General features: G+C 34.3%; 6 protein-coding genes across 7 annotated transcripts in view; 3 read left to right on the forward strand and 3 right to left on the reverse strand.

Annotated features, from left to right (window-relative positions):
• The window catches only part of LOC147565873 (T-complex protein 1 subunit alpha), an 8702-nt gene extending 4574 nt beyond the window's left edge, over positions 1 to 4128 (reverse strand). Inside the window, exons 1-10 of the mRNA XM_086652352.1 lie at positions 3923 to 4128; positions 3675 to 3739; positions 3489 to 3578; positions 3290 to 3376; positions 3131 to 3190; positions 2894 to 2944; positions 2183 to 2278; positions 1421 to 1486; positions 1005 to 1222; positions 351 to 447 (exon numbers count right to left, since the gene is read on the reverse strand). Of these exons, the coding sequence (XP_086508478.1) occupies positions 351 to 447; positions 1005 to 1222; positions 1421 to 1486; positions 2183 to 2278; positions 2894 to 2944; positions 3131 to 3190; positions 3290 to 3376; positions 3489 to 3578; positions 3675 to 3739; positions 3923 to 3995 (903 nt within the window). The 5' untranslated portion in view covers positions 3996 to 4128. The remainder of the gene's footprint in view (positions 1 to 350; positions 448 to 1004; positions 1223 to 1420; positions 1487 to 2182; positions 2279 to 2893; positions 2945 to 3130; positions 3191 to 3289; positions 3377 to 3488; positions 3579 to 3674; positions 3740 to 3922) is intronic.
• A 14217-nt stretch (positions 4129 to 18345) lies between these two features.
• Positions 18346 to 20359, forward strand: LOC147565874 (putative WRKY transcription factor 7). Its single transcript, XM_086652353.1, has 3 exons — positions 18346 to 19391; positions 19499 to 19624; positions 19870 to 20359. The coding sequence occupies exons 1-3, from the start codon at positions 18544 to 18546 to the stop codon at positions 20027 to 20029; spliced, it is 1134 nt and encodes a 377-aa protein (XP_086508479.1). The 5' UTR covers positions 18346 to 18543; the 3' UTR covers positions 20030 to 20359.
• Positions 20360 to 27472: 7113 nt separating this feature from the next.
• Positions 27473 to 30661, reverse strand: LOC147565875 (large ribosomal subunit protein uL30y-like). 2 transcript variants are annotated; one of them, XM_086652354.1, is made up of 6 exons: positions 30328 to 30661; positions 29965 to 30167; positions 29029 to 29129; positions 28814 to 28951; positions 28493 to 28595; positions 27473 to 27985 (listed from the first exon to the last, which is right to left on the reverse strand). In XM_086652354.1, exons 2-6 carry the CDS (start codon positions 30148 to 30150, stop codon positions 27770 to 27772), a joined length of 744 nt encoding a protein of 247 aa, XP_086508480.1. In that variant the 5' UTR covers positions 30151 to 30167; positions 30328 to 30661; the 3' UTR covers positions 27473 to 27769. The 2 variants fall into 2 exon arrangements, with proteins under 2 accessions (XP_086508480.1, XP_086508481.1); XM_086652355.1 differs by having other exon boundaries at positions 29965 to 30159; positions 30328 to 30496.
• On the forward strand, positions 30618 to 33114 carry LOC147565876 (SUMO-conjugating enzyme SCE1-like). Its single transcript, XM_086652356.1, has 5 exons — positions 30618 to 30838; positions 30941 to 31024; positions 32423 to 32575; positions 32665 to 32778; positions 32886 to 33114. Exons 1-5 carry the CDS (start codon positions 30770 to 30772, stop codon positions 32946 to 32948), a joined length of 483 nt encoding a protein of 160 aa, XP_086508482.1. The 5' UTR covers positions 30618 to 30769; the 3' UTR covers positions 32949 to 33114.
• A 3628-nt stretch (positions 33115 to 36742) lies between these two features.
• LOC147565877 (ethylene-responsive transcription factor ERF010-like) lies at positions 36743 to 38569 on the forward strand. Its single transcript, XM_086652357.1, has one exon. It carries the CDS (start codon positions 37351 to 37353, stop codon positions 37801 to 37803), a length of 453 nt encoding a protein of 150 aa, XP_086508483.1. The 5' UTR covers positions 36743 to 37350; the 3' UTR covers positions 37804 to 38569.
• A 4150-nt stretch (positions 38570 to 42719) lies between these two features.
• On the reverse strand, positions 42720 to 45276 carry LOC147565878 (CBS domain-containing protein CBSX1, chloroplastic-like). Its single transcript, XM_086652358.1, has 7 exons — positions 44945 to 45276; positions 44791 to 44855; positions 44495 to 44543; positions 44027 to 44079; positions 43348 to 43463; positions 43186 to 43243; positions 42720 to 43102 (listed from the first exon to the last, which is right to left on the reverse strand). Exons 1-7 carry the CDS (start codon positions 44997 to 44999, stop codon positions 43028 to 43030), a joined length of 471 nt encoding a protein of 156 aa, XP_086508484.1. The 5' UTR covers positions 45000 to 45276; the 3' UTR covers positions 42720 to 43027.
• Between the last annotated feature and the right edge of the window lie 25917 nt (positions 45277 to 71193).

Below are 71193 nucleotides of genomic sequence, written 5' to 3' on the forward strand. Positions count from 1 at the left end.
AACAGAAAACATGCTGCAAAGTGCAAAGGTCGTTTTCTCTTTCTCTTACTAAAACACTTGGCCAGAGAAAGAAAAAGGGGAAAAGAGAGATAAACTCAAATGTCGTCCCAATTCCAAAGTAACTCAGAAGTCCGGAGTACAGTACAACTCCGGTGTCCTAACACAGACATCCACATAAACCCGACCAACTTTGATATCCATTGGGTACACGGTATCATGGGCCACATGGCGAGAATCTGAACTACGTTGTTGCAACAGCAGATCAATTGTCTTTGCAGCTGGCTAATGACACTTCAATATGCAGCTTAGCTTATAAAAATTGATGAAACCATAACTCATTAGAAGCATACCTTCAGTGCCATGTCATCAATTCCTTTTGTAGTTAGGATGACATTGGCTCCTGCTTTCAGAAGTTTCTCGATCCGCTCTTTTGTCATATCAGCTTCTCTGCAGAAATTAGAGAAATGATACAAGTTCAGCCCTCCAAAAATCTAGGATAAAAGCAATGATTTGCTAAAGTCAAAAGCAAGATTGCGCCTTTAGAGAGGCAATTCTGGAATCGTTTGTCGACTTAAAGGAGAATTTATATACCATTTAGCACTCCATAACTTTCATGGCATGAATGAGACACAATAGCCTCAGGATACTATTACCTTGAATGCCTCGAAGATCACATAACATGCAATTTAGTTAGAGACACTGTGACACAACTTAAAAGGTTCAAAGAGCTAATTAGTAAGCGATTTATTTCTTATGAAATCTTTTATCATTCTGGTCATAAGCTGATGAGTTCCCTCTCCAATTCTCCATATATTATTTTCGTAGATAAACCCTATTTTGTTTCTCTCCGTAATCATAAAACATGGTAATGATGCGACCACAGCCTAGGAAACGATAGCCGTTAGACTGCTTCACTTTTACCAGGATACCACCAAATAGAAGTCCATTGGCAGCAGATATCAGTCGACATTCATTTCTACTAACAGTTACAATAGTTGCAGTACCTCTGACGAATCTTTTCTAGCTCCCTTGGATCACTGACTAAGACTTGGACACCCATCTGCATTTTTGTCTTCTGAAGATTAAAATCAAGACAGGCAATCCTAGCAGGAGCAACTCTAATTGGCATTCCTTGTGCAGCACGGCCAGTATTAAGAGCATAACCATTCAACAAGTAGCTGTCTTTTGCGCTTTTCCCGTGAGCTTTTAATATATTAATTCCCTGAACATGAATAAATAGATGATTAAAAAACTGGCACATTTTTTAATAATTTAATCAGTCAGAACTTGAACATTGACTGAACGAATTTAATAATAAACATAAAGGGAGAACCTAAAGATATTAATGTTACGAAAACAGCCGATCCTAATATAAACCTAAAACTTGCTTCATATAATGGTTAAAGTTTGAATAACTAACTTTGATGGGGTATCTGACATCTCCTCGCGCATTGATAGTCTTCACTGCTTGAACTGCATCTACAACCTAGAAAATCAAAATAGAAAGAAAACAACACCTTAACCCTGTGAAGAATTACATTGTGCAGCTGAAAGAAATAATTGCAAAATTTGTTACAAAGTCTTGACAAGTTACGAGAGAGAAGCAAAGTATCATACGTGAATAACTTAAAACCTGTCTGGATTTGTAAAATCTATGTTATTCAAAACCCAGACAAATGCCTACTGAGCTTCCAAATGCAGGAAAAGGTCAATGAACTCTTACAAAAAATTTGACAGAAAAATGTTTTCGAGAAGGAATGCAGAAAAAGAACACATTACTAATATAGTACAACCAGTGTTATCTGTGTCAGAAATAAATACAAAATCCTTTTCATGCAATTCATTAAAAATAAATATAACAATGGAATGGCAATTCAAAGAAGCTATGAACCTAGTTCGTTTCGAGTGTAATATTTTATCCCATCATAAATTTGTTTTTTCAATGTTCTCATACTTTATCAAGAAAGGTTAGGTGCTTCATACATAAAATTGATATTCTTTTTATGCCGAAATTGCAAAATTCTGCATCCAGTATTAGACTCAAATGTGGCAAATGATGAAGCCTAGGAAATTTGTTTCAACTGCAATAATTGGAATATTGAGCTTCCAAAGGTGCCACTCCTTCCATGTAATAAGGTTTAAGTTTTGTGAACATGTGAACATTATCAACCAATCAATTTACCAGATTCGCAAAAAAGTCACTGTCACCCGCAATCAGTTTAGATGACATGCTTGTCTTCGCGCAATTTACAAGAGAATCTTTCCCAAGCTTCTCCACCTGGATATGCATATTTATCTCAAATTAGCCATCATATCCAAAATAGAATTTAAGGAGCAAATTTATCTTAAACAGAACTGCACCAATAATTAGATAATTATGTAAACATAACATAACAGAAATCAGAACAACGATACATGTAAGATATCCAAGGAGCTTTGACACCAGAAACAAACATAGATTTTTCACAAGCACCATTTTCTCGGCTAGAAGTAAATAAAATGTTTATGTATATCTAAAATATCTGAGTTTTAATGTGTTCTCATAACCACGGGTCATTTATATTGAGTTAGCTAATTAAACAGTGTTTTTTATGCTACCTCTAAACTGGGACCCATCAAATTGCAGGTTAGTTCCTAAACGTGTGGCAAGTAGACAGATGTTGCCAATGGAGTGATTGACTAATGAAATAGTTATCAGAGTACTAATTTTAGGTACTCCAATGGGATGTATAATGCACATTGTGCACCAACCATATAGACGAGCAGTCTGCAGATTGTTAAATCACAACAAGTAACTTATTAATAATTTAGAGTTCGACTAGTAAATGACCTTGTCAACAAGCTAAAGATTCTTTCAAGACTTCCAGGTTATTATTTGATCAAGAATTCGTACCTTCACAGCTAGTTTTTCATCAATGTATTTGCACGCTTCCCTCATAGCAAGCTGCCAAGATGATAACAAAGTGTTTATTGATAGTAAAAATATATCAGTAATTATTTTGAAATAACTAATCAAAAGCCAGATATCAAACTGAAAGGCAAAAAGGTCAAGTTGTTGAACCCGCATAACAAATTGGTACATAAAAGATCATTTCGGATAAATAAATCGTTGTTTCTACCATAAACTTACTCTGTATCCACTGATTATAGATGTTGGGTGTATCTTATTCCTCACAAGCTCATTTGCTCTCTGCAAAAATGGATGACTTAAGTATACAACACAAACTATATTTAAATCATCAACCCTAACATGAGAAGAGGGATAGATAACAAGATCTAAATATAATACCTTAAGTAATTCCGCAGCTACAATTACTACAGAAGTAGTGCCATCTCCAACTTCTCTATCTTGAAGCTCGGCCAACTCCACAAGTACCTAGAGTACTCAAATTCCGACGACAGTGAATGTATGAAGGAAAAGTGTGATAAATGTGGATTCGGAACTAACCCAGAATAAGAAGATAAATAAATATGGTAAACCCTAGTACCTTAGCAGCTGGATGCTCAACTTCCAACATTTTTAGTATAGTAGCACCATCATTAGTGATTGTTACATCACCAATATCATCAACAAGCATCTGAAAGATTCCAAATTTGTCAATTTCTCAACCATATAAAGAACATACTCTAATCATCATTTATTAAAAGCAAGATCACCCAAGAGAGAGATAGACCTTATCAAGTCCGACCGGTCCAAGTGAAGACTTAACGATGTTTGAAACCGCCTGGCAGGCAACAACTGTTACCAAATACCATTAAAAACGGAAACAAGTTAGTTTTTTTTTAGGGTTTTTAACATAATGCACAAATTTATCATCACATTAACTATCTATTGAACAGGTGATTCGCAGTGAGAAACTATCAAAGATGTGATCTTACTAGTTCTTCAGATATACAGAGAGAGAGAGAGTGATATTAGTACCATTTTGAGTTCTGACGTCTTGGCCGGACTGTCGATCCCCAAGAATATCAGGAGTTTGAGCTGAAATAGCCATTTTTGAACAGAGATGGAATTGAACCCCGAGAAGAAAGAAGAATAAAAATGGAGGGAAATTAGGTTTTGGGGGAGTTCTATATTCGCTCCTCTTTATTTCTCTTCACAAAGAGGGACAATGGAAAAGGCCAGCGCTTTGGGGAAAGCTAAATAGTTTCCGGGGTGTGAAATTTTAAAGGGAATATGCAAAATTTTGAAAAGTTTCCGAGGAAACATATTTTATGAGGAATATGGTTCAAAATAAAAATAAAAAGCTCTCCACCTCACCTCTCTCCTCCATCTCATCTGCTATCTCTGCCACCTCACCATCTTCACCGACGAAGGTCGCCGGTCAATTTTCCGGCCGGCTACCTTCAAACATTAAAAAAAAAAAAGTTTTCTCTCTCCTCTCTCTCTCTCTCTAAAAAAAAAATGTTTTTTTTTTAAGACCTAGATCTGGTCTGTTCTTGAAGAACAGACCAGATCTAGGTCTGTTCGTGAATAACAGACCAGACCTTGGTCTGTTCTTCAAGAACAGACCAAGGTCTGTTCGTGAGGAACAAATCTGTTCCTCACGAACAGATCTGTTCTGTTCGTGAGGAACAGATCTGTTCCTCACGAACAGTTCAGACCAGATCTAGGTCTTAAAGTAAAAAAAAAAAAAATTTGTTAGAGAGAGAGAAGAGAGAGAATTTTTTTTTTTTTTTAATGTTTGAAGGTCGCCGGCCGGAAAATTGACCGGCCGGCGACCTTCGCCGGTGAAGATGATAAGGTGAGGTGGAGAGAGAGAGGTGAGGTGGAGATTTTTTATTTTTCCCCCTAACAATTTACAAAATAAAATTGTCAAACAAAATTGACCAATTTTTGACCAAGTCTTCACACCCCGGAAACTATTTAGCTTTCCCCAAAGCGTTGGCCATGGAAAATTTGTCACTCCTAGGGGTGGGAATTATGCCCATGAACCCGCACCCGTCCACGGACACCCGCACCCGTCCACGGGCACCCGAACCCGCACCCGTCCACGGGCACCCGAGCCCAACGAGAACCATGGACGCTCGCACCCGTCTCGGGCACAACCCACCCAGCCCGTCAAATTTTGGTGGACGGACATGGGTTGAAATCTCTACCCACGCACCCGCCCATGCCCGCACCCACTTAACGTCGTCCAATGATAAACAACCAAATTACATCAACTTTTTTGGGTTGATGAAGCCCAACATTCCATGTTGCTGGCCCTAGTTAAGGTGGTAAACAATATGTTTAAGGGCAACCATACGAACCAATGCATTGTTTTGCGATGACTTAAGGGAATTCCTAGTAGGTTACTGAAGTAGTGATTGGCTTTGAAGGAGCAAGGAGAGGGATAAGTTTATAATGTATTTCATGAGAATTCTTCATTAGTTATTAATGTGAGATTAAATTTCTAAAAAGAACAACACAAATAATGTCTAGTTTTGATCCCAAATTGTCTCTCTAGAATTAGGAAAGGTGTTTGGAGACTTTATAAAAGGAGAGGAAAAAGTGATATTTTTCAACTCATGAGCTTACCCGCTACCCGCCCGCCCATACCCGAATTACCCGAGCTTCTTAATGGGCTCGGGCAGGTAATGGGCAAGGCGAATTTCAAAATTGTCCGCCCGATTAACCCGCTTACCCTAATAGCCATTGAAATTTCGTGCCCGACCCGCCCGACCCGCCCGGCCCGATGCTTCAAGTGCCCATGGACGCCCGTACCTGCCCAATTCCCACCCCTAGTCACTCCGTCTTCAACATAACAATGAATTAAGCGAGGGTGCTTCTAAAGGCACCCGGCCAAATAACTGTAAGCGAGCGGCATAAGTATCGGGCCCAACAGTTATTTTGTCTGTAAGCACCTGGGCAATCTGTAAGCACCAGGTCAACTTGACTTAACCCTAATCGTCCACCATTTCCCTCTCATAAAACCAGTCAGACCCAACTTTCATTCTCCCTCTAAGCTTCTTCCCAAGAACCGAATCTCTCGTTTGGACCTAAGAGGTCCAAACGATCAGCTGATTCGGGACCTCAATGGTCCAAACGATCAGTTGATCCGGGACTTGAGAGGCCCAAACGGATCAAATGATTCCGGACCTAAGCGGACTAAACAGATTAGTTGATTCGTTATGTTGTGTTAGGTCCCAATACGTAGCTCAGATTCATATTTGTTTGCACCAAAACTATATATTACGTATTCAAATATTAAAGAATGGGTTAGATTATGTTTGTTTACATCATTGCAAACATCAAATAATAGACGGTGTCAGAGAATATCGGTGGTAGTTGACCTTTACTTAAGGTTCCCATTTAGGTAAACCAGCCAGACTTCCTTTTGTTTTGGAAGAAGAAGATGGAAGAAACAAACGAAGGTAAACATTACCCACATTAGTGATCGGGTGCTTATAGAGAACTCGGGTCAATGGTCATTGACCCGATTCCATGACATGGTCGCTCACTTACAGCCATATGGCTTGGTGCTTACAGAAGCACCCATTAAGTAATCCTACGAAGTTACGGTTCTTAACTCAAATGCCAAAAGGCAACTTGAAATAAATAACGTTGCAGGGATAAGAACAAACAAAAAATTTCATTCATTTGTAGTTCAAGTTGCCGGATATGAAAATTTGTCATTCTTAGGAAAAGACTGTAGAAATCATCTCAACAAAGTGCGTCAGCTAAGACTTTGGGAAGGAGATGCAATGACACTACAAAATTATTCATACAACATGCAATCACAGAATAACGATTCTTGGTGATAAGGATTCTTGGTTTAGGCTAGATCATTTGGATGATGAAGGTAGACTCAAAAATGTGTTTTGGGCATGATGATATGAGTAGAGAAGCTTGTAAAGAATTTGACGATGTTATTACATTCCATACAACATACTTAACAAACAAGTATGATATGCCTTTTGTACCATTTGTTGGTATTAATCATCATGGGCACTCCAGATCTGTTGGGATGTGGTTTGATCTCAAATGAAAAAGATTCATTTGTATGGTTATTTGAAGCATGGAAAGAGTGTCTGCTTAATTCCGCTTCAAAAGAACATTTACCGACCAATGTCAAGCGATGCAAATTGCAATTAAGATAGTCTTCCCACATATAAGACATCGATTGTGTATATGGCACTTGATGAAGAAATTGCATGAGAAACTAATTAGTTGTTAGAAACAATATGATCAAATAAGTTCGCAATGCGCAATGCAGTTTACAATGCATAAAACTCTACCGAGTTTAAGGAACTACAACGGATTTATGAATCAGAAAAGAAGAAAGAGGGTGAAGAAGATGTTGGAAGAAGATGATGAAGAAAATGGTGAATAGATGATGAAGAAGTTTGTGAAGCTCTTAACGTCAAGATGATATAACAAGATGCCGGTTGAAGACCTTTATAAAACGCCGAACGAAATTGATGCAGAAGAAGAATAGAAGTTGATGTAGTACAGATCAGTTCTGTTTTGGGAAAGAACTTTTTTAGAGAGATAAAGTGGGCTTTTTAAGATCAACTGTGACGCATATGCCTGGCACAATTCCTGACCGAATCCCGACGAATTGACGGGTCGGACCAGAATCTAGAGAGATAAAGTGAAATCTCTCTCCAGATCCTGGGCCGACACGTTAGCCCGTCGAAATTCGGCCGGAACTCGTACCTGGCATAGTGGCGTTTTCCTTGTTAAGATATGGTCGTTTGGTTTTGGATATTGAGATTACCAAAAGTTTAAGAACGTCACAAAAAGTTTGAAGTAAAACTTAGTTTGTTTTCTTATTTTAAGAAACGATAACTCTAGCGGGGGATTTGGCCCCCGAAAAGTCAAACTCAACCGCATGGAATGACTCATGAAATGAGAGGTTGCTTAATCTAGAATCGTTCTATATTAGGAGATCGGGCAGCACATCAACCCACTAGGGTCATGGAGCAAGTGGGGTCTCCCACAAGATCTCATGTTTGGCTTGGTTGATTAAATTTGGCTGGATGGATCAACCGAATTCAACGAACCAAGTTGAACCGCGTGGAATTCAATTGGTTGGTTCTTTGATGGGCTCGTCTTTACTCTTTAGAGGGCGACTTATTCAAATGCCATTGATTGGTTTGAGTTCTCTTCCAACCAAAATAGTTGGCAACCAATCCCAACTGCTTACTTCTACCGAAGTTATATTTATAGAACTTCGAGATCGAATGATGAATCCCATCGGCTACAAATCATAAAACTTGTCTACTAGTTTTGGTTAACTCTTTTATACCAAAAAAGTAGTCACCAAACTCTCTAAAAAACAACAACTAAGTAGCTAACATATATGCAATTTTATTTACTTGTGTCATTTGATAAACCTGCATCCTTCGAACATATTTCGTAAGTGTCATAATGACCAAAGGGCAAAATTATCTTTAAATAAGACTAACCAGCCCTTTGTCTGTATATGATAGAGTACTATAATATATTTGTGGCAACTATTATATTGTGTATTCCCCCTTGTGATTTTATAATAGAATACACAAGGGGAAATACATGAACAATATATGTGGTTCATTTGTAGTGATAGGGGTGGGTGGGAAGACATAATAATCTTTGAAATTGTTAAAATTAATTAATATACTAGTATGATGCATGTTCATTACCTAACTCATAAATTTTGTTAGATAATAATACCCACCGTGTGATATTGACTTTGATTTCAGTTTCTCAATTGTCACATGTAACATGTTTTCCAACCTATTTTATCACAGTTAAGACTTTTTTTTTTTTTGTATTTGAAAGCACAGTTAAGACTTAAAATGTCTATTCCAGTAAATACTTTACTCATCAAAAAAGCTATTAGTTATTGGCCAGAAATAATTGTAACATAAATAGAGAAAATAAACAGATGTGTTACAACTATGAAATGGCAAACAATGAATTGTCTAATAGTAATTTCTTTTTTTGTTGAAATGTCTAATAAAATTGATACGTAGCAAGTTTGTTAGGTGTTTAGCCCCTCGTTATGAATTCGATCTTTGGTATCTGAGCATTAATGTCCGGTTTAATAAGTTATTTTTTTTTTGGAAACTGACTACAGTAATTACAATTGCATTGATACATCAATAAGATGTAATAAGTACGATAACTGTCAAATTTAAATCCTTTCAGGTACAGGTCTACCGTCCAACTAAACTATGCCCTATAACCATACAACTCAACTAAACTATGACCTAAAGCCCAACTAAACTACTTTATTAGCGATATTAGGACTACAGTCCCAGTTATTTAACGATATTAGGACTACACTCCTGAAATGAAAATATGTAAGGCGTTGACCCTCACTTTCGATTTTTCTGTTAAATATCAGTTAAGTGGTTCACCTGCCAACCACACGCGGGATTTATAACAAAACTACCATTCATACAATATTAGGTTATTTAGACATTGACTCCCAACTATTTACTGATATTAGGACTACACCTCCAAAACAAAAATATGTTTAAGGTTGACTATCATTCTCGATTTTTTCGTTAGATATCAACTAAGTAGTTCGCGTGCGGTTTGGTATTCCTCTTATTTTTGTAGGTTTTCGGATATGATGGAAAATTCATCCTAATCTATAACAACATAAAAAAAATCTAAAATCTCAAACTACATTCTCTGCAGAAAAGGAGAACCCAATCAAAATAAGCAAGAAATATCAAGGAAAATAGGTTACCCGAAATCCGTGACGGTTCAACCCGCCTGGCTAGATATATTAGATAGGCTACCGATTGGAAACATATAAAACAAGGCTTACCCCAATACTATTTGGTTTTCCAATAGTTCGTTGATTAAAGAGATTAGAGAAGGTCTCAAATATATAACCGTTAGTTACAAAGTCTAGTTCTTAGTTAGTTTTGGATTTGTTACTTATAAAAACGCATGCAAGTGGTTGACACGTGACCTACTTTACTGATGTTTGAAGGAAAATTGAGAATGAGAGTCAACTACAGATATAACTGGGGGTCAATGTCTAAGTAAACCTAAACATCCAGTGAAGCGTATTTTTGTCATAAGTCACGCATGTGGTTGGCACATGAACCACTTAATTGATATTTAACAGAAAAATCGAGAATGGGAGTCAATGCCATACATATTTTCATTTTAGGGGTGTAGTCCTAATATCGGTAAATAACTAGGAGTCAATGTCTAAATAATCCTTAAATAATCCAAATTTAATAAATTATAAGTTTCACCTCTTTTAAGAATGGAACATTAAACTTCCGCAGCTTCTGAATACATACACTACCAAACTTGAAACCTCCGAAGTTTTGGAATACATGCACTACCAACTATGCTATCATTTAATTGGGCCATTGACCCGACTCAATAACTCGTGGCATGTAAAATTCACGAAACCATTTCTAGAAGACTGATTAATTATAAATTGTCTACTTTAACATCCTAATTAAATATAGGAGAACATCATCAAAACCATTGACTTGGGAAACCAAACTATCCCTAAATTAAGATAAACAAAGTCGTTGGGTATGATATTTATATACTTAATCAATAATTATGATAGTCTATGGAGTCCTTTTTTTTGTCAATGCTACTGCTGAACCACTCCGACATTTAGGACCATAATACTTTTCTCTCTCATCTCCACAGTTTCGTTATAATGTTGACATGGCACTATTATATTGTTCTACTTATTTCTATACTATCTAATATTTTGTGATTTAGACCTACTAAACAAAAACTTGTTTATTCTATTTTTATAGAGAAATGCTATAAGTTCATAGAATTTTTATTTCATACCTGACATGCTGACTCACTTTCATTGGCGATGCAGTTTTTTAATGTTTGACTACTATCTTAGTCGTACTTTTTACCTGAAAAAATCGAAATTTTTATGTACTTGCAGTATTTTTTATCTTTGTAAAATTCATACAAGAAAAGTGATTGTTAGTTTTTTTTTCCTATTAAGATCAGACTTTTGTCCCAGTATTTTCACATTAGGAGTTCAGATTAGAAGGTGTCAAGGGGGCTTCTTACATCCCACACTGGATTATGCAATGATGCCGAATAGAAATACTCACTTAAAAATGTGATCTTTTTTAGAACAGACACTGTCGCAGAACAACTAAAAAAATAATACTTAAATATTATCAGGCTTATCAAGTACTATTGAGAATCAATTTAATAGACTGTGAGTATGTTGATGGAATAATGGCACTGTAATTTTTTTTTTTTTGTAAAACCTACATATTTAATACCAAATCGATTTTTTTTTTTTTGTGAACAACATATTTACATATTTGTTGTCTTATCATAGTTAATGACAATGTTCCTTGAAGAACAATCTTACTGGTACTGTAAATTTTTAGACAAATGCTAAATGAAGCTGTATAATTGCTCCACAAAGCTATTTTCTAGACACAACTATTTTTTTTTTTGTTAAATTGCTAAACAACACCAAAAGTTGGTTTATCTGTTTTATCTAGCAAATATTTTGTTCAATCTTAAATTGCTAAATAAAACTGTGGTTTAACTCTACAAAATTATTTAATAGACTCATCCTTCTCTTTTGTTAAAAAGTTATTTAATAGACTCTTCCTTTTCTTTTGTTAAATTATTAAACAAAAATCAAATTTGTTTTATTGATGTTATCTAGCAAATATTACATTGAGAATCTCACAAAAAAAAACATTACTCCAAATTAAACCTGATTAAATATAAATAGATAAAATTTCTTTTTAAAAATGATAACTAATTTGACTCTAATACAATTTATTTTATAATTTTTTAAAAATGATTACGAAATTTGACTTTAAAAAGTGTTGCACTTGCTATATCTGAGAAAGGAAATCTTTTTGTCAAGGTAATTTCAAAAGAAAATGCTCCAGTTCCACAATTATATATAGGTTAATTGGAATTGGTATTGTCAACCTTGTGCATTCAAATGGGGTTCTTGAGTTCTACCTGGAATTACAGCATGGGATGTTCTGATTGGAATATCATATTTTTTGGTTATTTGTTAAAATTTGGTTACCTCTTTAGCTTAATGTTCGATTAAATATTTTATGAACGACTAATTATGGTTATAGAAATTTGAACCCGAAAATTTTTGGAGAAAAAATTCGGTTATATTTGATTTTTTGTTTGTGGTGCTGGGTTTAGTAATTTAAGAAGATATTTAATTAGTTTTATTTAGTTATTTTTGTCTAATAATTCTTTTGAGTAAAATAGAGTTGTGTATAATATGGAGGAGAAATTCGGTTATACTTAGATTTTTGTTTTGGGTGTTGGTTAGCGATTCAGGACACTATTTTAATTAGTTTTATTTAGTTATTTTATCCGATAGTTGTTTTAGGAAAATTAGAGTTGCGTATAGTAGCATCCAATTTTTATTGTAAAACCTACATATTTAGTACCAAATTGTTTTTTTTTGTGAACAACATATTTACATATTTGTTGTCTTACCATAGTTAATGACAATGTTCCTTGAAGAACAATCTAAATATATGAATATTATGAGGTATAATTGCTTTTACAGACTCTAGAATAACTATTACGCAAATAATTCAATCATCTTTCAACAAAAACAACTCAATCATCTTATTTTATTGTGTTTTTTTAATAGGACTTAGTTAAGTATATTTCTGCATTTACCATGGTGTAATGCACTAAATGAGAACTTCAAAAGTAATTCATTTGTTCGAACATATATCAGAAATAATTGAAGTTTTTTATTTATTTCTTTTGTTGGAAAAAGATTTTTATTTTCTATTTTATTTATAGAGGAGAAAATAAAGTATAGATACTTAAAGCCTTAATGTTGGTTGGAAGGATTAATTCTTTTGGAACTTTTGAAAAAGTAACTAAATTGCGCAACGATTAAAAATAAAGTCAAGGTAAAGGCGCACTTGATGGTGCTATTAGTGTCTCTCTGTTATTTGCAGTCATATATTCTACAAAAATAATTAAAAATGATACAGTCTAAATAACATTTTTTTTTCAGACTTAAAATTGATGGACTCTATTCGATTTTACAGTTGAACTTTACTTTCACTTTTGAATACAACTCAAATCGATTGACTAAGGCGGAATTTGATTACAAAATTTAGTTCAAATTCACTTATTTCTACTCTTTGGAGTTGAGTTCGATGGACCTTAAGCGAAATTCAGGATTGTGTCGGGTAGTGAGGACAATAGTCTTGAGAATGAGTTCCCATTGAACCAATTTTTTATTTTTATTTTTATTTTTTATTTTTATTTTTATTTTTGTAAAAGTTGAAACTCATTCTGCATTAAATCTCTTTGTTACTTTGTTCGGCTATTAGTTTAATTTTGATAGTCTAATAACTCAATTGGTACAGTATTTCATTTAAAATAAGATAATGAGGACTCACATTTCTCTATTTGTTTTTTCTTCACAAATCTTTTCTTTCACACAAATCTTTTCTTTTTTCTCTGTATCCCTGCATATTATATCTCATCCTCTCCTACAAATTTCTTCTTCTCGTCTCATAATTAAATTCAATAAATTATTAATTACTAAAACAAAATTTCTTTTTTACTTCTTAAATTTTATATTTGATGGGATTTTGATTGAAGCTATGCACTGAACTCTTAAAATGGCAGCCACAACCCTGGCTGACTGGCCGAGTATAGTCACAAGAATCCGTCATAATCCACTGATTTAAGTTAGAATATTAGAATTGAATTCAATTCTGTTTTTGCCCAATTTCATAACAAAAATTTGATTTGAATCCTTCAATTTTGTAATTCTCTAATCAAATGCAATTTTGGCACCATTTTTAAACTTCCTAAGAATTAAATCACTATTGAAGTGTGAATGTCATTCATCTCATCTATCCCCTTTCGTCTTTGACTTTTCTGCCTTAGTGACCATAGCTTGCCCAGATTGCACGCTTTCCTCCCTCTTTCTTTGTCTCTTTATGCTCTATATATCTCTCTCTAGCTAAAAAGAGTTAATGAATCTATGACAAAATCTCCATAGGCTACAATTGTAACTGCAGAAAAGGTTAGAATAATGTTTTTGTGTAGCTAATTACTAGTATTAAAATAAGTACAAAAGGAGGATAGCCAAAAAAAATTAGAACACAAAACAACAATTGGTACTAAAGTCAACCATTTTGTTCTACTTTGGAGTAAATTTACCCCAATGAATATACTAATCCAAAAACAGGATTTTCTTTTGGTGAAAGAAAAAAAAATAATTCAATTCTACTTTCTTTGTTTATTCTCTCTGTTAAACATTTTCTTTCCAAAACTTTCTCTCCTTTTGTTCTTTTTTTCATCTTTCATCTCTCTCTTCTCCTTGCCTCTCCTCTCTCTCTATCTCTTGTCTATATGTTCGACAAAGGGGAGGGGACCTCCTTGGCAGGATCGGTACAAAGTTACAGCGAAGGGGTACTACTTCTCCCCTTCATCGGTCAGAGAGTGAGAAGAGAGAGCAAAGAGGAGAGAATGGAGAGAGAGAAAAATAAAGTAAGAAGTGATAGTGGTCGTTGGTCGAAAGTGGTGGTGGTACGAAGGGAAGAGAAAAAAAACTTGTGTTTCCAGTGCAAGACAGAATTCTAGCAAAGGGACTCCCTCATCTTCACCAATCAGAGATAGAGGGTGGAAATAATGGAAGGAATAAGAAAATAAAAACGGTAGCGGTTGCTTGTGGAAAGTGGCGGTAGTAAGAAGAAAGGAAAAATAAAATTTGGTGTCAAGTTTTCCACCTAAAAATCACTACATTTCGATTTTTTTTATTCCAAATGATGATCCAATTTAAGTGGTTCTAATCTATTATAAGAAAATAGGTCATTCAGTTATGAGACGGATAAGTCTGGCCGTTTATTTTTGTTGGGTCTAATATAAATCATTTTTTCATGTAAATTGATTCAAAATTGAAGGGGGTTAGTGTCAACAGTTAAGTTCTAACTTCTTCAAACTACCATTAGACTTTGATACTCTCATTTGTATTAATCGAATATTTCGACTTCTAACAAGTTAATTGGAAGGGGGGGGGGAAATTAGTGGGGGGGAATCCAATCTACCCTGAGTTAGCTGTCCTCACACTTAATTATCTCCATTGACTTTCAATTTTCTCAGCTCACACGTTTGATATCTCCGTGCAGTTATATTTTTCTCTCTTCCTCTTCTTTGCAACTCTTTCTCTTCTCTACTAAATTTGGAATCTGAGAGTCAGGTAGTACTTTCAACAAAAAAAAAAAATAGTCAGGTAGTACATCTTAAAGACAAGGTCAGCAAAACTTAGTTTTTTTTTTTTGATGAAGGAGCAAAACTTAGGTGCTGTTTGTTTTTTATTTATTTTCAGATCTGAAATCTGAATTGGGGCCAATTCAGATTTCATATGTTTGTTTTCTTGTTTAGGATAATCTGAAATATAAGCTGAATTCACTTAATGTCTGAATTGGCTGAAAAAAGTACCCACATTTTTCAGACTTCAAAACAAGTCTGAAACCAAAATCAATATCTGAATTGTGTTATTTTACATTAATAACCCTATGGATAAAAAAAAAGTCTACCAGAACCACCACCACCGTGGAGCCCCACCACCAGCACCAGAAATACAAACCACCACCACCAGAAATACAAACCACCACCACCACTACAAAGCCCCACCACCAGAAATACCACCACCACTACAAAGCCCCATCACCAGAAATACCACCACCACCACCACCACCAGAAAAACAATCCACCACCACTACAAACCCTAGCCGCTACAAACCACCACCACCACCACTACAAAGCCCCACCACCAGAAATACAACCCACCGCCACCACCAGAAATACAACCCACCGCCACCACTAAAAACCACCACACCAGAAACACAAACCACCACACCAGAAACACAAACCACCACCACTACAAACCCTAGCCGGTCGAACCACTGTTAGAGAAAGATAGAGAGAGGCGGCGTAAACCCTGCCGACGATCTCTATTCAAGAGAGAGAGAGACGAAGGGTTAACTTTGTTGTTGATGTACTTGTTGCCTTGTTGGAGAAAGAGGGAAAGAGAGAAACGAGTGGGATAAGGAACTACTCCATTAGGGTTTTCTTTTGAGAAGGAAAAAGATATTTATTAGGGTTTTCTTTTGGGAGGAGTAAATTAGGTTTTGTTTGGCTGAAGTTTTCAAAAGGGGTATAATTGTCAAATTTTCAATTCAGACCCAATAAATCAGACTTGGAAAACAAACATCAATAATTCACCAATTCAGATTCAGCAAATTCAGATTCAGCAAATTCAGATTCAGACATAAATAAAAAACAAACAGCACCTTAGTTGGAACAAAAAAAGTCAACAAAAATTTAATTGGAGATTATAAAATGTTTAGTTTATAACTAATTATGTTTAGGTACTTTATTGAAACTCGAGTTATTCGCATATCACGATAAACTCGAGCAATTATATTACTCGTGATATTCAGATACGAGAATTTGACAAATTAAAAGGGGAGTTCTTATTTGGCTCCACGTTTTAGTCAACTACTAAATTGGACCTTATATTTGTCCATCATTCTACAATAACCCATAAATCCATATTTCCGTTACTCATGTCTAGGATGTTTTATTCTTGTTTTCTTCTTCTTATTTCTTTCAAAAGCTTTTTCTTCCTATTTTTTTCCTCTCTTTTCTTCGTCTGAACCAATGACCCATAAGTAACAGCTTTTCACCAGAAAAAACACAAGAAAGTTTTTTTTTTTTTTTTTTGCCTTTTTTCATTTGTGAATTCTTCCACGACCATCTCTTTCTCTCTCTATCTACTATTCTCACATTTGCTTTTGCTAGAATATTTTTTTTTAGTTATGACAACAAAATGAATTGTTAGATCTTGATCTAATCAGGCAACATCTCTTCGGTGATTTCGCTTTTATCGAAGATCTTCATCGACTTCTAATCATGAAATGAATCAATTTCTAAACAAAAATTGAAGTTCGAATTTAAATTTTCCAGTACTTGATATTCAAAGTTGTTTTTGCTCGAAAACTTGAAGAAGATAAACTAATAACGACTTCGAATTTACCTCAAGTAACCCTAGTTCTTTTGATCAAATTAAAATGATCGTTTTCCAATTCGAAACAATGTCAAAAGGATTTTCGAGTTCAACCTCAAATGCTATATCTAAATATAGTTTTATTAATGACCGGAAACCTGCATGAAGATATTTATGTTTGACACCTTGACAAATTATATGGGGCCTACTGAATACACATTATTTATCTAAATCTAAATAGGTATAGTTTGGAGAAGTGAATAGTGAGTGTTCATAATATCCGAATATGAAGAAATGGAACAAGTTTCGCAATCTTCTAACACATTCCAGACGCCATCAACTGATATCCCAGTTTGTAAGACATGTACTCCTAAACTGTGAAGGTCCACTTATTTAGTTAGGCTTTAGACCCGTTTCTTTTTTCTGCCGGCAAGTCCAATGTGGGCCTCGAGCTCCCAATTTTGGGAGCCCTTGATTTTAGGAGCCCCTGAGTTTTTTTCAATTCCAACGTCGGGCTCCTAACAGGGCTCTCAAATCTAAATTATGTAGGTGTGTAATGTACGAGTGCAGACTTTTGATTTCAAGTTTCAACTATAAATTATTATTTTCAGATATAAAATTGAAATTTAATATTATGTTAGAAAGAGAAGGAATTTTGAAAGATGGAAAAATTAAAAAAAAAGAAAAAATTAGAGAAATGATTGGAAAAACAAATTTAAAACAATTAATATTTTTTTGAAAAAATTTATTTTAAAAGAAAAATTTAAAAAAATTAGAAAAAATAAAAAGAAGTGGGGTGGATCCACCCCAAATAAAAATTAGAAAAAATAAAAAAAGGGGATCCACCCCAAATATGGCCGCTGGGAGTCCTCCAACGACCATATTTGGGGCTGAGAGCCCCCCAACCCGGGTTCCCATTTGGGACCCCGTAAGCATGGGCCTCCCAACCCCACCGGGAGCACAACCCCGGGGCTCCCGGGTTTGAAGGCAGTGGCTGGGGCTCCCAAATTTGAATTGGGAGCCCCAGCCGCCACCACGTTGGACTTGCTCTGCGGATCATAAATATGTATGTGTAAATATTTTGTAACGCCTCTATTTTCACCTCCATTTTTTGTAGGGGGTAATGTGAAAATAGCCCCCACCACGTTCGACTTGCTCTGCCCGTCATAACTCATAAATATGTATGTGTAAATAGTTTGTCACGTCTCTATTTTCACCTCCGTTTGTTGTAGGGGGTAATGTGAAAAATAGGATAGGTGAATGATTTCCATTTGGTACCTTCACACAAGTGTAACTGTGGTGGTAAAATACTACCAAACAATATACACGTGTCAAATTTTCACTGGTTAGAGCCTTTGACTGCAGATGAGCAAGAGACAGGCCAGTACTCTTTTAAGAGAGAGAAAGAGAGCATCAGTTTGACTCGAATCCTTTCTTTCTCTCTCTCTCTCTACTTTTTCTTCTTTAATTTTCTCTCTCTAGGTCATCTGTTTCTTTCATCTTCTTATAACTTCAAGTGAAATCTTTCTTCTCTTTCATTCTTTCTTTGCTCTGTTCTTCTTCTATTTCAATAATGGCGGTCCAACTTATGATGGGTTATAGAAATGAAAACAATTTTACAGCAAAAATGGAAGAAAAAGCAGTTGAAGAAGCAGCTTCAGCTGGATTACAAAGTGTTGAAAAGCTTATCAGATTGCTTTCTCAACAAAATAAACAACACTATGAAGCAGCGGCGCCACCGGAAAACCCTAAATCCGGCATGGAAACCGATATGGATTATAAATCTGTTGCGGATGTTGCTGTTAATAAGTTTAAAAAGGTGATTTCTTTACTGGGTAGGACTAGAACGGGTCATGCTCGATTCAGAAGAGCTCCTATGGGTTTGGGTTTTCCCTCTTCTTCTTCTTCATCTTCTCCTCCTCCTCCTTTACCAAATCAGATATTGGACGATTCAGTTCCGATTCCTCGTATGAATAAAGAATCGAATTTACAGATTTCTGGATCGATACCCAGAATTTATTGTCCAACACCGATTCAACGACTTCCACCTCTTCCTTCATCTCACCATCAACATCATCATCATAATCATCAGAATCAGAAGCAAAATCAGACTCAAAATCCTCAATTCCAGTCACTGGGTATCCCCAAAAATGGAGTTACTGAGAGAAAGGAATCATCAACTACGATTAATTTCACATCTTCACCATCAATTTCTGCTGCTACTTCATTTCTATCATCATTAACCGGCGATACAGATATCAAACAACCTTCATCTTCATCTCCCTTTCAGATAACAAATTTATCACAGGTTTCATCGGCGGGAAGACCTCCTTTATCTTTAAAGAGAAAGTGCATGTCTTCCGATGACGCTGCTGCTAAGTGCGGTGGAAGTTCTGGTCGATGCCATTGTTCAAAGAGAAGGTGAGTCGCCGATTTCTTCATACTTCCTCTGTATTTTCAGATTCCCCTGTTTCTATATTTTGATTACAAAAATATGAAATCTTTACCGATTTGAATAAAATTAACAGGAAATCAAGGGTGAAAAAAGTCGTCAGAGTTCCTGCGATTAGCGTGAAAATGGCTGATATCCCTCCTGATGATTATTCATGGAGGAAATATGGACAGAAACCAATCAAGGGTTCACCACATCCAAGGTAACGAGTCAACTCAATCCGATTCAGTGTCTCTATCATAATTATGGCAATGACCCAAGTTGGACTTTGTAGTCTATTGGTTGAAAAATTGAGTCTTTTTTCTTCCTCTAGCTCCATGTTTGAGTTATCTTGGTAATTCCGCCATTGACAACCGAGTTGACTCGGTTAATTAAGAGTATTAATCAATATACGATTCACAGCTTCATGGTTATTGATTTCTGATTAGGGTTTTGTTTAATGATCAGGGGTTATTACAAATGCAGTAGTTTAAGAGGTTGTCCAGCAAGAAAACATGTTGAAAGAGCTTTAGATGATCCAACTATGCTTATTGTTACCTATGAAGGTGATCATAATCATTCTCACTCTGTTATTGATACTGCTGGTTTAATCTTGGAATCATCTTAATAGGGAGTTTCATCAAACCATCAAGAAACTACCCAAATAAAAAAAAATAGCTTTAAACAAGCAAGCAAGAAGAACAAAGTTGGAATGGAATTGAACCACCCATTAATCAAAATTGAAGAAGAAAGAAGAGGCTCTGGTTCTAGTTCTGGTTCTTCAAGATTCATCATCTCCTGTAATACAATACAGGATCCAATGTTACTTCAATTTTTTGTTTCTTTTGTTTGGATTTATGGGTTGTTAATTAATTTTCAAATCCTGTTTTTTAATTCAAGTAAAAGAAATTTCAATGAAGTAAAAAAAAAGGATGATTGTGGATTTGGTGAAGGAAAAGTTAGGTTCTTATGTTTGATTTAATGATTTTTCTCTCGCTATTAATCTATAAGAATGATAGAAAACAAGAAAAACTAAGCAGATTACTTGTCGTCATTTACTGTTTAGTTGAACTGAATCATTGAAATCACGATTCTAGTAATCTACAATTTTCCTTATCTCACATCAATTTTTTCTCAAAGATATTATTTTGTTCTATTTTAATCAAGCATATAAGGTTGACAAATAAGATTTGAAGAGAGAAATGAGATCTATAGTTATAATGGTTCTTGCTAGTTGATTATCTACTTGATCTTTTTGTAAAAACTACTCAAAATTCTAATACTAATCAAATCTCCACTAAACCATAAAGTTTGACTATATAGGTATGTGTGAAATATAAAAAGACCCACTTGGGGTGGAATAATATAAAATTTTGTATAAAATAGTGAGTTAGTCAATGAGGGCTAAAGAAAGTGGAGATGGTGGAGTTGATTTTGTTCTTTGAGGGTGGAATTTGTTTATGAAATTACTTTGTCGTGTATTGGGACAGTTGACAGAGCATAACGTGACGTCTAATTTGTGCCAAAACTGAGAGAGAGAGAGAGAGAAAGGTGGTGGTGGGGAATAGGGAGGTTGGACTTTTTGGGTGGGAGTATCAATTTGTTTTAAATATTCTGTTGTTTAAGATTTGTCGTCTAGGATAGATTTATGGTTGGATTTGGTGTAGATATGATGTATGATTAATGGGTGGAGACTAGACCAGCAGAGAGAGAAAGAAGGTTTGGACATGAGGGAAGACTTTTGTAGCTAATAATCCAAAAATGGAGACACATGATAAGTAAAGTCAATATAAGCGGGTGAATAAATGATATGGTTGTTTTTTTTTTTTTTTTTTTTTTTTTTTTTTTTTTTTTTTTGTTAAATGGTATGGTTGTTGGTGCATGTAGTTTTACAATTTTGCACCAGGAGAATGACATCCTGCACCAAAATTTGTGTGTTAATAGATTTGGAGTTTAAGCATAATTTGAAATAGAAATTAAATCCACTCTGAGTAATTTATATATCTTAAATCTCCTGTTTTTTCATTCTAATAAACCATCCTTGGTAATCTTGGATTACCAAGGGTTGAAGAAGATAACTACAAATAAAATTGCTTCACAAGATTAATAATCTTCTTTTCTTAAAACCAATATTCTTCTCTTTCAATCACTCTTAAAAGAACCATTTCAGAAATCTCTCTTTCTCTTACCTCTCTTTGTTCTGGAAGTTGGGAATAATTTCTTCCCTTTCATTCCCTTTTATAATGATAAATAAGGAGGTTTACCTGTAGAAATAGGATTTCATTTTTTAGGCTTGAAAAAAATAGAATTTTCTATTTTTTTTTCCTAGACAAGGAATAAGGATAATCCTATTTCAATTAGGAGTCCTTTTATTATAAGGAGGGACCCCAACAAACTCCCCTTCCGTCTTATGAAGAGGGACCTACCACCCCCAAACCTGTTATTCAAAACACAGTTTTGTTTCAGTCCTGTATAAAGTACAACACTTCTTCCCTCTTGCTATCACCATTGACCCTTTTGTGAGCTTCCACTTTCCATCACAAAAGTGACTGTGATACCCTTCATCATCTAATACTCCGGTGGAGATTAGATTATATCGAAGATCTGGTATATGCCTCACATTCTTAAGAATCAATATACTCCCTGTGCTCGTCTCAATTTTCACTTCTCCAATTCCTACGATTTTTTAGAAACCTAAGTTTCCCATCCTAACTTTGTCAAGGTCACCAGTTCTGTAAGATTTACAGAAATCCTTACTTGGAGCAGCATGACAACACCTAAGTCAACCAACCATGTTGTTTCTAGTTCTGACTCAGTCATACTTAAGCAAGTGTCTTCACAACCTGAAAGTAAGATAATGTCATCACCTGATGAAACTGTTGTGACATTATTTTGTTCTTCATCATCCTTTTTTATTTTCCTTCTTTGGTTTTCTGCATTCTCTCTTGTAATGACCCATTTTTCCACAACCAAAACATTTAACATCTTTCTTTGATTTTGATCTTCCACGTGATTTATCACGGTTATCTCTCCTCCGTCTTTCTGTAACAAGTGCTTCTGAATGAGACTCGCCTGACGACGATTTTCTTCTTGTTTCTTCATTCAACAAACTACCTGTTACGTGATTCATACGCATTATGCCATTAGGAGCAGAACTGCTAAGAGACACCACAAATGTCTCCCAACTATCTGGTAAAGAATTTAGAAGAAGTAAGGCCTGCAACTCATCATCCAAAACTAACTTCATTATAGAAAGCTGATTTACTAGACTTTTCATCTCATTCAAGTGTTGAGCAATTGAGGTTCCTTCTTCATAGCCTTTTTGGCAGTTGTCTTCTGATCATATAATTCTTCTAATTTCCTCCATAGACTAAAAGCGGAAGTTTCCATGGATACATGATGAAAAATAGTAGAGTCTACTCATTGTCGAATAAATCCGACAACCTTTCGATCTAATATCTTCCAGTCTTCTTCATCCATCTTCATCGGTTTTCTACCGTGATTTTCAATGGGTGCAGCTAGGTCTTTGCAGTATAACAAAACTTCCATCTTTGCTTTCCACATCAAATAATTTTCTCCATCTAAGCTAATCATGCGATTACTACTCCCTTCCATATTTCTGAATGATAAATCTAGCCCGAGCTCTGATACCACTTGTTAGGAAAAAATAACCTAATTAACTTGTTCAGGAATATGAAGATAAACGATGTGAAAATAAAAGTAAAGACACCAAAATTATTTAACGTGGCAAAAAACCCCTCCAAGATAGAAGGTAAAAAACCACGGGACCTAGTCCAGAAATCTTCCACTATTATGATAATAATGGGTTACACAATTCTTCACCAAACCTATGGTGGATAAACCATATCTTCAAGATGTGTAAAAACACTCTTGGATAACAATTCTTCCCTAAACAAATAGAGGATTAACGAACTCTTCAATATGTGCGGAAACACTCTTGGATAACAACTCTTCCCTAAACAAATAGAGGATTAACCAATTCTTCAAGATGTGTGGAAACACTCTTGAATAACAACTCTTCACCAAAAATATGATGGATAAACTGAACAAAGAAATAGAAATCTCTTACTCCTTAGGATTTGAACAAATCCTAGATTACCAAAGGTTGAAGAAGATAACCACAAACTAAATTGCTTCACAAGAATAATAATCTTCTTTTCTTCAAACCAATATTCTTCTCTTTCAATGTCTCTTGAAAGAACCACTTCAGAAATCTCTCTTTCTCTGACCTCTCTTTGTTCTGGAAGTTGTGAATAATCTCTTCCCTTTCATTCCCTTTTATAATGATAAACAAGGAGGTTTACCAATAGAAATAATAATTCTTTTTTAGGCTTGAAAAAATAGAAGTTTATATCTTTTTTTCCCAAACAAGGAATAAGGGAAATCCTATTTCAATTAGGAGTCCTTTTATCATAAGGAGGGACCCCAACAAAGAAGACTAGGAGAAATTCGTTTTGAGGAACTTAGTTTCTCACCTAATTTGGAGGAAGAGAGAGAGAGAGGAAATTCGGTTTTCACAGAAGATGGAGAAAGGGATTTAATGTTTTAGATATTGTTGGTTCTAAAACTTTTAATTGAAAACTTATTTTTTATTTAATTTTTTTTTAAATAAATATGAAATATTTTGTAAACTTATTTGTAAGTTAATGTGTACTTACTAAAAGTGTCAAAGTCCCTTTACAATTCATGCCCCAATACACCTAAGCGAGGTCCCTGTACCGAGTAATTTATATCTCTTAAATCCCCTGTTTTTTTTCATTCTAATAAACCACCCACCAATGACCAAACTAGTCTCCCTCTCTATTGTACCTTTCTCTTCTCGCCATCCTTCTCCCTCCAATCTCTCAACCCAACAACAATATCAATCTATCTTCTTCATTCATCATCCAACTGAATACTTACAAAGGTGTGAGTGAAATCTTCTCTGTAGAACCTTTAATTTTTGATGTTTTTTTTTTGTTGTTTATGAGGTTTTCTTTTTGGGTTTTGGTGTTTGTGTTTTTTTTATAAAATCATAATTTGTTTTATTAGGTTTATAATGAGAATTTTATTTTTGGATTAGAATATTTTCAACAAAGAAAAACGTCAATATAAGCTATGTCCAATTTTCAAAGGGTTAAGTTTTTTCTTTGTAAAATACCTATGTATTGTAGGATTTTGATGATTTTGGTTGTTATTTTGTCTGTGTTTGTAGCAAAACTGAGTGTTTATAAAGGAGAAACAAGGGGTTGTGATCAGGGACGGAACCAGACCTAGAAATTAAGGGGGGCCAATATTAAGGCATATTTCTTAACATTCATGGAGTTATATGATAAAATTGATGATTTAAATTTTAAAGCACAATTTTATGCACAACTTGTTGGTCCTAGAAAGTGCAATCGCTCTAATGAACTAAAATATATAACTTCTTATTATATTTCAATTGTCTTTTCAAAAAACTTAAAAGAAAATGAAAATTTGCGTCTAAACTTTTTACTAGAATCAAGAAAATATATCTGAATTATGAAAAACTTACGCCTTTATACGAATTTTTATTTATTAGGGTATAGATAAGACAAGATTGTTAATTTTGCCCATAGGACACGGATTTTCTATAATTATTTTATGAGAAAGTAATAAATATACAGTGAAAATGATAATTGTCATTGCATTAAGTTTGGAGATATAATTGGGTCGTTCGAAGAGAGAATATGGAGAGGATCGTATATATGAATTAACAATCTTAAGATAGGAGAGAGAAAAATAGTTTGAGAATTTGTAGGGAGTGGATAGTTATTCTTACTTTTACACTTTTATCTTTTAAAAACTCCTTAAAAAGAAGGGTTACGATTTACAAAAAAGAAAAATAGGACGACCAAAATTTACAACTGAAAGTTATGTCAAAACACCAAAATCTGTCATTTGTTATGTAGATTTTAGAATTGATTCGTGAGATAAATTTAATTAATTCCATCGATTAATAAAGTACTACATTAACAAAAAAAAGTATTAACAAGAATAGCTTTTGTTGGGTGTTGATCCAAAAACCTTACAAAGATAAGAAAAATCTGAACGTGACAAAACTCGAACTCAGATCTCGCACACTCACAAGTCCCATCACTACCATCTCACCCATGCCACAAATCTGTACTGTTTTGACTTGCGAATTATTTATTTAACACATCGAGTGAGCAATCAACAATTCCTGAATGGACTTGCCAACAACCATTAATAATTTGCATACTAGCAACTTATTGATTTTGCATAAACTTCCGAGTACAAAACTATTGTTTGTTCGATACAAATTGTTGTTTACTCGGTATAAACTATTATTTGCTTGACACAGATTTCTGTGCTCAATACAAACAGTTGTTTGACAAAATCTGTTAAGCCAAATGAGACAAACAAGTTACCTAAAAAAAAGAATGAGAAAGAGAAAAAGAGAAAAACGTGAACAAGTAGCCGTTTGTTCAAGACAAAACAACTTTTTCAAGACAAATTGTTTCCGTCCATAGTCATCATTTATTTTCACCGAAACACTATTTGTCACTTTACATTATGATAATCACAACCTACTTTTTGCTTCAGCAAACATGGACATTTTTTAGCAACAAAAGCAAACAGAACAACAACTACGCTAAATTTAGGTCATCAATGAAACAAAAAGTAGTTTATTCATCGAAACTAAAATCTAGAGAGAGAAAATTGTGTTGTTTGAGATGTAGGAGAAGCAACCGAAATTTATAGGCAGAACTCATGGGTCATTTTCAAGTTTCTAATTTCGTTTTACTCACTTTTTACCTTTAGTGTTTTTTTTGCCATTACCGATCTTTTTTTGGCACAATCTGCCATCACCTGTACATGTAAGTTACACATAGATTGGTTCAGATTTGAAATCGAAAAAGAAACCTTACCTCGTTGTGATTAGTGTTGTTAATAATTGCCAGTGTTTTGGGGAAAGCAAAATAGTTTCCGGGGTGTGAAGACTTGGTCACAAATTGGTCGATTTTGTTTGACAATTTTATTTTGTAAGTTGTTATAGGGAAATAAATTTAGGGACTTAAAAAACAATTTCAAATTTAGGGAAATAAAAATAAAAAACCCTCCACCTCACCTCTCTCTCTCTCCCACCTCACCTCTCTCTCTCTCTCTCCCACCTCACCTCTCTCTCTCTCCCACCTCACCTCTCTCTCTCTCTCCCCACCACTCTCTTTTTCTTCTCCGACCGGCGACCTGGAAAGATTAAAAAAAAAATTCACTGTTCGGGTCTGTTTAAGAACAGACCAGATCTGGTCTACTCTTCGACAGGTCTGTTCCTGATTTTTGAAGAACAGACCGGAACTCCGGCGAAGGGAAACCCCTTCGCCGGAGTTTCTAGAGAGAAAGACAGTGAATTTTTTTTTTATCTTTCCAGGTTGCCGGTCGGCGACCTGGTCGGAGAAGACTGAGAGAGTAGTGGGGAGAGAGAGAGAGAGAGAGAGGTGGGGTGGGGAGAGAGAGAGAGAGGTGAGGTGGAGAGAGTGAGGTGAGGTGGAGTGAGGGGAGGTGGAGAGAGAGAGAGAGTGAGGTGAGGTGGAGAGAGAGAGTGAGGTGAGGTGGAGGAAGGTGAGGTGAAGAGAGACTGAGAGAGTGAGGTGAGGTGGAGCGTTTTTTATTTTTATTTTTATTTTGAAACATATTTCCTATAAAATATGTTTTCCCATAAAAATTTCAAATTTTTTTTTTTTGCCCAATCATGGAACAATCACAACACATTCGGCCGACTTATGTCGTGATCTACCATGATTGACCAAGTATCTTCTCCCTCTCTCATACTGGCTACTTGGCTAGTCTGGGGTAGACAAGCTTTTCCAGTCAAGTGTCACGATTGAAAGCTTGTTGCTCACTGAATACACACGGTTTGCACTCATAGTTTACTTGTTTAGGATGATATGGACACAAGTTGATGCTAACTTACTAGGCCTAAATTTAGGGCAATCACTATTCTCATGTGGGATGGAACATGGAAGGCTATTGTTATTCTTTTCAACTCGTTTGAAACAACTTTTCTACAAGAACAGAACTGAAGATATTCCAAACCCAATAGAAACAGCAGTTTAGGTTTCATATCAGGTTTACAAAGAACTCGGTAAAATCCATGGTTGCATAAAAGAAAACAGAACAGTAGCAATTAACGGCAAGATTTTCAAAAAAAAGTCGGAGCTTTCAGAACAAAACAGAACTAATTCCAACCTGACTATAAGAATGTAAATAGGTTCTCTAGATTACAGACTACTATATTCTGCCCCTATTCAAAATTCAACCAACACTGCTAGTTCAAGTTCAGTTACCGATTTAAATCAACATATTCAAAATTTTGAAGAAATGATTAAGCCATCTTTTTTATGAGCTCGTTGATTTCATCTTTACGGTCTCCTGCATCACCTCCGTCTCTGATCGGTTTTTTCTTCAGCAATTTACCTCCTTCTGGCCTGTTGAGCTTGAATGGCCACAAAAAGTTTACAACTTCTTTGAAATGAGGACCGGCATTAGCAACTTCGTTTACAATATCTTCCATACATAGAATGTTATATTTCCCTAGTTCCTGTATTGTCAAAAGAAACACCAAGAATCACACAACCCACTCGGGTAACAAATAACTAATCACACTGCGCAAGCAGTTCATGGAACCTGAAAAATTGAATGTTTGAAAGAACCCGCTTTTGTTGACTAGCACTGGTTAGAGCAGTTAAACTCTGTTGGCTCGGACTCGGGCTCAGTCTTAAGCTGATTCCGAGCCAAGTCCGAGTTTAACAGCTTCTGTTAGTGGTCAAAGGAATACCGAAGTTGACCCTTTGAACTCTCTTCCAGGCCTTGATGTCCCATGCTCTATGTTTACTGAACTAAGTAATGTAGTATTGTGATATCATACTACACTCGGCTTCGGATTCTTTTGTATTTATTTAGTTAAAAGTATAAGACCAAAGCAATACTAAGAACACCATAATCCTTCAATCGTAGTGGTTATTCTCAGTCGACTGGTTAGTCTCGACTCATAGTACACGTTAAACATGGTTTGATCAAATTGCACTTAGTTTTATTGACCACATACCTGCTCAATAACATTATTGTCAGTCAGAGGTATCTTCTCCTTGTTTATGTTTCCGTAGCCTTTTTTATAAATCAAATCTTTTATGCTCTTTAGATTAGGATATCTGCAAAAGCCGAGTAAAATCTGGTAAGCGAAATGGACCAACTACAAAAAAATAAGATTATTTCATGAAATTCAGTTTTCATAATAGAGGATACAATCATGAAAACAACCCATCTTTTAGACGAAGAGAGAGAGATCACTGGGTTTGTATCCTTATCGCAGATTCCGAAACTTGTTTTGAGATTGCAAACCAAAACAAGAGCTTAGTTTCTTTCTTACCCATATGTAACATAAGGTTCCACCATACGCAGCATTTCCATCACTCCTTCATTAGCCTTCACAAAGACCCCATTGTAGATTGACCTCAATTTCAAAGAATGCAAAATCTTCCTCGTCTTCAGATGCATATCGTTTGTGCTGGAATGTAGATAGGTTATACGATCAATTAACAGAAAGAAACTAAGAGGAGTAACAGAAAAGAGTATGTTACCCACCCGCGGATGCGAATGACGAACAACAACTTTGATTCAGGGTCAAATTTGGATGATGACTTTCTCTGCTTTTTCCTATGTTTCATTTGTATGAAATCCAATTCCTGGAAATAGCAAAACAAGTAATAAGCATTCTCAATGAATCGAGCTCATATGGTGCATCAGACTGAGATTATTTCTGTTCAAGCATAGTAACTACACTTAAAGAAACAGATCCTATTAGCATGCAACATACAAGATACATCATCAATTCAAAATATTACACAGGCAAGCAGAAAGATCGAACATTGTCAACATGAGGGACAGCTAAGCAGTTGGGCTCGCAATCAGCCTAAGGCCGAGCCTGAGTCGAGGCCGAGTATAAAGAAGTCATGATGAATGAAAGTCATTCTCTCCTTTCTTCAAATTGTCTTGATTCTTTTATTTTAAGGTAATATAAAAAGTTAATTTGGCTATGTTGCAAGAAGAAGCAGATCTCCACACAGGTTAGTATAAAATTAGGATCTTATCATTTCAAATTTAAGTACTTGCGGACTTGCCCATGATTTCAGTCTTGTTAGTATACAATTCGGATTTCAATATTTCTAATTTTTGAAATAGGAACGAGTTACCCACTGTAAATCCGTGTCTGTCGGGTCTAGGGGATATTAAGGCACTACCAAACTATGCACCATAAAGCAATCCAATGATTGAAAAGTGGTACTAGTTTCCTGACAACGAGTTGATCGGTGATTAGTGAGCCGACTAGCCTGAGTTTGGGCTAGTCGGTAGTCGCCAACTGACTCGGGGCAACAAGAATATATTTGATTTTTAGCAAAACAGTAGATAGACTACATGAGAGAACTAGGTTTACAAGATTTCTTATATTTGGCTTTCTTCCATAGTAGGTATGCTATAAGAGAACTAGGTTTACAAGATTATACAATCACAAAAACTAACCTTGTTGCGATATTCTTTAATGTATTCCTCGGCTCTTCTAAAAACAAGCTTCTTATTTTGTGTGTTCCTTTGTTTGCGTAGTTCAGTTTGTTCTCTCCTTTTAATTGCCCAATCCTCATTGTTTTTCCTCTTTTTCAGCACTACCTCATTGACATATGGGAGGGACTTTGGTTCTTCATCTGCCATCACTATTAACTAATCTCCTGCAAAATACCAAATGAATAACCTACAACTTAACAGCCCTAACTTTGAATAAGGATAAGATATAACAAGACCTACGATTTTTTAACTTATGTTTGGAGGAGACGATAACTAACAGAAAGAAAAGCATGAACATAGAGAGAGAAGGAGAGAGAAGCAAACCTTCACTGTGAGGATAAACGGCGGCGGTGCGGTGCGGTGTGGTGTTTCCGTCGGTGGCGAAGGAGAGAGAGGGAGGGTCTAAGGAGAAAGAGAAAGGAAGCTGGTAGCAGAAGTTGGAGGAGATATAGAGGGGAGGGTTTCTTTAGACCGTTCGATCATCAGCTCAATTAGGTTTTACAATTAAACCCATGGACTTTAAAATACAACCGGGTAAAAGGCCCGACACTTATAAACAAAATTGTGGAAAACTGGAAATAAAACAGCTCCATCAACGGGCTGGACTTAGGCCCGCTGTATTATGGGCCAAGCAAATTTTCAAGAGAAAGATTGACTTACCAAATTTGGGAGAAATCGAGAGTGATCTTAAAGGGCGGGACGACTTTAGTAGAGAGAGAGAGAGAAATAACCAGGAAGTCAGTTGCTAGAGAGAGAGAGAGAGAAGATGTCTGGAGGCATAGCGCGTGGTCGTCTTGCAGAGGAACGTAAAGCTTGGCGTAAGAATCATCCTCATGTCCGTACCAATTTTCTCTTGCTTGATCGTTACTGTCAATTTTATTTTTTAGGTTTTCTTGAATCCTTCCATCAACATTGATTTCTTGTTTTGAGTTTTTAGGGTTTCGTTGCAAAACCAGAGACAGCTTCAGATGGTTCCATCAATTTAATGGTGTGGCAGTGTACGATCCCCGGTAAGCAAGGGGTAAGTCACTTCTTTTCTCTTTCTCTCATGTTTATCAAGAACAAAAGACCAACAGTAATCTCATGTTATTATTATAGATTTTAGGGCGAAGATCTTTTTAGGACAAGGGATTCAATAGAGAAGCAAATTCCCTTTACTTTCATGTGTTCAATTTGAATTTCCCCTAATTATGTACATTCCTTGACATTTGATTACTAGGGTTAGTAATTACCCCTTCGACATAGAAGGAAAACCAATCTATTTATACAGTTGTGATGCTAAACTTGATTCCTGACTCTCTCAAAAACATCTGTATTGGGGTAATTACTAGGGTTAGTAATTACCCCTTCGACAACAGGCGGAATTAGACGCTATGTGGGTATCTTTGATAGTTTATGGACAATTATCCTAAATAATATAAACTTATAGGGATGTATAATTAATACATCTAAATTCAGACACTCTATCTCCATAAAACTTAAAATCTTAACTAGTTGAATAAAAAATGTTTTAGTTAACTAAAGAAATTGGATTAATCCAGACTAAAGAATCCAGTACGCCAAATTTGGGCCACTGGAAATCTGGAACGCAAACCCACCCAAAAAGGGTGCCAGGAATCGGGTATGCAGTACGCAAGGTGTGTTAGAACATCTAATAACGTTGGTTGGGATGTATTAGTTGCTGGCTTGTAGATCTGGTAGAAAAGCATATCATAAACACTTCTATATTCTTTGGAGGGGTTTGGCTTATTATAATTTTTGAGGCACCTTCTTCTTGTAAGTGATAGTCATCTTTTTAGGATTTATTGAAGTGAGGTTGTTGACCTTTCCAGCATTCAATGTGCATTCGTTATCTCTTATTGCTCTTTCGTCTGGAAGAGATTGAGCAGTCTCTATGTAGTCTTGTGTAAATCAGAGACCAATTTCTAAATCTTTAATTCTTTACCACTTTATGCAATCTCTGCAACCTTGTATATTTAAAAACTGAAGGAGTGCCCACTTAGAAATATAGGTAACCAAAATATTCTTATATTTGCTGGATGAACTTCATTTTGCGAAGGTATTTCCTGATCTAAAGCTGTGTGGCATGTTTTAGGTTTTATCTGGTTAATTTATCAATAAAGGCAAACTCATACTCGCCCGCTCTTGTTATTGCTACTATCTTGTTTGTAAGCGCGAACTCTTGAAATAACAAATAATCATTTGCTTGCTGCTACTGATTATGTTTGTGTTTGGTTTGAGTTAATGGTTTACATGATCCTCTCTAACCTATTTATCTTCACTCTTGTACTCCTCAATTTTGTAAATAGAAAAAGGTAATCTAGAACAAGATGAATAAGCTAAGATTACGGAACCTAATTATCGTGTTGTGATTTGTTTTTGCACTATCCCACCAATTTTCTTTCATTTAATTTTGCAGACTGATTGGGAGGGTGGTTACTTCCCTCTCACACTCTACTTCAGTGAAGATTACCCTAGTAAACCTCCCAAGTGCAAGTTCCCTCCAAATTTTTTCCATCCTAATGTCTACCCATCAGGAACTGTGTGTCTATCGATCCTCAATGAGGATAGTGTGAGTACCCTAATACTGTGCTTCTTTGTACTTTCAAACTCGTGATTGATTGTATATTGAATACCTTTCTCCTGTTTTCTTTTTATTAGGGTTGGAGACCGGCTATTACAGTGAAACAAATTCTAGTCGGCATACAAGATTTGCTAGACCAACCCAACCCTGCAGATCCCGCTCAGACAGAGGGATATCACCTCTTTATTCAGGTATACTGTCAGCTCAAGGAGGATTAAAAAGTTCTTATTGGATTTGAGAACACTACAATTGTTCCCTAAAAAATTGAAACTTTGTACTAAAAATCTGATTCTTCCAGGAACCGATCGAGTACAAGAAGAGGGTAAAGCAGCAGGCCAAACAATACCCACCTATAATCTAAACGTGATGCTGTTGATATACCCAGGAGTCGCCTTTTCTCTGTAGACATTTCATGAATTTTAGTCTTTATGATGTGATCAATAGCTAGGTGCAGTTGACATTAACAAGACCTGTGAAACTTATCCGACTCTAAACTATATATTTGTTAGTAGATGTTCATTTCTTGCCGCGGATTCTTGTTCTATGTTCTAACCTTAATACTCCGTCTTCTTCCATAAACTTTTCATTTGAGAATGAGGTTGTTTCTTTACCCCCAATTTGTTTTTCTAACAGAAAAACATCATGTGTTCGGGCAAAGAACGGTTGGTGTTTATCCTTTTCTTTTAATCTCTTTTAGGACCCAAGTTAGAATTTGTTTTTTTTTTTTTGAGAAAATCGACTACGATATTCGTTAGTCGTTACAAGACATTGATACATCATGAAGATGTGATAAACACGATAACTGCCTGAGTTAAATCGATAATGAAAGAGACCTAAACCTAACTAAACATGGCTTAAAGCTAACAAATTTATTACATTATTTATACATAACTCAAGTTCTATAAACTGTGGAATCTACCTGAGAATCGAACCTGAGATCTCAAGAATTTTAGAATTTTTGTGCCTTTCGAGAGTTCTTATTTCGTGATCTCCTTAGTGAAATCAGATCTTACCACAAGTAAGCTTTTTATTAGATGTATTATAATGGTAAAGTCTACTTCTAAATGTCAATTTCAAATATATTACAATATATATCCACCACCACCGACCTAATTACATAGTATACTATGTGTAAGTGGTAAAATATTATATACCCAAAAAAGTGTAAACCACTTGTCCACTCATATGAAATTCCAACTATATACAATCACAAACAACCAAAGAACCAATTGTTTCAGTAAACCTTACGTCAAAATAATATAAGTAAAGGCCAGCGCTTTGGGGAAAGCTAAATAGTTTCCGGGCTGTAAAATTTTAAAGGGAATATGTATAATTTTAGAGATTTTCCGGGGAAATAAATTTTAAGGGGAAATAAAAAAAAACACTCCACCTCACCTCAATCTATCTCCACCTCACCTCACTCTATCTCCACCTCACCTCACTCTCTCTCCACCTCACCTCTTTGTCTTCTCCGATTTGGTCGCCGGCCGGAAAATTTTCCGGCCGGCGACCATTAAAAAAAAAAAAAAAAAAATTCACTCTCTCTCTCTCTCTAAACTCCGGCGAAGGGGTTTCCCTTCGCCGGAGTCCAGGTCTGTTCTTCAACAGACCTGGACTCCGGCGAAGGGAAACCCCTTCGCCGGAGTTTCTAGAGAGAGAGAGAGAGTGAAATTTTTTTTTTTTTTTTTTTTTTTAATGGTCGCCGGCCGGCGACCAAATCGGAGAAGATAGAGGTGAGGTGGAGAGAGAGAGAGGTGAGGTGGAGAAGCTATTTTGCTTTCCCCTAAATAAAATTGTCAAACGAATTTGACTAATTTTTGACCAAGTCTTCACACCCCGGAAACTTTTTAGCTTTCCCCAAAGAGCTGGCCTAAGTAAAATAATATTTGGGTGGAGATTTATCTTCGCATATTTTGTAGTTGACATAAATTTATATATTAATCTAATAATATACTCTCTCAATTTTGACAACGTTTCTTTTATGATATTTGGGGAGATTTTGAGCGTTTCTTACAATTTTCCGATGTTAAATTCCATTTTATCCATTAAACATGTTTCAAAATTCTGAAAACGTACTTCTCGTTGTTGTCTACACGAGCTTGTTGGGGTCCAATAAATTTACTATTTTCACAGCAAGTACTACAATTACGATAACTAGAATTAGTTTGTGGACCACAAATTTTGTTAGTGAATATACAAGTCCATCTGAAAATCAATAATGTTCAATCCTTGGAATTGCCCGATTTGGTGAACTTTTAGCCGGTGGAAAGAGGATGTTTTAATCTTTTAGGGTATGGGTGGTGATATGTGTGAAGAAACCTTAAGTGGGTGTCACAAATAATTACCTAAATTAACCACTCTCTTCAAAGTTTTATCTAATTAAGTATTGTTGTAATCTTAATATGATATTAATCAGATTGACTTAGCCGACAAATGTACCTGATTGTACGATAGATTTAGCAAACACATCTATTCGAGACTTGAGCTAAGGATACGCATGTGATTAACATGTATAGTTTTACTAATACACAATTAATAACATCTATTCTCGCACCCACTAAGTGAATTAATTAATAATTAATGATTTAATGGCCTCTTATTAGGCTCATTCCCATTTGTTTATTTAGTCGGCTAGGTTAAAGTGATTCTTGTTAGATCTCTTTTTCTTAACTTAATTAACAATAATTCTTTTGTAGAATTTATCTAAACAATTATGTGATTTTTTCGACCTTTTACCTACATCAAAAGTAAGAAAGTAAATTAAGGAAGAATAATTCATTGATTGTAATGATAAATCATTATTAACTTGTAGACTTGAAAACTAATGAAGTGCGTGTCTAAGCTATCAAATGATAAAAAGAATCTACAAATCCACCTACACTACAACAAAATCAACCCCATCTTGATCTTAATCAAGCGTTAAACACCAAAATGTGAGTATTCCTGTTAACCCTAAGACGGTGATTGTTAGGCTTATTCAATTGAACTTCTACATCAAAAGTAAGAAAGTAAACATACCTTGACATGCACAATTTCATGTGAATAATGTAGGTTCATTCTTCAACAAAAAAAAATATGTAAGTTTATGCCCTACTATCGGTAGGCAAGTCCAAAAATTTGGAAGGATTTGAACCATTGATTTCTTATATGCGACATAACTTCTTAGCCACTAAACCACAACTTAAATCATGTTATATTTCTGTTTAGAATATAGTTGCTATTTCAAAATCTATATAATAAAAGAGGGTATCTTTTTTTTTTTTGTTCTTTTAGAGTATACACTCTTCTTCAATGACTAAGATCATACTTCCCAAACTTATTTATAAGGGTTAAAATTATGTTTCTCAAACTTATATTCTAATTCTCTTCAACGACTAAGATTACACATCCCAAATTTATTTCTAAGGGTTCAAATTATACATCTCAATCTAATCTTCAAACCCTCCTCGATAGCTACACTCTCTAACTTATTTCTATGGGAGATTATACATGTCCCAAACTTATCTTCAAACTCTCATCAACGGCTACGCTTCTTGAACTTATCTTTACGGATTAAAATTACGCATGTGCTAGAATTTATTTGTGCCGACAGACACAGATTATACCTTCATTAACATATAATATCTAAAACATGAGGTTATTTATGACGTTAGAGTTCAAAATGGCCGTTGTAGTTGCTTTTCGCACAAGCCGCCCCTAATAATCGAGGAGCTCGGTGTGCATTACATTTTTGATGAGGGAGTTGTTATAGAAATTTAGGCTTCCACCACCCCATCCATTATTTAAAAACACATATTAGATGATGCTATCTTAATGGAACAATGAAAATGATACCTACCATACAAAACAGTGAAAATAAGCTGTTGATCAATAAAAGAAAAAGATACCAAAATAAGATAGAGGGAGAGAGGTAGTGACTTTGTCGGTGAATTTAAGATTTTCTTTTGAAACTACTTCTATATGAGACTGAGCCAGATAAGGAAACCATCCAACCTCACTTCATCTGTACTAAAATTCCGTACACGTGGAGGAGATCTTATTTGATTTTGAGTTGTCCATCAATGAAAGGGTAAGTCGGATAAGATTTCATACGGCTTAGAAAATATTATCTCATAGCCGACCTTAATAGCAGACAAAAAAACTTAGTGAGGGAAAAAGAAACCTCCAAACTTGGGAAAGGATTTTGGCTGGCTCTTCATAAGATGAAAGACACACAGAGATACAGATACCAACAGACAGACTGTTCATCTTTTGTTTTCATATATAAAGAGTTTGAAGAGTAGTAAACGTAGAGAGAGAAAGAGAGAGGGAGAGAGAAAGAGACTCTCAAAGTTCATAACTTGGTGAAAGAAATCCTACCCATGTTTTATCATCAAGAGGATTGATTTGGGTATCTTCTAGTTTTGTTATATTCAAAGAGTTTGGGAGTTAGAAAAGAACAGAGAAATTACAGAAGGAGAGCTAAAGAAGCCCTAATTTCAAATTCCAGCTTTGATTATTAGGTTTTTTTATTGGAGGAATATTGGATTGTTAAACTAAGGAAAACCCAAGTTTTATTATCAAGAGAAGTAATTTGGGTTTCTTGGGTTTTTGGATTTTTCAACTGAGCTAGTGTAAAAACAGAAAAAACATTCCAAGCTTCAAGCTTGAGTTTTGGTAGAGCAAATCTGAAACTGTTAAATTAAGAGATACCCATTTCTTTTCATCAAGAGAATTAATCTGGGTATCTTTTATTTTTTTTATTGTGATAATTTGAATTTGTGATGGAAAGAGAGTGTTGTTCTTCAAGTACAGAATCATCATCTCAAAAGAGGGGAAGACAGAGAGATAAGCCATACAGAGGAATAAGGATGAGAAAATGGGGGAAATGGGTAGCAGAAATTAGAGAACCAAATAAGAGATCAAGGATCTGGCTTGGTTCTTATTCAACACCAATAGCTGCTGCTAGAGCTTATGATACAGCTGTTTTTTACTTAAGAGGTCCTTCTGCTAGACTTAATTTCCCTGAATTTGTTGTTGATGAAGATGAATTTCATGATGATATGTCTGCTGCTTGGATTCGAAAAAAAGCTACTGAAGTTGGTGCTAGGGTTGATGCTCTTGAAACTGGATTAGTTCCTAGTTCTCATAGAGGAGGAGTTAATTCTTCTTCTAGACCATCTTTGAAACCTGATTTGAATGAAGAACCAGAGCCAGATAGTTCAGATGAATACTGAGTCTCTCTCTCTCTCTCTCTATCCATCATAGAATTTAGAAATATGTCAGGGAGGAAAGAAAAACTAATAAGCAGCAATCTTATCTGGTTTGATGTGATTTGTCCTTGAGATGATTTGATACACTAAAACTCGAATTAAGGCAAGTCACTTAGAATTTCTGTCCGCCCAGTTTTTCTTGTTCCCTAACATTACTCTAGGTTTTATCTGTTCGATGACTTTGGGTCGGAAAATTACCCGCATCAAAAATTTTTTTTCCTACAAATTCATGATCATGGGTCTGTGTTAAAAGTTGGCTGAGATTTATAGAAGATGAGGAACTGGTAGATGGCCTACTTGAGTCATGCTCATGTTGAAATGGGGAAGAAGAAGAAAAGATAAGACAGTTCCTAGTCGGAGCCATTGCTGAGGAGGTTCTGTTCTTCTTCTTTGTGGTCCATATAGAAAGTGAAGAGAGAGAGAGAGAGGGTTAATTTCAGATATGTGGTGGCATGGTGGTCCTGAACAGTGAATTTGGTTTAGTAGCTTTATTATTTTGGATTATGATTTTGAAAGATGTAATTGAACAGGGGAATTATAGGAATGGGATGGTTGGTATTAATGAGTTCTGTTTAGCTGTTTTTGGTTAATATGGTAGGTTTAATAATGAGTTTTGCTTTGCTGCTTTTAGTTAAAAAAAATGGTAGGTTTTCTTTTCCTCTGCTTTTTCATTAATCAGTTAAGTTATTGTTGAAGATTTGAAATTTAAAGTTGCAATTTTGGGACCCAACCAGCAGAAAATGATGTTGCATTTAAATGAACATATTTCAATAGGTCACTTCATTTCTTACTCTTTTTTTTTTTTTTGTTGAAGGTCACTTCATTTCTTAAGATAGTAGTAACTAATACTATTTGAATTTGAACAAGTAAAAGTCATTTTTTTAAGAATTTTTGGGTTTATAGCCCAAAAAACGGGCCCTAATAAGACATTTAGTCCTCTCTAATCCTATAAAGGGTTTCAAAACCAAAAAAATAATATAAATGGATATCTAGTCCATTTGGTGTCATCTAGAGAAAAAACACAAATCCCTATAATACCAAATAAATCATAATTCCTAATCTAACCTTCTTAATATATTATAACTGATTTATCTTCAAAATCCATAAAGATCTTCTTCCATTTTTATCTCACACATTCTCTCTCCAATCACGTTTTTAAACAAAGAAATATATATTATAACTGATTTATCTTCAAAATCCATAAAGATCTTCTTCCATTTTTATCTCTCACATTCCCTCTCCAATCACGTTTCTAAACAAAGAAACGTGATTCATTATTTTCAGTAACCGAAACCTCTTTATTCTCTCTCTAAATCCGATTCACATAACAAAACCTCCATTAAACTCAGAAATCTTTTTTCATCTTCATTAGATTGTTTTTCAAACATTCGTCTTCTAATCCTATACACAAGCTCAGAACTTCATTTCCATTTATGTCTCTTCATATCAAGTTAATCAGGTAAAACATAAATCAATTTATAAGTTTTTGTGATTCTATTTCAATTTATAGTAGTTGATTCTCTCTCTCTACATCTTAATCTACTGAAAATCTTCCATTAAAACAAAGAAATTGTTTCATATTCATTAGAGTTTTTCAAAATCAGTTTCTTAATTGTTAATCAGGTAAACAAAATTCTTCTTTAATGATTCTGTTTCAAATCGAGTATGTTATTATTGTATTTCTCTCTCTAAAAGTTTCTTTAATGATTTCGATGTTGATGAAATAATCCTTCATTACTAATTCCTATAAATCGAGTATACTTATTGTTGCAACCAATCATCATATCAAATATCTTTAAATATGTAGTTTAAACCTAATGATATTCGTACTTTTTCTTCAGATCTGGTTCTCAATCCGTACGGATTTATGAAACGTGATTTTTTCGTACGGTTCCTCATAACATAATTAACAGTACATGTACTTTATCATAAATTACCATAATTTATAGTAAATTATGCAAACATCTCCCGTACGATGTTTTTCAAAATGAGAACATGATATATGTATTTTCTGACAAATTATATATACTTTATCACGAATATCATGAACATTATATGGAACATTAATTATGCTTTAATCTCAAAAACAGTACTCGTTTCATTATTAGAACAACTTCGCTTATATATGTAAATCCCGTGTACTTTGAAATAAATTACATATAATTTACGTAAATGTTCATGTAATTTATTGTAAATAATATACTTTTTTATATAATTTATATGTATTAATCTCTCTCCATTTGTTATCACAGATGGAGTTCCAGGCAGAATCATCAAATCAAAATAAGCAAATCAAACTTGAAATACCCTTGTTCTTGTTACTTGACTTTTTGATTGGCTCCTCGAAATATTTCATAAGAAATGCACACTTGAATGGATCTTGATCATGATTCCTTGGAAAAGCCTAATATTCGGCCCCCTCCATTAGCATTCCAAGCAATAGGGCAACATGGATGGGCACCATTATTGAACCAGAGAAGATTTTGTACGTTTTTTTTGTAGCAGAATGTAAACGATGTGTTATGTAAAAGAAATTATGTGTTATGTAAAAGAAATTATGTGTAATGTAAAAGAAATTATGTGTAATTTACAGAACAAGACCCAAATACATTTGATAAATTACGTTGTATACTTGACAAATGATGGTTTATTCGTCATAAATAATACATAATTTGCGTATTTATTTCATAATTTGTATTCGATGAGTATTTATGTATGAGTAAAAACGAAAACAAATGCTGCTTTAATGTTCCCAGAAAAATATACTATTTTCAAAACTAAAAGTTAAGTGAGAGAAAGTGACATATATGTTTTGTATATTAACCCCCAAATCACGCTAAATTGATCCTAGATTATATACTATTTCCAAATTTGAAAGTTAAGTGAGAGAAAATTGTTTTGAATCGAAAAAAAATTTACATAGTAAGATAGAGAAAATTGATTTGGTTTCCAAATCTGTAAAGAAGAGAGAGAAAATTAATTTGGAAATATCCGTGGTGATGACGTTTTGGTTTTGGTTAGGATTTTGGTTTCTGATTGATTCGGATAATAAGAAAGAGAAAATTTGATTTCCAAATCTGTTTAGAGGAGAGAGAAATTATGATTTGTTTCTATCCATTTGTTTCTAATAAATCTCCATATATTTTGGCTAATAAATCTCCATATTAAATCTGTAAAGAAGAGAGAGAAAATTGATTTGCAAAAGTTTGAATTTTGTTTCTAAACAGATTATAGAAGAGAGAGAAAATTTCGTGAGAATCTATCCGTTTTTTCCTAAATTTATCCTAAAATCAAGGTACATTAAACCGTTTGAAATTTTTGTCCGGCCTCACATATTAAAATCCTGCAAAAAACGACTGGGACATAGAAGGAATTATGTAATATATATTAAGGGTTTTTAGTCCCAAGAGCAAAAGGACTAAAAATCTATTTTTTGAGAAGATTGGACCCTAAATCCTTTTTGAACATTATTTTGGGCTATATACCCACGGACCCTTTTTTTAACAAGAATAATCATACGGCATAAGAGGTACAAAATTTAGATGTTGAGACCGACAAAAAATTAATTTTGTCAAGGTGAACTTAAAGAAATGTTTAGCTAAGATTTTGTCTAAGGAAGGATTTGTCAAGTGGTAAAAAAATTTCGACAACTGTTTAAGTTTTGTCAAGTGTCGAATATATTCGAACACAATTAAGATGTCCAAGCCCAACAAAAATAAATGTTTACGGAGAGATTTGTACTTGATGTAGGTACTGGGCATCACATAGATTGTACCATTTGAGATTGAAGTTGGCCCTGGTGTCTGAATTATCGATTCTCTTTTTCCATTTTTTACTAAATCTGTGGTGGCCGACCTAATTTCAACCCATAATATATGTCTCTCTCTCTGAGTCTAAGATATTCAACAATATTAAGATGCCTATCTGATATCAACAATATGAATGTCCTGTAAGAGGGGCCTATCGCGTACAGTATGTACTTATAACATACTGTAGTCACTATTCTTCGAGATTGCATATGGGTTATTATAATATTTTATTTTCATATTTACTCTAAAGTCTAAACCCTTGGTACTGAAAACGAAGTAGTCCATATCATATTCCTGCAGTTAGTAATGGAAATTGATTGAGAATCAGATGTAGTTGATGAAAATCTTTAGTACAATGAGCTCAACTTCTTTTCGGGTACAAAAGAAAAGTTATTTTCCATCTTTATCCACAAACAACAATGTCTGTTTATACTTAGATTTTCCAATTAAGTATTTAGAATTCTAACTCTCAATCAATTCTTAGAGAAGTCAATCCATAAAATTAATTTGTAAGTGAATTGTTTATACACTTGTTTATTAAAATTTCCGCATTTCTTTAACAAGAATATTGTACAAGAGATTCCTTCGTCATGAGAAATCAGACAAAGAAAAACATTTTATGTTTGAACTTCGAATATTTGTTATTATTATTATTATTTTACTTAAAATTCATAATAATTCAGAACCACAATTATGAACTCCATTCTTATCCTTAAGCCATTGTCAGTTCTGTTAACATCATATTATTAAGTCTTCATTAACTAACAGCAAGTGGCACATGGATTCAGAAGCTTCTAAATCTTTTTAAATGATTGACTTTTAAGAAAACTATTTTCAATTTTTTAATTGACTTATAAAATTTTAATCTCAAACAAGTAGGCATATTAAAGGTATAAAACAAAAATATAAAGTCAGCTTATCTAGCCATGAATTTCGAAGAAAAAGATGCGATGTAACTTCGACTAATAGACGTTAGTTTCTATAAAGACTAGAGAGAGATAATCCACAATGAAGTTATTTTCTACTTGCTTCGACTAATAGACGTTAGTTTCTATAAAGACTAGAGAGAGATAATCCACAATGAAGTTATTTTCTACTTGCGAATATATCGGGATTAAAGTACATAAACAAACACATATACACACTTGACAAAATGATTTTGACTACAGACATATGATGCATACCCTCGTTTCAATAAGATGAATCGGGTGCTTATCTAACTACTATTACATAACTTAGCTAAGAAAACTAGACTAATAACATTCTGCCGATATATTATAAGAGAAAGCCATCGACCTTTGAACTCGTACTGCAAGTGACAAATGATTTAGAATACCTGTTGTCTCAATCCGACTTGAAAGCATTGGGTAGTTTTCTATCTATGCCATCTTTTCGATCTCACGTTTTATTTGAAGGGCAGCTCTAACTACGTTTCCTCTAGTTATAATCCCAACCTTCAAAACAATATGAAATTCAATGAGCAAAGATTCCGATAAGTTAACTATTTGTGTCTGATTGTGTGTATCATATTACTTACTAGATTTCCGCTGCTGTCCACGACTGGAAGACGGCGGTACTTTGTTTCAAGCAACAATCTGCCATATATAATTGAATTTGAACATTTTGGTAACTGCCTTAATGCAAGAGAGAGTAAACCAAACAAATTAGGTCAGAAAAACAAAGTTGCAGAAAACCTAACCTTGCAGCATCTTCAAGATTGGTGGTTTCACGGACAACAAGAGGAGCAGGAGTCATAACATCGGCAATGACTTTTCCATTGGTCTTACCAAGTAACTTTTGTATCTCATTGAAAGTCTGGAAACAGTTCATAATAGGATAGTCAGTAATTACAACATTAAACAATTGTGTTTTCTCATTAGCACCGAATTAGCAAAATAGAAAGAGTGCGAAGAAAGGTCCTACATATCCGTTTATCATCCATCTAACAGATCATATCAGTCGAAGACATAAATATCAACGAGTAAAAGCACATTTTGGCAGATAATTAACAATTGGTGAAAGCAGTCGAAGAAGCCATTATTTCGGCAACAAACAGAATGTGGGGAAGCAATGTGACTACTTTCAAGCATTGCATATGAATATATAGTTTTGGCCTTCAGACAGTCAATAAAAAAAACTAACATGTATTATTCTTAATGAGTTCTAGTTAGAATCATTTTTTTAACAGTTTCTAGAATAGAACTTTTTTCACCTATTTTCATTTTGTATCAAATGAAATGTTATTAAGCCTCAAGGTTTCCGTATAGCTAATCAATGCTAGAAGATCGTCTTCGGTACTTCAGATAGAGACTTATTTGTCTACTTAGCAGTGAGAACAAAGAAAGGGAAACAACAAAAAGAGAAGAATTCTGACGTACTTTCCAAGAGCTGTCGACTTCAGGAAACATGCTTGTATCAGCTCGCCCACTACCTATCAGCACAGAAGAATTATACGTCACTGGTCACTTGAGATTCACTAAATTACAACTATCCAGTGCATAAAACACAATGGCATGCTAACTAAAGGTTGCAATTTGTTAGGCTACACTTATGCAAGTCACGACAAGAAAATAGACGAGAAAAACCCAGATAGAGAATGTTGGTGTAAGTTCTTGTGGCATGATTTTATTGCCAGTCTATGTAAGGATAACAGGATCAGCGGACTTACCACTGTAGTCTTGTAAGATACAAAAAAAGTCGCTACCCCTCCAGGCAAGTCGCTACCCCTAATGACCTATATTACATTACCGCCTTACCGGTATAACTAGAACTAAGCTCTCCGGGCAAGTCGCGCTACCCCTCAACAGTGACAAATAGTTGCGCCCTACCTCAAATAACTAAAATACCTGATATTGAATCCAGAGCTAACAAATCATAATCTGATACTAGGCCAACCTGCATCCAGTAGAAAAAGAAAAAAAATCCTGTATTCAGTATTTGTATTGAAGAGGTTCAATTATATAGAGCCAAGTATAGTTTCTTATTTTCTCATAAAAAAAAAAAGTAAAAAAAAAAGTATAGCTTCTTATTTTTCTTTTTTCTGAAAGAAAACCAACTCTAGCTTAGACCTAATAACCATTGCTTGAAAACGAACACATGATCAATTCCAAAAAAGAAAAATCATAAAAGATGTAATATGTACCAGTTTCCAGCCATCATCGATCACAGGAAAACCAGTAATTCTGTTATCCACTAGCATCTCGAGTGCTGTTTGACGCGAAGGCCACATTATTTAATGAGATGAAACTAAACGTAGTTGAGACTCGGGAACATCAAACCATGTACATAAAGTGTACCTTCATTAATTGTTGTTGTAGGCCTTACCACATGTAGCTCTCCTTTCTTAGTCATGAAATCACCAACTGTATAGACCCCATTTTTGGGCTGCTGTATTAAACAAGGTCAAGTTACCTAGAAATGAGTTTCTGAAGGAGACACCTCTAAACAGAGCACACATACTGAAAAAGGAAAAGGCTACATACTAATGGACTGAACTGAGTAACTAAACATAATACATACAGCATATTATAAAGTTTCAAAAAATAAGATAGCATATTAACTCATACAATAGTCCTAAATTTTTTTTTTAGTCCAGGTTTAACTCTACAGTCTAGACTACCATTTTCCCTCAAGCAATATAGTGAGGTACACAACATAACCATCTCATGTGTTAGGTTACACAACTGGATAATAATAAATTAACTTTTATATAGTTCATCTACGCACCAAATTTCATATCTATAGATCCTCGAATCCTTAGTTGCACTGTACTTACTGGATAGCAAAACAACTTTCTTGTGAGGTATTGATTCCAATAGTCAATTCAATGACTACATACCTCCTACACACTTGGCTCTGATACCATTCGTTACTGGATCATGGAAGAAAAGGAGTTAGTGGAAGAATGAAGAGTGATGGTGGAGAAGAACGTTAGTGGAAGAAGAAATAGTTAGTGGAGGAAGTGAGTGGAGAAATATGGAAAGAAAGAGAATTTTATTCTTATTGTTCTTACAAGATTACAAGGTAAAATCAAAGGTACTCTTACAAATGAACTGAGTCTCCTTATATAGGCGGAGCTCTTTACAAAACAACAAAATAAAAAACGTAAGCAATGACATAATATAATTGCTTTTAGAAAAGTAAAGGAATCGCATCATTGCTGGTAACAGTAATGGAATCGCATTATTGCTGGTAACAGTAACCTCGGGTGCTCATTGGGCCCCATCGCCAGGTTATTAGCACTGCTAAAGCACGATTCTCTATAAAAGATAACTGGCATTTTATGCCGACACCTTAGAATGTGAATATAATAATATTCTTCTTTAGACAAAATGCTTCACTTTAATAAAAGCGATCATGATTGAGATTTTAGACTCTTATGCAAATGGGTCCTGAGAATCTTGCATTGAGTCATCATCTTCAGTTTCTTCATCTTCATCAGATGAGTTGTTTAGAATTTCTTTCAACTGCTTCTTTAGATCTGTCTTTGATGATGAAGCGAGCAGTTCTTTCAGAAGATCCGAGACATCCCTTTTAGGAGCCTTTGGTGGAGGCGCTGGTTCAAATGAAATAATTCCCTTTACAGAAAATATTGAATCCTTAAAGAATTCAAATTTATCCCACCATTTGATAAGAATTCTTCTTCCCAAATAAGGGACATGAGATACTGTTATTTCAAATTTTTTGATAGGACAATTTGCAATAATAACGTCCCATCTAACTATCCATGGTACCTGATAATGAGCTGCAAAGATAAGCTCGGGATTTTTTAATGAGGGGTTTGATTTAATAAAATCATCAAATATACTCCTGACTTTGTCAGGGAAAATTATGGGGTGTGATCCCCAAGTGTAAAACCATTTAATAAACCACTGTGGAAGATTAGTGGTGTTGAAATCACGAAATTGAAGGAACCAACTATGTTTCTTCAGTCTGTTCTCATAACAGAAGGCCCCTTCCCAGGCTTTTATGTAGTCGAAGTAGTTAAACCAATATTTGTCCAACTCTCTTCTCCCAGCTCTGGGTATTTCATGATATTTAAATAAATCACCCTGCCAAATTTCAGGGGTAACAACTTTCTTGATAAAGGCTTTAGAATAAGCCCATTCTGTGCCTGACCTTGTGACAGAATCAAATTCCACGGATTGAGTCACTTGCAGGATTGCGCAGTAAAAATTGTATTCCTTAGGATAAAGGAATGGGTCCGCTGATTCCCTAAGATAAAAGGATGAAGCTTCAGCTGGAGAAAGATGAGCGTATTTTAGCTCAATAGGTGCTATCCATAAAGTAGTGTAAGGAATATATGGATAGATATATTCGTTAGTCTGATTAGACTGAATTGCTGCTGAATAAGCATCTTCTCTTAATTTTAGCTCCTTAGGAGTCGCCTTTAAGGCTTCAGCTTTAAGCTGTTCCGTTGTTTTAACAATCATAGTCTTATAAGACTGAGAACTTGCGCTTGAGGGAGAAACTGCAAATTTAGCTTTCCCTTTGCCATTATCAGGCTTTTTACTCATGATCCTGCAAAAATTCACGAGTTAAGAAATCAGGTAGTGAATTACTACTTCCTTTGATAAATTCAATGTCAAAATCAAACACAGACAATATGCCTTGCCATCTAGCAAAAATTTGTTTTGATGCTATATTTTTAACATCCTTTTCTAAAACATCTTTGGCTGATTTACAATCAACCCTAACCAAAAATTTTTGGTTTAATAAATCACTTTCAAATTTTTGTATACACAGAACTATAGAAAGGATTTCTTTTTTAATTGTGGAATAATTTTTCCTTGGCCCTTGCCATATCCCAGAAGTAAATCTTACTAGGGTTTCTTTGTTATTAATCCTTTGTTTAAGGATTCCACCATAACCTAATTCAGAAGCATCAGTTTCAACAATTTTAAAAGCTTCTGGATTAGCAATGGCAAGACAAGGGATTTCCTTAATCTTTAATTTTATCTTTTGGACTGCTTCTGTATGAACATTAGTCCAATCAGGAGGATTTTTCTTAAGCCTGTCAAATAAAGGCTTAGCATCAATTGCTAAGTTCTTATAGAAGTCAGAAATATAATTAAGACTTCCTAAAAACCTTTGCAATTGAGTTTTTTCTTTAATTTCATCTGGAAATTTATCCGCAAAAGTAATAGCTCTATCAATAGGGAAAATAGTCCCTTCTTTGATGGTATGGCCAAGAAATCTTATTTCTGTTTGAAATAATTTGATCTTTTTTGCTGACACAACTAAACCAGCATTTTTGACGGCATTAATAAATGCTTGAAGATGTTTAAAGTGTTTATCTATTTTTTCAGAAAACACTAGAACATCATCGATATAAACAATACAGAATGACGTATAAGGACTGAAAATGTCATTCATTATATTTTGAAATTCTGATGGGGCATTCTTAAGCCCAAAAGGCATTACGTTCCACTCATAGTGGCCAAATGGAACCGTGAATGCAGTTTTGTATCTATCCTTTTCATTAATCTGAATTTGCCAAAACCCAGATTTCATGTCAAATTTGGACATAACTTTGGCTGAAAACAGCCGATTTAATAAGTCCCTTTTATTAGGGATTGGATACCTTATCCATCTAAGAGCTTTGTTCAGAGGTTTGTAATTAATTACAAGCCTAGGAACACCTCTTTCAAGTTCAGCAGCATTTTCAACATAAAATGCAGGACAACTCCAAGGGCTGTATGATTTTCTAATTAAACCTTTGAGTAATAACTCATCAATCTCTTTTTTGCAAATTTCCAAATGGCGAGGTCCCATAGCAATAGGTCTAGCCTTAGTGGGAATTTGCCTTTCATTGAAGTCTGGCTCATAAGGCAGACTAACAATATGTTTCTTTCTTTCCCAGAAGGCATTGGGGATATCAGAACATATTGTTTTGACAATAAGATCATAAAGATCATTTATTTTCCTTTGAATTAAAGGATGTTTGATTTTTTCAGTAATTTTCATGTAACTGATCTCCTGAGATAAGGAGTTAAGAAAATTTTCTTTTCTTTGAATTTTCTTTTGTAACAAATCAATCTCGTGATAACGAGGTTTAGTAACGAAATTAAATGTAATTTCCTGAGAATTAATAGAACTTGTTATACCTTTCTCACTAATGCTTTTAATGGGATATAACATGTGAAGAAAAGGATTTCCCAAAATAACATCATGAGAAAGATTCTTTACCATTATAAATGGCATTTCTAAACAAATTCCATTATTGCAAACTGCAGTATTTTGTAGCTTGTAATTTACAAGCATTTTTCTACCATCTGCAGCATTTAAAATTTCAGTAGTTTTTGAAAAATATCTGGAGGGTATCAATCCTTCATTGATACAGTTTAAATCTGCTCCAGAGTCTACCATGGCAATTGCAGAGAGAGTATATTCTCTATGAACAATGATTTTAATTTTAATATGCCATTTATGGGTAATAACCCTATCTAACATATTAACATATGTTAAAGATTCATCCTTCGAAGATCCTTCGTCTTTTGAAGATTTATCTTTAACAGATGTTAAAGTATTTAATTTTTCCTTTAAGGAATTCCATTCTTCTTCATCTGACTCATGATCAGAATCAGGCTCAGAAAGAATAGATTTATCCTTTTTAATTTCAAGAGAAGTTACTCTAGATTTAAGAGTATTAATTTCTCTTTTGAGAATTTTGACTTCATGCAGTAATTCATTAATGCGAGAAGATTCTCCCGGAGTTTCTTCTTTTGATGTTGAAGCCTTAGCTCTTTGTAAAATTTCTTTTAGACTATAAGTCTCTGGTTCTTCAAATTTTAACCTTTTGTCACCTTTCTTTCCATTGTAATCTTCTAAATATTTTTGAAGCATTTGTCTTTTAACAATGGGATCAGAAAGTTGATCAATAAGGTCAAGGATGAAATTATCCTCTTTTGTTAAAGGAAATAGACCATTTGCCTGACATAAGGCTTTGTAGTAATCACAATTTCCCTCACAAGAGTCATCCTCAGATTCTTCTGTTTGATCAACAGATCCTTCTGACGATGATTCTTCCTCAGGATTATCTTCTGCAATAGCAGCTACTCTAAAATTTTTTCCTTCTTCATTAAGAAGTAATTTTTCAAGTGACCTCTTAAGGCCTTCATCAATATTCAGACTATTGATTTTCTTTTTCATTCTACACTTATTAGCGTAGTGGCCAGGTTTCTGGCATTTCCAGCAGACCGGGATAGTTTTTTGCCGAGAATTATTCTCGGGTTCAGACTGCCTTTTCTTCCCTCTAAAAATTTTTTTCCTTTTTTGTTTAGGAAAATACTTTTGCTTGGCATGGACCTTATTAGTCCTTTTCCCTCTATTTTCGATAGAGGTTCCAATAGGAGGTAAGCCAATTTGCTCACAAAAGTCCCCTATAATTCTTTTGCCAAGGACTTTCTCCTTTTGGATTTGTCTATGTAATTTTATTTCATTGCATAAATTAATGCCTTCAGCAACCACTTCCGAGGATAAATCCCCATAAGTGTATTCGGAATAAGGAATAATTCCATTGTGTCTTTGCTTAATACGATTGCGTATTTTTTCCGCAAAGAAATGAGGTAGTCCTGATAAGAACTTTTCTTTCCAAAAATCATTTTGACTATCATGTCTGGTGAAGACCTTCGAAAAGAATACGTCTTTATACCATTTGAACTGAGATAAGTTCTGACATTTTAAATTCATTAGTTGCTCTTGAGATCTGTCAATGAGCAATGATGTAGTGCCAATAAAATGTTTTGCTATAGTATACAGAAGTGTATTGACACAATCTGTAACTTGTACAGGCTGATTTTCTCTAACTTCTGTTTTAATAGCCTGTGAAATATGTATTTTGGCTTCTTCAGGAAGGTAGAAATCCCACCATCCTTTCAATTGACCAGTAAATCCTTGAGTTAAGGCTTTGGCAATATTTTGATCAGAATTACCATGTGTTTTACAAGCAGTTGCATACATAGTCATGTAGTGCAATACCGTTTGTATTTGGTATTCTGACATGCCATCTATATTCCATTCATTAATGGATTTTCCATCAAATTGAACAGTCATGAATTCATCATGTTGTTCTAATTGGAGATCTACAGGTGTAGGCCTATGATAATAGGGCTTTGCAGGAATATTATAAGCCATTTTCTTCTTGTATGAAGATGCAAGCTTATTTACTTGAAATTGATTTTCATTATTTTTTTGTTCTGATAAGAACATATTTTCCAAAAGATTGACTTTATCTTCTGTTTTTGAAGAATTTTCTGCTTCATCATAAGAAGCATCAGAATTATAATCTGACTCATGTGTCTCTAGAGGAGCACATTCATTGTCTTTAATTCCAAGATTTTTTAATCTTTTCATAATCTCATCAACCATTTCGGAATTCTGAGGATCCATCTTGAAATCAAAGTTTTCAGAACTCATTGGTTTGAATAAAACCTTTTCTTCAAAAGTAGTTTCTGAAATTTTAGAAACATTTGAAGCCTTTTCTTGTTTTTCAAAATCAATATTTTTCTCAATTCTATTTAATTGATCTCCCATTGTTTTGAGAGTTAAATTTGTAAAATTGTTTTGTTCAACAACAGCCTCAATGTTGTCGCTTTTCCTGTAAGGAGTTGCAACAACTTCTTCGTTGTTGATTCTTATTGCTAATTGGGTTTCCGGGGGATGAACACTCCTAAAAACTTTTCCATTTTTAGCAATAAAATTCTTATAAGAAGCTTCAAGAGAAAATATGAAATCTTGATCCTCGAAGTCAGGAAATTTTTCATAAGCACGTTCCATAAAATTGAAGAAATCAATAACTTCTCCATTTTTTATTAAAAATCTTTTATAGCGAGAAAACCATTTTTCATGACTCTTAGAGTCTTTAGCAAGGGAAAACCATTTTCTCTTTAATTTGTTTTCTTTGGAATAAAATAATTCTTTTGGAAGTCCCCTAAAAGGAAATTTAAATTTGAATTTTTCTTCTTCATGGATCGTTATAGGCGAAAGGCTATAATAACCCATATCAGAAGGAGTGGGGGATGTTCTTTCACTATTAATTTCAGAAGTGGGTAAATTAACCCTATATTCAGGTTGGTTTACTCCGTCAGAGGTAAATTTTGTTCCAGAAATTTTCTCAAAATTAGTTGTTGGAACTGACGAAGTAGAACTTCTACCTGGAATAACTTTGTTGTTTAGGCTTTCCAATTTTAACCTTGCAATTCTCTGATTAGAGAAGACAATTTCAACATCACCGTCAGGGAACTCTTTGATTTCTTCGAGTTCACGGTTATCTTTTTTAACAGGCTCATTAGCCTTTTCAAGTATCCAGTTTTCAGGTAGATTAACCTGATCCCATGTGATCGTTTTTGGGACCTTTAAATTACTTTTTTCTAAATTGGTTATAAACAAAGTAGTAGACCCCTTTTGATCTTGTAAAATATTTTTCATCTTGGGTACTACGGTGTTCATAACTTTATACTGAATCCTGTAAATAAGGATTATGTTTTCAGCTCCTTGCATCATATTAAATCCATCAGATTTAATGTCTAAGCAAAGAGAGTGCATAATTGTGGGGTCGTTTAACGACAGAGTAAAATTTGGAAAACACGAAAAGAATATGGGTCCGTCACAAAGACTAGACTCCACTATTCCAAGTAGTGAATCATGAAATTTGTTGTGTCTTTTATCACGTACACAAATAATTGCGGACGTGTTTAAACCTAAACGGGTAGCAGGTTTCAAACCTACTTGAATTAACCCAATATGCAAGAATTTATATTGTTGTTGTCTATGTTTATCAATTAAATTTTTTGACAACAATTGGAATGAGTTGTAACCCTCAGTTAAGGGTATAGCCTCTTCTACAGTTTTTACGATATAATCGGAGGTAAATTCAAAAGTTCCTTTCTGTTTATAAACAGAACTTTGAACTGGTAAATTCCAGTTTTGTAAGGATTTTTCGAAATTTTCTTTTATCAAAATTTCTTTATTATAGCTACTATTAGCCTTATCTTGTCTTTTAGACATAGCTCTAGTTAGCCCAAGCATATTTGCCTAATCACTGTCAACGGTTTAATGCCAATCCCTTAAAATGCCCTCACCGGCTACACGGGACTTTCAGGCGACGCGACTTAGGGTGAAAACCCGGGTTTCAAAGGACAAAAATGCTTTAGTTCACCAAAGTTAAGCTTCAAGACTTAATAAGTATAGTAGTGTTTAAAGAAATTTAATTAAATAACAACTTAAACAAAGATTTAAAACAAAAATATAAATGAAACTAACAGAAATTAAAACATAAACTAAAAGAAATTAAAACTATGATATAAACTAAACAAAGACAAACATAAATGACTACATACCTCCTACACACTTGGCTCTGATACCATTCGTTACTGGATCATGGAAGAAAAGGAGTTAGTGGAAGAATGAAGAGTGATGGTGGAGAAGAACGTTAGTGGAAGAAGAAATAGTTAGTGGAGGAAGTGAGTGGAGAAATATGGAAAGAAAGAGAATTTTATTCTTATTGTTCTTACAAGATTACAAGGTAAAATCAAAGGTACTCTTACAAATGAACTGAGTCTCCTTATATAGGCGGAGCTCTTTACAAAACAACAAAATAAAAAACGTAAGCAATGACATAATATAATTGCTTTTAGAAAAGTAAAGGAATCGCATCATTGCTGGTAACAGTAATGGAATCGCATTATTGCTGGTAACAGTAACCTCGGGTGCTCATTGGGCCCCATCGCCAGGTTATTAGCACTGCTAAAGCACGATTCTCTATAAAAGATAACTGGCATTTTATGCCGACACCTTAGAATGTGAATATAATAATATTCTTCTTTAGACAAAATGCTTCACTTTAATAAAAGCGATCATGATTGAGATTTTAGACTCTTATGCAAATGGGTCCTGAGAATCTTGCATTGAGTCATCATCTTCAGTTTCTTCATCTTCATCAGATGAGTTGTTTAGAATTTCTTTCAACTGCTTCTTTAGATCTGTCTTTGATGATGAAGCGAGCAGTTCTTTCAGAAGATCCGAGACATCCCTTTTAGGAGCCTTTGGTGGAGGCGCTGGTTCAAATGAAATAATTCCCTTTACAGAAAATATTGAATCCTTAAAGAATTCAAATTTATCCCACCATTTGATAAGAATTCTTCTTCCCAAATAAGGGACATGAGATACTGTTATTTCAAATTTTTTGATAGGACAATTTGCAATAATAACGTCCCATCTAACTATCCATGGTACCTGATAATGAGCTGCAAAGATAAGCTCGGGATTTTTTAATGAGGGGTTTGATTTAATAAAATCATCAAATATACTCCTGACTTTGTCAGGGAAAATTATGGGGTGTGATCCCCAAGTGTAAAACCATTTAATAAACCACTGTGGAAGATTAGTGGTGTTGAAATCACGAAATTGAAGGAACCAACTATGTTTCTTCAGTCTGTTCTCATAACAGAAGGCCCCTTCCCAGGCTTTTATGTAGTCGAAGTAGTTAAACCAATATTTGTCCAACTCTCTTCTCCCAGCTCTGGGTATTTCATGATATTTAAATAAATCACCCTGCCAAATTTCAGGGGTAACAACTTTCTTGATAAAGGCTTTAGAATAAGCCCATTCTGTGCCTGACCTTGTGACAGAATCAAATTCCACGGATTGAGTCACTTGCAGGATTGCGCAGTAAAAATTGTATTCCTTAGGATAAAGGAATGGGTCCGCTGATTCCCTAAGATAAAAGGATGAAGCTTCAGCTGGAGAAAGATGAGCGTATTTTAGCTCAATAGGTGCTATCCATAAAGTAGTGTAAGGAATATATGGATAGATATATTCGTTAGTCTGATTAGACTGAATTGCTGCTGAATAAGCATCTTCTCTTAATTTTAGCTCCTTAGGAGTCGCCTTTAAGGCTTCAGCTTTAAGCTGTTCCGTTGTTTTAACAATCATAGTCTTATAAGACTGAGAACTTGCGCTTGAGGGAGAAACTGCAAATTTAGCTTTCCCTTTGCCATTATCAGGCTTTTTACTCATGATCCTGCAAAAATTCACGAGTTAAGAAATCAGGTAGTGAATTACTACTTCCTTTGATAAATTCAATGTCAAAATCAAACACAGACAATATGCCTTGCCATCTAGCAAAAATTTGTTTTGATGCTATATTTTTAACATCCTTTTCTAAAACATCTTTGGCTGATTTACAATCAACCCTAACCAAAAATTTTTGGTTTAATAAATCACTTTCAAATTTTTGTATACACAGAACTATAGAAAGGATTTCTTTTTTAATTGTGGAATAATTTTTCCTTGGCCCTTGCCATATCCCAGAAGTAAATCTTACTAGGGTTTCTTTGTTATTAATCCTTTGTTTAAGGATTCCACCATAACCTAATTCAGAAGCATCAGTTTCAACAATTTTAAAAGCTTCTGGATTAGCAATGGCAAGACAAGGGATTTCCTTAATCTTTAATTTTATCTTTTGGACTGCTTCTGTATGAACATTAGTCCAATCAGGAGGATTTTTCTTAAGCCTGTCAAATAAAGGCTTAGCATCAATTGCTAAGTTCTTATAGAAGTCAGAAATATAATTAAGACTTCCTAAAAACCTTTGCAATTGAGTTTTTTCTTTAATTTCATCTGGAAATTTATCCGCAAAAGTAATAGCTCTATCAATAGGGAAAATAGTCCCTTCTTTGATGGTATGGCCAAGAAATCTTATTTCTGTTTGAAATAATTTGATCTTTTTTGCTGACACAACTAAACCAGCATTTTTGACGGCATTAATAAATGCTTGAAGATGTTTAAAGTGTTTATCTATATTTTCAGAAAACACTAGAACATCATCGATATAAACAATACAGAATGACGTATAAGGACTGAAAATGTCATTCATTATATTTTGAAATTCTGATGGGGCATTCTTAAGCCCAAAAGGCATTACGTTCCACTCATAGTGGCCAAATGGAACCGTGAATGCAGTTTTGTATCTATCCTTTTCATTAATCTGAATTTGCCAAAACCCAGATTTCATGTCAAATTTGGACATAACTTTGGCTGAAAACAGCCGATTTAATAAGTCCCTTTTATTAGGGATTGGATACCTTATCCATCTAAGAGCTTTGTTCAGAGGTTTGTAATTAATTACAAGCCTAGGAACACCTCTTTCAAGTTCAGCAGCATTTTCAACATAAAATGCAGGACAACTCCAAGGGCTGTATGATTTTCTAATTAAACCTTTGAGTAATAACTCATCAATCTCTTTTTTGCAAATTTCCAAATGGCGAGGTCCCATAGCAATAGGTCTAGCCTTAGTGGGAATTTGCCTTTCATTGAAGTCTGGCTCATAAGGCAGACTAACAATATGTTTCTTTCTTTCCCAGAAGGCATTGGGGATATCAGAACATATTGTTTTGACAATAAGATCATAAAGATCATTTATTTTCCTTTGAATTAAAGGATGTTTGATTTTTTCAGTAATTTTCATGTAACTGATCTCCTGAGATAAGGAGTTAAGAAAATTTTCTTTTCTTTGAATTTTCTTTTGTAACAAATCAATCTCGTGATAACGAGGTTTAGTAACGAAATTAAATGTAATTTCCTGAGAATTAATAGAACTTGTTATACCTTTCTCACTAATGCTTTTAATGGGATATAACATGTGAAGAAAAGGATTTCCCAAAATAACATCATGAGAAAGATTCTTTACCATTATAAATGGCATTTCTAAACAAATTCCATTATTGCAAACTGCAGTATTTTGTAGCTTGTAATTTACAAGCATTTTTCTACCATCTGCAGCATTTAAAATTTCAGTAGTTTTTGAAAAATATCTGGAGGGTATCAATCCTTCATTGATACAGTTTAAATCTGCTCCAGAGTCTACCATGGCAATTGCAGAGAGAGTATATTCTCTATGAACAATGATTTTAATTTTAATATGCCATTTATGGGTAATAACCCTATCTAACATATTAACATATGTTAAAGATTCATCCTTCGAAGATCCTTCGTCTTTTGAAGATTTATCTTTAACAGATGTTAAAGTATTTAATTTTTCCTTTAAGGAATTCCATTCTTCTTCATCTGACTCATGATCAGAATCAGGCTCAGAAAGAATAGATTTATCCTTTTTAATTTCAAGAGAAGTTACTCTAGATTTAAGAGTATTAATTTCTCTTTTGAGAATTTTGACTTCATGCAGTAATTCATTAATGCGAGAAGATTCTCCCGGAGTTTCTTCTTTTGATGTTGAAGCCTTAGCTCTTTGTAAAATTTCTTTTAGACTATAAGTCTCTGGTTCTTCAAATTTTAACCTTTTGTCACCTTTCTTTCCATTGTAATCTTCTAAATATTTTTGAAGCATTTGTCTTTTAACAATGGGATCAGAAAGTTGATCAATAAGGTCAAGGATGAAATTATCCTCTTTTGTTAAAGGAAATAGACCATTTGCCTGACATAAGGCTTTGTAGTAATCACAATTTCCCTCACAAGAGTCATCCTCAGATTCTTCTGTTTGATCAACAGATCCTTCTGACGATGATTCTTCCTCAGGATTATCTTCTGCAATAGCAGCTACTCTAAAATTTTTTCCTTCTTCATTAAGAAGTAATTTTTCAAGTGACCTCTTAAGGCCTTCATCAATATTCAGACTATTGATTTTCTTTTTCATTCTACACTTATTAGCGTAGTGGCCAGGTTTCTGGCATTTCCAGCAGACCGGGATAGTTTTTTGCCGAGAATTATTCTCGGGTTCAGACTGCCTTTTCTTCCCTCTAAAAATTTTTTTCCTTTTTTGTTTAGGAAAATACTTTTGCTTGGCATGGACCTTATTAGTCCTTTTCCCTCTATTTTCGATAGAGGTTCCAATAGGAGGTAAGCCAATTTGCTCACAAAAGTCCCCTATAATTCTTTTGCCAAGGACTTTCTCCTTTTGGATTTGTCTATGTAATTTTATTTCATTGCATAAATTAATGCCTTCAGCAACCACTTCCGAGGATAAATCCCCATAAGTGTATTCGGAATAAGGAATAATTCCATTGTGTCTTTGCTTAATACGATTGCGTATTTTTTCCGCAAAGAAATGAGGTAGTCCTGATAAGAACTTTTCTTTCCAAAAATCATTTTGACTATCATGTCTGGTGAAGACCTTCGAAAAGAATACGTCTTTATACCATTTGAACTGAGATAAGTTCTGACATTTTAAATTCATTAGTTGCTCTTGAGATCTGTCAATGAGCAATGATGTAGTGCCAATAAAATGTTTTGCTATAGTATACAGAAGTGTATTGACACAATCTGTAACTTGTACAGGCTGATTTTCTCTAACTTCTGTTTTAATAGCCTGTGAAATATGTATTTTGGCTTCTTCAGGAAGGTAGAAATCCCACCATCCTTTCAATTGACCAGTAAATCCTTGAGTTAAGGCTTTGGCAATATTTTGATCAGAATTACCATGTGTTTTACAAGCAGTTGCATACATAGTCATGTAGTGCAATACCGTTTGTATTTGGTATTCTGACATGCCATCTATATTCCATTCATTAATGGATTTTCCATCAAATTGAACAGTCATGAATTCATCATGTTGTTCTAATTGGAGATCTACAGGTGTAGGCCTATGATAATAGGGCTTTGCAGGAATATTATAAGCCATTTTCTTCTTGTATGAAGATGCAAGCTTATTTACTTGAAATTGATTTTCATTATTTTTTTGTTCTGATAAGAACATATTTTCCAAAAGATTGACTTTATCTTCTGTTTTTGAAGAATTTTCTGCTTCATCATAAGAAGCATCAGAATTATAATCTGACTCATGTGTCTCTAGAGGAGCACATTCATTGTCTTTAATTCCAAGATTTTTTAATCTTTTCATAATCTCATCAACCATTTCGGAATTCTGAGGATCCATCTTGAAATCAAAGTTTTCAGAACTCATTGGTTTGAATAAAACCTTTTCTTCAAAAGTAGTTTCTGAAATTTTAGAAACATTTGAAGCCTTTTCTTGTTTTTCAAAATCAATATTTTTCTCAATTCTATTTAATTGATCTCCCATTGTTTTGAGAGTTAAATTTGTAAAATTGTTTTGTTCAACAACAGCCTCAATGTTGTCGCTTTTCCTGTAAGGAGTTGCAACAACTTCTTCGTTGTTGATTCTTATTGCTAATTGGGTTTCCGGGGGATGAACACTCCTAAAAACTTTTCCATTTTTAGCAATAAAATTCTTATAAGAAGCTTCAAGAGAAAATATGAAATCTTGATCCTCGAAGTCAGGAAATTTTTCATAAGCACGTTCCATAAAATTGAAGAAATCAATAACTTCTCCATTTTTTATTAAAAATCTTTTATAGCGAGAAAACCATTTTTCATGACTCTTAGAGTCTTTAGCAAGGGAAAACCATTTTCTCTTTAATTTGTTTTCTTTGGAATAAAATAATTCTTTTGGAAGTCCCCTAAAAGGAAATTTAAATTTGAATTTTTCTTCTTCATGGATCGTTATAGGCGAAAGGCTATAATAACCCATATCAGAAGGAGTGGGGGATGTTCTTTCACTATTAATTTCAGAAGTGGGTAAATTAACCCTATATTCAGGTTGGTTTACTCCGTCAGAGGTAAATTTTGTTCCAGAAATTTTCTCAAAATTAGTTGTTGACGAAGTAGAACTTCTACCTGGAATAACTTTGTTGTTTAGGCTTTCCAATTTTAACCTTGCAATTCTCTGATTAGAGAAGACAATTTCAACATCACCGTCAGGGAACTCTTTGATTTCTTCGAGTTCACGGTTATCTTTTTTAACAGGCTCATTAGCCTTTTCAAGTATCCAGTTTTCAGGTAGATTAACCTGATCCCATGTGATCGTTTTTGGGACCTTTAAATTACTTTTTTCTAAATTGGTTATAAACAAAGTAGTAGACCCCTTTTGATCTTGTAAAATATTTTTCATCTTGGGTACTACGGTGTTCATAACTTTATACTGAATCCTGTAAATAAGGATTATGTTTTCAGCTCCTTGCATCATATTAAATCCATCAGATTTAATGTCTAAGCAAAGAGAGTGCATAATTGTGGGGTCGTTTAACGACAGAGTAAAATTTGGAAAACACGAAAAGAATATGGGTCCGTCACAAAGACTAGACTCCACTATTCCAAGTAGTGAATCATGAAATTTGTTGTGTCTTTTATCACGTACACAAATAATTGCGGACGTGTTTAAACCTAAACGGGTAGCAGGTTTCAAACCTACTTGAATTAACCCAATATGCAAGAATTTATATTGTTGTTGTCTATGTTTATCAATTAAATTTTTTGACAACAATTGGAATGAGTTGTAACCCTCAGTTAAGGGTATAGCCTCTTCTACAGTTTTTACGATATAATCGGAGGTAAATTCAAAAGTTCCTTTCTGTTTATAAACAGAACTTTGAACTGGTAAATTCCAGTTTTGTAAGGATTTTTCGAAATTTTCTTTTATCAAAATTTCTTTATTATAGCTACTATTAGCCTTATCTTGTCTTTTAGACATAGCTCTAGTTAGCCCAAGCATATTTGCCTAATCACTGTCAACGGTTTAATGCCAATCCCTTAAAATGCCCTCACCGGCTACACGGGACTTTCAGGCGACGCGACTTAGGGTGAAAACCCGGGTTTCAAAGGACAAAAATGCTTTAGTTCACCAAAGTTAAGCTTCAAGACTTAATAAGTATAGTAGTGTTTAAAGAAATTTAATTAAATAACAACTTAAACAAAGATTTAAAACAAAAATATAAATGAAACTAACAGAAATTAAAACATAAACTAAAAGAAATTAAAACTATGATATAAACTAAACAAAGACAAACATAAATGACTACATACCTCCTACACACTTGGCTCTGATACCATTCGTTACTGGATCATGGAAGAAAAGGAGTTAGTGGAAGAATGAAGAGTGATGGTGGAGAAGAACGTTAGTGGAAGAAGAAATAGTTAGTGGAGGAAGTGAGTGGAGAAATATGGAAAGAAAGAGAATTTTATTCTTATTGTTCTTACAAGATTACAAGGTAAAATCAAAGGTACTCTTACAAATGAACTGAGTCTCCTTATATAGGCGGAGCTCTTTACAAAACAACAAAATAAAAAACGTAAGCAATGACATAATATAATTGCTTTTAGAAAAGTAAAGGAATCGCATCATTGCTGGTAACAGTAATGGAATCGCATTATTGCTGGTAACAGTAACCTCGGGTGCTCATTGGGCCCCATCGCCAGGTTATTAGCACTGCTAAAGCACGATTCTCTATAAAAGATAACTGGCATTTTATGCCGACACCTTAGAATGTGAATATAATAATATTCTTCTTTAGACAAAATGCTTCACTTTAATAAAAGCGATCATGATTGAGATTTTAGACTCTTATGCAAATGGGTCCTGAGAATCTTGCATTGAGTCATCATCTTCAGTTTCTTCATCTTCATCAGATGAGTTGTTTAGAATTTCTTTCAACTGCTTCTTTAGATCTGTCTTTGATGATGAAGCGAGCAGTTCTTTCAGAAGATCCGAGACATCCCTTTTAGGAGCCTTTGGTGGAGGCGCTGGTTCAAATGAAATAATTCCCTTTACAGAAAATATTGAATCCTTAAAGAATTCAAATTTATCCCACCATTTGATAAGAATTCTTCTTCCCAAATAAGGGACATGAGATACTGTTATTTCAAATTTTTTGATAGGACAATTTGCAATAATAACGTCCCATCTAACTATCCATGGTACCTGATAATGAGCTGCAAAGATAAGCTCGGGATTTTTTAATGAGGGGTTTGATTTAATAAAATCATCAAATATACTCCTGACTTTGTCAGGGAAAATTATGGGGTGTGATCCCCAAGTGTAAAACCATTTAATAAACCACTGTGGAAGATTAGTGGTGTTGAAATCACGAAATTGAAGGAACCAACTATGTTTCTTCAGTCTGTTCTCATAACAGAAGGCCCCTTCCCAGGCTTTTATGTAGTCGAAGTAGTTAAACCAATATTTGTCCAACTCTCTTCTCCCAGCTCTGGGTATTTCATGATATTTAAATAAATCACCCTGCCAAATTTCAGGGGTAACAACTTTCTTGATAAAGGCTTTAGAATAAGCCCATTCTGTGCCTGACCTTGTGACAGAATCAAATTCCACGGATTGAGTCACTTGCAGGATTGCGCAGTAAAAATTGTATTCCTTAGGATAAAGGAATGGGTCCGCTGATTCCCTAAGATAAAAGGATGAAGCTTCAGCTGGAGAAAGATGAGCGTATTTTAGCTCAATAGGTGCTATCCATAAAGTAGTGTAAGGAATATATGGATAGATATATTCGTTAGTCTGATTAGACTGAATTGCTGCTGAATAAGCATCTTCTCTTAATTTTAGCTCCTTAGGAGTCGCCTTTAAGGCTTCAGCTTTAAGCTGTTCCGTTGTTTTAACAATCATAGTCTTATAAGACTGAGAACTTGCGCTTGAGGGAGAAACTGCAAATTTAGCTTTCCCTTTGCCATTATCAGGCTTTTTACTCATGATCCTGCAAAAATTCACGAGTTAAGAAATCAGGTAGTGGAATAATTTTTCCTTGGCCCTTGCCATATCCCAGAAGTAAATCTTACTAGGGTTTCTTTGTTATTAATCCTTTGTTTAAGGATTCCACCATAACCTAATTCAGAAGCATCAGTTTCAACAATTTTAAAAGCTTCTGGATTAGCAATGGCAAGACAAGGGATTTCCTTAATCTTTAATTTTATCTTTTGGACTGCTTCTGTATGAACATTAGTCCAATCAGGAGGATTTTTCTTAAGCCTGTCAAATAAAGGCTTAGCATCAATTGCTAAGTTCTTATAGAAGTCAGAAATATAATTAAGACTTCCTAAAAACCTTTGCAATTGAGTTTTTTCTTTAATTTCATCTGGAAATTTATCCGCAAAAGTAATAGCTCTATCAATAGGGAAAATAGTCCCTTCTTTGATGGTATGGCCAAGAAATCTTATTTCTGTTTGAAATAATTTGATCTTTTTTGCTGACACAACTAAACCAGCATTTTTGACGGCATTAATAAATGCTTGAAGATGTTTAAAGTGTTTATCTATTTTTTCAGAAAACACTAGAACATCATCGATATAAACAATACAGAATGACGTATAAGGACTGAAAATGTCATTCATTATATTTTGAAATTCTGATGGGGCATTCTTAAGCCCAAAAGGCATTACGTTCCACTCATAGTGGCCAAATGGAACCGTGAATGCAGTTTTGTATCTATCCTTTTCATTAATCTGAATTTGCCAAAACCCAGATTTCATGTCAAATTTGGACATAACTTTGGCTGAAAACAGCCGATTTAATAAGTCCCTTTTATTAGGGATTGGATACCTTATCCATCTAAGAGCTTTGTTCAGAGGTTTGTAATTAATTACAAGCCTAGGAACACCTCTTTCAAGTTCAGCAGCATTTTCAACATAAAATGCAGGACAACTCCAAGGGCTGTATGATTTTCTAATTAAACCTTTGAGTAATAACTCATCAATCTCTTTTTTGCAAATTTCCAAATGGCGAGGTCCCATAGCAATAGGTCTAGCCTTAGTGGGAATTTGCCTTTCATTGAAGTCTGGCTCATAAGGCAGACTAACAATATGTTTCTTTCTTTCCCAGAAGGCATTGGGGATATCAGAACATATTGTTTTGACAATAAGATCATAAAGATCATTTATTTTCCTTTGAATTAAAGGATGTTTGATTTTTTCAGTAATTTTTATGTAACTGATCTCCTGAGATAAGGAGTTAAGAAAATTTTCTTTTCTTTGAATTTTCTTTTGTAACAAATCAATCTCGTGATAACGAGGTTTAGTAACGAAATTAAATGTAATTTCCTGAGAATTAATAGAACTTGTTATACCTTTCTCACTAATGCTTTTAATGGGATATAACATGTGAAGAAAAGGATTTCCCAAAATAACATCATGAGAAAGATTCTTTACCATTATAAATGGCATTTCTAAACAAATTCCATTATTGCAAACTGCAGTATTTTGTAGCTTGTAATTTACAAGCATTTTTCTACCATCTGCAGCATTTAAAATTTCAGTAGTTTTTGAAAAATATCTGGAGGGTATCAATCCTTCATTGATACAGTTTAAATCTGCTCCAGAGTCTACCATGGCAATTGCAGAGAGAGTATATTCTCTATGAACAATGATTTTAATTTTAATATGCCATTTATGGGTAATAACCCTATCTAACATATTAACATATGTTAAAGATTCATCCTTCGAAGATCCTTCGTCTTTTGAAGATTTATCTTTAACAGATGTTAAAGTATTTAATTTTTCCTTTAAGGAATTCCATTCTTCTTCATCTGACTCATGATCAGAATCAGGCTCAGAAAGAATAGATTTATCCTTTTTAATTTCAAGAGAAGTTACTCTAGATTTAAGAGTATTAATTTCTCTTTTGAGAATTTTGACTTCATGCAGTAATTCATTAATGCGAGAAGATTCTCCCGGAGTTTCTTCTTTTGATGTTGAAGCCTTAGCTCTTTGTAAAATTTCTTTTAGACTATAAGTCTCTGGTTCTTCAAATTTTAACCTTTTGTCACCTTTCTTTCCATTGTAATCTTCTAAATATTTTTGAAGCATTTGTCTTTTAACAATGGGATCAGAAAGTTGATCAATAAGGTCAAGGATGAAATTATCCTCTTTTGTTAAAGGAAATAGACCATTTGCCTGACATAAGGCTTTGTAGTAATCACAATTTCCCTCACAAGAGTCATCCTCAGATTCTTCTGTTTGATCAACAGATCCTTCTGACGATGATTCTTCCTCAGGATTATCTTCTGCAATAGCAGCTACTCTAAAATTTTTTCCTTCTTCATTAAGAAGTAATTTTTCAAGTGACCTCTTAAGGCCTTCATCAATATTCAGACTATTGATTTTCTTTTTCATTCTACACTTATTAGCGTAGTGGCCAGGTTTCTGGCATTTCCAGCAGACCGGGATAGTTTTTTGCCGAGAATTATTCTCGGGTTCAGACTGCCTTTTCTTCCCTCTAAAAATTTTTTTCCTTTTTTGTTTAGGAAAATACTTTTGCTTGGCATGGACCTTATTAGTCCTTTTCCCTCTATTTTCGATAGAGGTTCCAATAGGAGGTAAGCCAATTTGCTCACAAAAGTCCCCTATAATTCTTTTGCCAAGGACTTTCTCCTTTTGGATTTGTCTATGTAATTTTATTTCATTGCATAAATTAATGCCTTCAGCAACCACTTCCGAGGATAAATCCCCATAAGTGTATTCGGAATAAGGAATAATTCCATTGTGTCTTTGCTTAATACGATTGCGTATTTTTTCCGCAAAGAAATGAGGTAGTCCTGATAAGAACTTTTCTTTCCAAAAATCATTTTGACTATCATGTCTGGTGAAGACCTTCGAAAAGAATACGTCTTTATACCATTTGAACTGAGATAAGTTCTGACATTTTAAATTCATTAGTTGCTCTTGAGATCTGTCAATGAGCAATGATGTAGTGCCAATAAAATGTTTTGCTATAGTATACAGAAGTGTATTGACACAATCTGTAACTTGTACAGGCTGATTTTCTCTAACTTCTGTTTTAATAGCCTGTGAAATATGTATTTTGGCTTCTTCAGGAAGGTAGAAATCCCACCATCCTTTCAATTGACCAGTAAATCCTTGAGTTAAGGCTTTGGCAATATTTTGATCAGAATTACCATGTGTTTTACAAGCAGTTGCATACATAGTCATGTAGTGCAATACCGTTTGTATTTGGTATTCTGACATGCCATCTATATTCCATTCATTAATGGATTTTCCATCAAATTGAACAGTCATGAATTCATCATGTTGTTCTAATTGGAGATCTACAGGTGTAGGCCTATGATAATAGGGCTTTGCAGGAATATTATAAGCCATTTTCTTCTTGTATGAAGATGCAAGCTTATTTACTTGAAATTGATTTTCATTATTTTTTTGTTCTGATAAGAACATATTTTCCAAAAGATTGACTTTATCTTCTGTTTTTGAAGAATTTTCTGCTTCATCATAAGAAGCATCAGAATTATAATCTGACTCATGTGTCTCTAGAGGAGCACATTCATTGTCTTTAATTCCAAGATTTTTTAATCTTTTCATAATCTCATCAACCATTTCGGAATTCTGAGGATCCATCTTGAAATCAAAGTTTTCAGAACTCATTGGTTTGAATAAAACCTTTTCTTCAAAAGTAGTTTCTGAAATTTTAGAAACATTTGAAGCCTTTTCTTGTTTTTCAAAATCAATATTTTTCTCAATTCTATTTAATTGATCTCCCATTGTTTTGAGAGTTAAATTTGTAAAATTGTTTTGTTCAACAACAGCCTCAATGTTGTCGCTTTTCCTGTAAGGAGTTGCAACAACTTCTTCGTTGTTGATTCTTATTGCTAATTGGGTTTCCGGGGGATGAACACTCCTAAAAACTTTTCCATTTTTAGCAATAAAATTCTTATAAGAAGCTTCAAGAGAAAATATGAAATCTTGATCCTCGAAGTCAGGAAATTTTTCATAAGCACGTTCCATAAAATTGAAGAAATCAATAACTTCTCCATTTTTTATTAAAAATCTTTTATAGCGAGAAAACCATTTTTCATGACTCTTAGAGTCTTTAGCAAGGGAAAACCATTTTCTCTTTAATTTGTTTTCTTTGGAATAAAATAATTCTTTTGGAAGTCCCCTAAAAGGAAATTTAAATTTGAATTTTTCTTCTTCATGGATCGTTATAGGCGAAAGGCTATAATAACCCATATCAGAAGGAGTGGGGGATGTTCTTTCACTATTAATTTCAGAAGTGGGTAAATTAACCCTATATTCAGGTTGGTTTACTCCGTCAGAGGTAAATTTTGTTCCAGAAATTTTCTCAAAATTAGTTGTTGGAACTGACGAAGTAGAACTTCTACCTGGAATAACTTTGTTGTTTAGGCTTTCCAATTTTAACCTTGCAATTCTCTGATTAGAGAAGACAATTTCAACATCACCGTCAGGGAACTCTTTGATTTCTTCGAGTTCACGGTTATCTTTTTTAACAGGCTCATTAGCCTTTTCAAGTATCCAGTTTTCAGGTAGATTAACCTGATCCCATGTGATCGTTTTTGGGACCTTTAAATTACTTTTTTCTAAATTGGTTATAAACAAAGTAGTAGACCCCTTTTGATCTTGTAAAATATTTTTCATCTTGGGTACTACGGTGTTCATAACTTTATACTGAATCCTGTAAATAAGGATTATGTTTTCAGCTCCTTGCATCATATTAAATCCATCAGATTTAATGTCTAAGCAAAGAGAGTGCATAATTGTGGGGTCGTTTAACGACAGAGTAAAATTTGGAAAACACGAAAAGAATATGGGTCCGTCACAAAGACTAGACTCCACTATTCCAAGTAGTGAATCATGAAATTTGTTGTGTCTTTTATCACGTACACAAATAATTGCGGACGTGTTTAAACCTAAACGGGTAGCAGGTTTCAAACCTACTTGAATTAACCCAATATGCAAGAATTTATATTGTTGTTGTCTATGTTTATCAATTAAATTTTTTGACAACAATTGGAATGAGTTGTAACCCTCAGTTAAGGGTATAGCCTCTTCTACAGTTTTTACGATATAATCGGAGGTAAATTCAAAAGTTCCTTTCTGTTTATAAACAGAACTTTGAACTGGTAAATTCCAGTTTTGTAAGGATTTTTCGAAATTTTCTTTTATCAAAATTTCTTTATTATAGCTACTATTAGCCTTATCTTGTCTTTTAGACATAGCTCTAGTTAGCCCAAGCATATTTGCCTAATCACTGTCAACGGTTTAATGCCAATCCCTTAAATCTTTGTTTAAGTTGTTATTTAATTAAATTTCTTTAAACACTACTATACTTATTAAGTCTTGAAGCTTAACTTTGGTGAACTAAAGCATTTTTGTCCTTTGAAACCCGGGTTTTCACCCTAAGTCGCGTCGCCTGAAAGTCCCGTGTAGCCGGTGAGGGCATTTTAAGGGATTGGCATTAAACCGTTGACAGTGATTAGGCAAATATGCTTGGGCTAACTAGAGCTATGTCTAAAAGACAAGATAAGGCTAATAGTAGCTATAATAAAGAAATTTTGATAAAAGAAAATTTCGAAAAATCCTTACAAAACTGGAATTTACCAGTTCAAAGTTCTGTTTATAAACAGAAAGGAACTTTTGAATTTACCTCCGATTATATCGTAAAAACTGTAGAAGAGGCTATACCCTTAACTGAGGGTTACAACTCATTCCAATTGTTGTCAAAAAATTTAATTGATAAACATAGACAACAACAATATAAATTCTTGCATATTGGGTTAATTCAAGTAGGTTTGAAACCTGCTACCCGTTTAGGTTTAAACACGTCCGCAATTATTTGTGTACGTGATAAAAGACACAACAAATTTCATGATTCACTACTTGGAATAGTGGAGTCTAGTCTTTGTGACGGACCCATATTCTTTTCGTGTTTTCCAAATTTTACTCTGTCGTTAAACGACCCCACAATTATGCACTCTCTTTGCTTAGACATTAAATCTGATGGATTTAATATGATGCAAGGAGCTGAAAACATAATCCTTATTTACAGGATTCAGTATAAAGTTATGAACACCGTAGTACCCAAGATGAAAAATATTTTACAAGATCAAAAGGGGTCTACTACTTTGTTTATAACCAATTTAGAAAAAAGTAATTTAAAGGTCCCAAAAACGATCACATGGGATCAGGTTAATCTACCTGAAAACTGGATACTTGAAAAGGCTAATGAGCCTGTTAAAAAAGATAACCGTGAACTCGAAGAAATCAAAGAGTTCCCTGACGGTGATGTTGAAATTGTCTTCTCTAATCAGAGAATTGCAAGGTTAAAATTGGAAAGCCTAAACAACAAAGTTATTCCAGGTAGAAGTTCTACTTCGTCAGTTCCAACAACTAATTTTGAGAAAATTTCTGGAACAAAATTTACCTCTGACGGAGTAAACCAACCTGAATATAGGGTTAATTTACCCACTTCTGAAATTAATAGTGAAAGAACATCCCCCACTCCTTCTGATATGGGTTATTATAGCCTTTCGCCTATAACGATCCATGAAGAAGAAAAATTCAAATTTAAATTTCCTTTTAGGGGACTTCCAAAAGAATTATTTTATTCCAAAGAAAACAAATTAAAGAGAAAATGGTTTTCCCTTGCTAAAGACTCTAAGAGTCATGAAAAATGGTTTTCTCGCTATAAAAGATTTTTAATAAAAAATGGAGAAGTTATTGATTTCTTCAATTTTATGGAACGTGCTTATGAAAAATTTCCTGACTTCGAGGATCAAGATTTCATATTTTCTCTTGAAGCTTCTTATAAGAATTTTATTGCTAAAAATGGAAAAGTTTTTAGGAGTGTTCATCCCCCGGAAACCCAATTAGCAATAAGAATCAACAACGAAGAAGTTGTTGCAACTCCTTACAGGAAAAGCGACAACATTGAGGCTGTTGTTGAACAAAACAATTTTACAAATTTAACTCTCAAAACAATGGGAGATCAATTAAATAGAATTGAGAAAAATATTGATTTTGAAAAACAAGAAAAGGCTTCAAATGTTTCTAAAATTTCAGAAACTACTTTTGAAGAAAAGGTTTTATTCAAACCAATGAGTTCTGAAAACTTTGATTTCAAGATGGATCCTCAGAATTCCGAAATGGTTGATGAGATTATGAAAAGATTAAAAAATCTTGGAATTAAAGACAATGAATGTGCTCCTCTAGAGACACATGAGTCAGATTATAATTCTGATGCTTCTTATGATGAAGCAGAAAATTCTTCAAAAACAGAAGATAAAGTCAATCTTTTGGAAAATATGTTCTTATCAGAACAAAAAAATAATGAAAATCAATTTCAAGTAAATAAGCTTGCATCTTCATACAAGAAGAAAATGGCTTATAATATTCCTGCAAAGCCCTATTATCATAGGCCTACACCTGTAGATCTCCAATTAGAACAACATGATGAATTCATGACTGTTCAATTTGATGGAAAATCCATTAATGAATGGAATATAGATGGCATGTCAGAATACCAAATACAAACGGTATTGCACTACATGACTATGTATGCAACTGCTTGTAAAACACATGGTAATTCTGATCAAAATATTGCCAAAGCCTTAACTCAAGGATTTACTGGTCAATTGAAAGGATGGTGGGATTTCTACCTTCCTGAAGAAGCCAAAATACATATTTCACAGGCTATTAAAACAGAAGTTAGAGAAAATCAGCCTGTACAAGTTACAGATTGTGTCAATACACTTCTGTATACTATAGCAAAACATTTTATTGGCACTACATCATTGCTCATTGACAGATCTCAAGAGCAACTAATGAATTTAAAATGTCAGAACTTATCTCAGTTCAAATGGTATAAAGACGTATTCTTTTCGAAGGTCTTCACCAGACATGATAGTCAAAATGATTTTTGGAAAGAAAAGTTCTTATCAGGACTACCTCATTTCTTTGCGGAAAAAATACGCAATCGTATTAAGCAAAGACACAATGGAATTATTCCTTATTCCGAATACACTTATGGGGATTTATCCTCGGAAGTGGTTGCTGAAGGCATTAATTTATGCAATGAAATAAAATTACATAGACAAATCCAAAAGGAGAAAGTCCTTGGCAAAAGAATTATAGGGGACTTTTGTGAGCAAATTGGCTTACCTCCTATTGGAACCTCTATCGAAAATAGAGGGAAAAGGACTAATAAGGTCCATGCCAAGCAAAAGTATTTTCCTAAACAAAAAAGGAAAAAAATTTTTAGAGGGAAGAAAAGGCAGTCTGAACCCGAGAATAATTCTCGGCAAAAAACTATCCCGGTCTGCTGGAAATGCCAGAAACCTGGCCACTACGCTAATAAGTGTAGAATGAAAAAGAAAATCAATAGTCTGAATATTGATGAAGGCCTTAAGAGGTCACTTGAAAAATTACTTCTTAATGAAGAAGGAAAAAATTTTAGAGTAGCTGCTATTGCAGAAGATAATCCTGAGGAAGAATCATCGTCAGAAGGATCTGTTGATCAAACAGAAGAATCTGAGGATGACTCTTGTGAGGGAAATTGTGATTACTACAAAGCCTTATGTCAGGCAAATGGTCTATTTCCTTTAACAAAAGAGGATAATTTCATCCTTGACCTTATTGATCAACTTTCTGATCCCATTGTTAAAAGACAAATGCTTCAAAAATATTTAGAAGATTACAATGGAAAGAAAGGTGACAAAAGGTTAAAATTTGAAGAACCAGAGACTTATAGTCTAAAAGAAATTTTACAAAGAGCTAAGGCTTCAACATCAAAAGAAGAAACTCCGGGAGAATCTTCTCGCATTAATGAATTACTGCATGAAGTCAAAATTCTCAAAAGAGAAATTAATACTCTTAAATCTAGAGTAACTTCTCTTGAAATTAAAAAGGATAAATCTATTCTTTCTGAGCCTGATTCTGATCATGAGTCAGATGAAGAAGAATGGAATTCCTTAAAGGAAAA

This window comes from Eschscholzia californica, unplaced genomic scaffold (genome assembly GCF_041429995.1).
Source record: "Eschscholzia californica isolate CP2 unplaced genomic scaffold, dmEscCali1.0.p SCAF_1, whole genome shotgun sequence".
NCBI lineage: Eukaryota > Viridiplantae > Streptophyta > Magnoliopsida > Ranunculales > Papaveraceae > Eschscholzia > Eschscholzia californica.

What these genes read in the sequence shown, in the direction of transcription:
- LOC147565874 (XM_086652353.1), top strand. Translation starts at nt 18,544, where the DNA reads ATGGCGGTCCAACTTATGATGGGTTATAGAAATGAAAACAATTTTACA. An exon ending in TGCCATTGTTCAAAGAGAAG is followed by an intron (nt 19,392 to 19,498) that starts GTGAGTCGCCGA and finishes TAAAATTAACAG; the next exon opens with GAAATCAAGGGTGAAAAAAG. An exon ending in AAGGGTTCACCACATCCAAG is followed by an intron (nt 19,625 to 19,869) that starts GTAACGAGTCAA and finishes TTTAATGATCAG; the next exon opens with GGGTTATTACAAATGCAGTA.
- LOC147565875 (XM_086652354.1), bottom strand. Translation starts at nt 30,150, where the DNA reads ATGGCAGATGAAGAACCAAAGTCCCTCCCATATGTCAATGAGGTAGTG. An exon ending in TTAAAGAATATCGCAACAAG is followed by an intron (nt 29,130 to 29,964) that starts GTTAGTTTTTGT and finishes TGCTATTTCCAG; the next exon opens with GAATTGGATTTCATACAAAT. An exon ending in ACAATAATGTTATTGAGCAG is followed by an intron (nt 27,986 to 28,492) that starts GTATGTGGTCAA and finishes TTGACAATACAG; the next exon opens with GAACTAGGGAAATATAACAT.
- LOC147565876 (XM_086652356.1), top strand. Translation starts at nt 30,770, where the DNA reads ATGTCTGGAGGCATAGCGCGTGGTCGTCTTGCAGAGGAACGTAAAGCT. An exon ending in CGATCCTCAATGAGGATAGT is followed by an intron (nt 32,576 to 32,664) that starts GTGAGTACCCTA and finishes TCTTTTTATTAG; the next exon opens with GGTTGGAGACCGGCTATTAC. An exon ending in GATATCACCTCTTTATTCAG is followed by an intron (nt 32,779 to 32,885) that starts GTATACTGTCAG and finishes TGATTCTTCCAG; the next exon opens with GAACCGATCGAGTACAAGAA.
- LOC147565877 (XM_086652357.1), top strand. Translation starts at nt 37,351, where the DNA reads ATGGAAAGAGAGTGTTGTTCTTCAAGTACAGAATCATCATCTCAAAAG.
- LOC147565878 (XM_086652358.1), bottom strand. Translation starts at nt 44,999, where the DNA reads ATGACTAAGAAAGGAGAGCTACATGTGGTAAGGCCTACAACAACAATT. An exon ending in TACAACAACAATTAATGAAG is followed by an intron (nt 44,856 to 44,944) that starts GTACACTTTATG and finishes CGCGTCAAACAG; the next exon opens with CACTCGAGATGCTAGTGGAT. An exon ending in AAGTCGACAGCTCTTGGAAA is followed by an intron (nt 43,464 to 44,026) that starts GTACGTCAGAAT and finishes AACTGTTTCCAG; the next exon opens with ACTTTCAATGAGATACAAAA.